At 45.3% G+C, this 72089-nt stretch overlaps 2 protein-coding genes across 2 annotated transcripts; one reads left to right on the top strand and one right to left on the bottom strand.

Annotated features, from left to right (window-relative positions):
* Positions 1-22882: 22882 nt before the first annotated feature.
* Positions 22883-39727, bottom strand: MAMYB (Duplicated homeodomain-like superfamily protein). The gene is made up of 2 exons (XM_048684418.2): positions 38601-39727; positions 22883-23158 (listed from the first exon to the last, which is right to left on the bottom strand). The coding sequence occupies exon 1, from the start codon at positions 39573-39575 to the stop codon at positions 38640-38642; it is 936 nt and encodes a 311-aa protein (XP_048540375.1). The 5' UTR covers positions 39576-39727; the 3' UTR covers positions 22883-23158; positions 38601-38639.
* Positions 39728-41954: 2227 nt separating this feature from the next.
* On the top strand, positions 41955-52917 carry LOC147959834 (uncharacterized). The gene is made up of 11 exons (XM_087535433.1): positions 41955-42222; positions 43502-43598; positions 43714-44206; positions 47520-47680; positions 47956-48054; positions 48198-48681; positions 48813-49001; positions 49411-50606; positions 50999-51719; positions 52073-52338; positions 52455-52917. Exons 6-8 carry the CDS (start codon positions 48452-48454, stop codon positions 50012-50014), a joined length of 1023 nt encoding a protein of 340 aa, XP_087391559.1. The 5' UTR covers positions 41955-42222; positions 43502-43598; positions 43714-44206; positions 47520-47680; positions 47956-48054; positions 48198-48451; the 3' UTR covers positions 50015-50606; positions 50999-51719; positions 52073-52338; positions 52455-52917.
* The last annotated feature ends 19172 nt before the right edge of the window (positions 52918-72089 follow it).

Below are 72089 nucleotides of genomic sequence, written 5' to 3'. Positions count from 1 at the left end.
TCCCTTCCTCTTTGGGGAAATACCGACGTAGTCTAGCAGACATCAAAAGGAATTTCTGGCGACGTTGCCAGGGAGGATCTTCAACATATATCAGATTCCTAATCACAAATGTCATCTCCTCACAATTTAAATTATTTACCATTTGCCTCTCGTTTTCCTCTCCCCCACTTCACAAAAATTTGTCGTTTTATTCGCCCCTCTTTTCCGTTCACCGTTTTCTTGCCGGATCTATTTTTGAGTGCAATATTGTTGACTAGTCATCATGACTCAAGAGAACACCAAGTTGTGTGATTTCTCAAATACCAACAACAATGATTTTATGGGCACTCCGATTGCTCCTCCCGCCACTAATGTGAAGTCTTGTGATATTAATACTGCTTTGCTGAATCTTGTTATGAAAGATCAATTTTCTGGTACTCCTATTCAGGATGTCGCATCCTGATGTCGCTTGAAGCTACGTCGGTATTTCCCCAAAGAGGAAGGGATGATGCAGCACAGCAGCGGTAGGTATTTCCCTCAGATATGAAACCAAGGTTATCGAACCAGTAGAAGAACCAAGCAACACAATGTAAACAGCCCTTGCACACAAATAGCAACCACTCGCAACCCGACGTGTTAAAGGGGTTGTCAATCCCTTTCGAGTAACGGCGCCAGAAATTGGCGCGTGGGCGGGAGAAAGTTGTAATAGATTGAATAAATAGATCGGAAATAAAATAAAGTGCAGCAAAGTATTTTTGTATTTTTGGTTTAATAGATCTGAAAATAAATGCAAAGGAAAAGTAGATCGCAAAGGCAAATATATGAGAAAGAGACCCGGGGGCCGTAGGTTTCACTAGTGGCTTCTCTCGAGAAAAATAGCAAACGGTGGGTGAACAAATTACTGTTGGGAAATTGATAGAACTACAAATAATCATGACGATGTCCAGGCAATGATCATTATATAGGGATCACGTCCAAGATTAATAGACCGACTCCTGCCTGCATCTACTACTATTACTCCACACATCGACCGCTACCCAACATGCATCTACTGTATTAAGTTCATGGAGAAACTGAGTAATGCAATAAGAATGATGACATGATGTAGACAAGATCTATCTATGTAGAGATAGACCCCATCGTTTTATCCTTAGTAGCAACGATACATACGTGTCGGTTCCCCTTCTGTCACTGGGACCAAGCACTGTAAGATCGAACCACTACAAAGCACCTCTTCCCATTGCAAGATAAATAGATCAAGTTGGCCAAACAAAACCCAAATATCAGAGAAGAAATACGAGGCTATAAGAAATCATGCATGAAAGAGATCAAAGAAACTCAAATACTTTCATGGATATAAAAAGATAGATCTGATCATAAACTCAAAGTTCATCGATCCCAACAAACACACGGCAAAAGAGTTACATCATTTGGATCTCCAAGAGACCATTGTATTGAGAATCAAGAGAGAGAGAGAGGAAGCCATCTAGCTACTAACTACGGAACTGAATGTCTATCAAAGAACTACTCACGCATCATTAGAGAGGCACCAATGGAGGTGGTGAACCCCATCCGAGATGGTGTCTAGATTGGATCTGGTGGTTCTGGACTCTGCGGCGGCTGGATCAATATCTCGTCGACTCCCCTAGGGTTTTGGGAATATTGGGGTATTTATAGAGCAAATAGGCGGCCCGGGGGGGCACCCGAGGTGGGCACAACCCACCAGGGTGCGCCTGGGCCTCCTGGCGTGCCCTGGTGGATTGTGCTCTCCTCGGAGAACCCCCCCAGGCGCAGCCTGGGCCCATTATGTTCCTTTTGGTCCCAAAAAAATCTCCGTAAAGTTTCATTGCATTTGGACTCCGTTTGATATTGATTTCCTGCGATGTAGAAAACATGCAGAAAACAACAACTGGCACTTGGCACCATGTCAATAGGTTAGTACCAAAAATGATATAAAATGACTATAAAATGATTATAAAACATCCAAGATTGATAATATAACAGCATGAAACAATCAAAAATTATAGATACGTTGGAGACGTATCACGTCCCATCTTAATCCCTTCGTGGAATTATGCGATATGCAAAAGAAAAAAGATGTGGACAATGATGTTGTGAAGACGAAATTATTTCCGTTTTCTTTGCGTGATTCTGCAAAAAAAATTGTTCTCTTCTTTGCTTCGCAATAGTATCGATTCTTGGAATAAGTGCAAAGATGCTTTTATCACTAAGTATTTTCCGCCAGCAAAAGTTATTTCCCTTCGAACCCAGATCATGAATTTCAAGCAACTTGAACATGAGCATGTTGCACAATCTTGGGAAAGGATGAAAATGATGCTAAGGAATTTCCCAACTCATGGGTTAAATCTTTGGATGATCATACAAAAATTTTATGCGGGATTGAGTTTTGTTTCTCGTAATCTTTTAGATTCCGCCATAGGTGGTACTTTTATGGAAATTACTTTGGATGAAGCCACTAATTGCTTGATAATATTATGGCTCATTATTCACAATGGCATACCGAAAGAGCTCCTACTAGTAAAAAAGTTAATTCGGTTGAAGAAATTTCTTCTTTGAGTGAAAAAGTTGATGCTCTTATGAAAATGGTTGCTAGTAATAGTGCTCCTATTGATTTCAATGATATGCCTTTGTCTACTTTGATTTAGCAAAATAGTGATGTCGTAGATGTGAATTTTATCTCGTGCAACAATTTCAATAACAATGCTTATAGAGGTCATTTTAATCCTAGGCCTTTTCCTAGTAATTCCTCTAATAACTATGGTAATTCCCACAGAAATCCTTCTTATAATAATAATAATAATAATAATAATAATAGGAACACCTATGATCTTTAGAATAATATTAAAGAATTTATCAAAACGCAAAAAGTTTTCAACACTACCATAGAAGAAAAGTTGAATAAGATTGATGTTTTGTCTAGAAGTGTTGATAGAATTTCTCATAATGTAGAAAATCTCAAGATAAAATTTTTTGTGCCTAAAGTTGAGGAATCAATTAAAGTTCTTTATGTTTCTATGGATGAAAGTAAGAAAAGAACCGCTATGCTTAGAGGTAAAAGATAATTTTTAGAAAAAACATTTTCTAATGATTACTTTCATAAAAGTGATGAAGATCTTAAAATGATTGGTGTTTCTTCTATTGATTCCTTGTTTAGTAAGGGACTGGAGAAGAGTCAACTTTAGCTAAAAGGCGTCCCGATAATTCGAAGGGTGACAATCTTGTTGGGAAAATTGATAAAAGTGGGTTTGAAGAGGTCAAAACTTTAACTAGTGATGTGCCCACTCTTTTGGATTACAAAGACTTTAATTATGATAGTTGCTATTTTATTGATTGTATTTCTTTATTGCAATCCATGATAAATTCACCCCATGCTTATGAACAAAATAAAGCTTTTACTAAACATATTGTTGATGCTATGATGAAAGCTTTAGAAGAAAAGTTGTAATTAGAAGTTTCAATTCCTAGAAAATTGCATGATGAATGGGAACCTACTATCAAAGTCAATATTAAAAATTATGAGTGTTTTGCTTTGTGTGACTTGGGTGCTAGTGTTTCTACAATTCCGAAATCTTGATGTGATGTGCTTGGTCTTACCGATATTGAAGAATGCTCTTTAAATTTGCACTTGGTGGATTCCACTATTAAAAAGCCTATGGGAATAATTAATGATGTTCTTATTCTTGCAAATAGGAATTATGTGCCCATAGATTTTTTTTGTTCTTGATATTGATTGCAATCCATCTTGTCCAATTATTCTTGGTAGACCGTTTTTATGCACTATTGGTGCCGTGATTGATATGAAAGAAGGCAATATTAAGTTCCAAGTTCCTTTGAGGAAGGGTATGGAACACTTTCCTAGAACAAGAATTAGGCAACCATATGAATCAATCATGAGGGCATCTTATGGATCTCGAAACAAAGATGACAAAACTTAGATCCTTGCTTTATGCCTAGCTAAGGGCGTAAAACTATAGCGCTTGTTGGGAGGCAACCCAATGAATTAAATTTATTTTTGCTTTTTGCTTTCTGTTCTTGAGTGTTTGCACAATTATGCTACTGTTATGATTGTGTTTTTGTGTTTTAATTAGTATTTGTGCCAAGTAAAGCCTTTAGGATCTTCTTGGGTGATAGTTGTTTGATCTTGCTGAAAAAACAAAAACTTTTGCGCTCGCGGAAATAATTTTCATTTTTAACCAGAGAGCGATAAAATACTAATTCCTTCTGTAGTAGATTAATATACAAATTGCCCAGTCCTTACTAATTTTTTAGAGTTTTTGGAGTTACAGAAGTATTCGAATTATCCAGATTGCTACAAACTATTCTGATTTTGACAGATTCTGTTTTCTTTGCGTTGTGTGCTTGTTTTGATGGCTCTATGGTTTTCTTTGATGAGTTTTTTCCGTAGAAAAGTTGGAATACAGTAGATATAATGCAAGAACAAAATATTAATTGGTTTACTACAGCACTTATAGTAGTGATTTGTTTTCTTATACTAACGGATCCCACGATGGCTTTTGTTGAGTTTTGTGTGATTGAAGTTTTCAAGTTTTGGGTTTTCTTACGATGGATGAAGGAATAAGGAGTAAGAAGAGCCTAAGATTGGGGATGCCCCGGCATACCAAGCTATTATCCAAAAGAGAGCAAGCAACTAAGCTTGGGGATGCCCCCGAGTGGCATCCCCTTTTTCTTCTAACGACCATCGGTATTTTATTCAAAGCTATAATTTTATTCGTCAAATACTATGTGTTTTGCTTGGAGCGTCTTGTATGATATGAGTCTTTGCTTGTTTTATTTTGTGTTTTAAGTCTTCATTTCTTGCTGGACACACCTATTTGAGAGAGCCAAAATTATGTCATGACTTGTTAAAATTGCTCTCTATGCTTCACTTAATTTTTTATGAGCTATGGACTTGCTCTATTGCTTCACTTATATCTTTTTGAGCACGGTGTGCTTTTGTATTGTTGAAGAAATGCTCTCTTGCTTCACTTAGATTTATTTGAGAGTTATTAAAATTTTCAATAGATTCTCTCTTGCTTCACTTAAATTAATTTGAGAGAAAGAAATGTTATGCTCATGATCTTCACTTATATTTGTTTGAGCTTGTCAAAAGAAACATATGAAAATTAGTCCCAAAGTGATAGATATCCAAGAAGGATATAATAAAAACTTTCATGAAGATCATTGGACAAAATAAACTTGATTCTTAGTAATAGTTTTGAGATATGATGATGTGATATGTGAGTCATGTTGATGAGTAATTATGCTTTAGTAAGAATATTGCTGTTAAGGTTTGTGATTCCCTATGCAAGCACGAAAGTCAATAATTATGCAATGAAATTATATCCTACTTATGGTGCATTATTCGGTGTTAACTATGCTTAATGCTCGCTTATGAGATTATTCGTTTCTTGGTTGGTCACTCCTCAATCTTTTTGCTAGCCTTCATTTTGCACTAAGTATGATCACTACTTGTGCATCCAAAAACCTTTAAACCAGTTTTGCCACATGTGTCCACTATATCTACCTATACATGGTATTCTTTTGCCATTCTAAGCAAATTTGTATGTGCCATCTCTAATTTTCAAAATAAACTTCTCTTTTGTGTGTTCGTACCGCTCGCGAAGCGGTGAGGGGTGGCTAATATTTTCCATGCTAGATGTGTTATTCTCACGATGAGTGTTTATTCACTTGTCATTGCACGAGAGTAAGGCAAAGGTATTAGGGATGCCCAGTCCCAAAATGAAAAATGAATTTACTTTATGTTGTGAAATAATAAATTCCTTGGAAAGTGTTGGTATGGAAGGCACCAGTGGATACGGTTAGCCATGGAAAGTGAAAGTATGGTGGAAAAAGGAATAAACTTTAATTTGTGTTTGGGAACCGCCTATGATATATCTAGCATGGAAAGTGTTGGGAACTCTAAGTCATTTTCGTTGGTGGGAAGGACACACCTCCCAAAATGTTTTTTATCTCTAAGTTTTTCGCTTTGAGCTCTGGCACCTCTACAAATCCCTACTTGCCTATGCGAAGGGCCTCTCTTTTACTTTATGCATTTTTATTTTGAATTTGAGTATCCATCTTCTCTTATAAAAGCACCAACTAGGAGGCACTATGATCGTACTTGAGCATTGGGTGTAGTTAATATGCGAGTGTGTTTCATGAATGGATCAATGATTGAGCATGATGGGCTAGGGATAGCTTATTTTAGCGTTGATATTTTGAAAGACATCATTGCTTGTTGATATGCTTGAGTATTTAAGTTATCATGTCAAAACTAGACTATTGCTTTGAACAATATAAAAGTACAAATGTCCATGCTATAAAGAAAAGAATATGATATGACATGTTAGGCAACATTCCACATCAAAAATTCTGTTTTTATCACTTACCTACTTGAGGACGAGCAAGAGTTAAGCTTGGGGATGCTGATACGACTCCAATGTATCTATAATTTTTTATTGTTCCATGTTGTTATATTATCAATCTTGGATGTTTTATAATCATTTTATAGTCATTTTATATCATTTTTTGGTACTAACCTATTGACATAGTGCCAAGTGCCAGTTGTTGTTTTCTGCATGTTTTTTACATCGCGGGAAATCAATACCAAATGGAGTCCAAATGCAAACAAACTTTGCTAAGATTTTTTATGGACTAGAAGACACCCAATGGGCCAAGGCAGCGCCTGGGGGTGCTCCGATTGGAGCACAACCCACCAGGGCATGCCAGGAGGCCCAGGCGCGCCCTGGTGGGTTGTGCCCACCTCGGGTGCCCCTCGGACTGCCTCTTTGCTTTATAAATACCCCCAATATTCCAGAAACCCTAGTGGAGTCGACGAAAATCAATTCCAGCCGCCGCAGAGTCCAGAACCACCAGGTCCAATCTAGACACCATCACGGAGGGGTTCACCACTTCCATTGGTGCCTCTCCGATGATGCATGACTAGTTCTTTGTAGACCTTCGGGTCCGTAGTTAGTAGCTAGATGGCTTCCTCTCTCTCGTATGATTCTCAATACAATGGTCTCTTGGAGATCCATATGATGTAACTCTTTTTGCGGTGTGTTTGTTTGGATCGGATGAACTTTGAGTTTATGATCAGATCTATCTTTTTATATCCATGAAATTTATTTGAGTGATCTCTTATATGCATGATTGCTTTTAGCCTTGTATTTCTTCTCCGATATTTGGGTTTTGTTTGGCCAACTTGATCTATTTATCTTGCAATGGGAAGAGGTGCTTTGTAGTGGGTTCGATCTTACGGTGCTTGATCCCAGTGACAGAAGGGGAACCGACACATATGTATCATTGCTAGTAAGGATAAAACGATGGGGTCTATCTCTACATAGATAGATCTTGTCTACATCATGTCATCATTCTTATTGCATTACTCCGTTTCTCCATGAACTTAATACACTAGATGCATGTTGAATAGCGGTCGATGTGTGGAGTAATAGTAGTAGATGCGGGCAGGAGTCGGTCTACTAATCTTGGACGTGATGCCTATATAATGATCATTGCTTGGATATCGTCATGATTATTTGAAGTTCTATCAATTGGCCAACAGTAAAAAAAATACCCATCGTTTGCTATTTTTCTCGAGAGAAGCCACTAGTGAAATCTACGGCCCCCGGGTCTCTTCTTTAATATATTTGCCTTCGCGATCTATTTTCCTTTTATTTTCATATCTATTAAACCAAAAATACAAAAATACCTTGCTGCACTTTATTTTATTTGGCGTTCGATCTATCAAATTATTACAACTTTCTCCCGTCCTCATGCCAATTTCTAGCACCGTTTCCCGAAAGGGATTGACAACCCCTTTAACACGTCGGGTTGCGAGTATTTGTTATTTGTGTGCATGTGTTGTTTACGTAGTGTTGCTTGGTTCTCCTACTGGTTCGATAACCTTTGTCTCATCACTGAGGGAAATACCTACCGTCGCTGTGCTGCACCATCCCTTCCTCTTTGGGGAAATACCGACGTAGTCTAGCAGATGTCACGCCGCCGTCTCTAGGTGGAACTTGGGCAGGAGCACTTTTGCCCTCCGGCGGAGCGATTCCACCGAGGGAACTTCCCTCCCGGAGGGGTATATCACCGCCATCGTCATCACCAACAACCCTCTCATCTTTGGGAGGCCAATCTTCATCAACATCTTCAATAGTACCATCTCCTCTCAAACCCTAGTTCATCTCTTGTGTTCAATCTTTATATGGAACCTCAGATTGGTACCTGCGGGTGACTAGTAGTGTTGATTTCTGTTGGAGATAAGCCCTAGAGGCAATCATGTATGATGATATTTCCTATGTGTTTATGAATAAAGATAGTCCTTGGACATTATCAATGATGTGTATCAACAAGTACGTGACTTGTTTGTGGGACTATGCATTGTATGATGAACGTCCTAAAAGGTCCCTAGTCGAAAGGGCTGTGTGGACGCACAGCCGACTAGACTAGCATATGACACGGTCGATGGCTTGGTCTCACTAGCCATGGAGCATTGGATGCTAACCGGATAATATGGACTCGGAAGGATCTGGTCGGATTCGACGTAGTCGGATCCGAGTTGAGATAAGGTCCGAGTCGGACAAACCTATGAGACGCAATGATATGTTATCTATGAATCTCTAGTACAACATACATTCTATGTCCTAAGACCTGAGCTGGCGCATGTACTCTGGATGGTGACAGACTTGCTTTGGGCCAACCAAACGCTACTCCGTGACTGGGTAGTTACAAAGGTAGGTTTCGGGCTTGTCCAGACCCATGCTGCGAGACATGGTCGAGCAAGATGGGATTTGCCCCTCCGATCAGGAGAGATATACTCTGGGCCCTTCGTGTGATCCGACCAGGATAAGCATGGCCATGCGACAAGGATTATGAGATAATCTGGTTTGTGGTCGGCATCACTGGAACGAGAAAGAGGTCAGGCTAGCACAAGGATGACAGACTCGCCTTGAGCCCGACAACATATATCGTGTGGCAAAAGGAATGGAAGTATGACATACAGGTTCGGCTAACCTGCTTCATAGTCTGCTTGGTGTTCGGCATGCCTTGCTAGGGGCCGCTACCAACCGTGTAGTTCGGAGGTGATCCGAACTGCGACCAAGCCAACTTGAACCTAAGGGGTCGCGCGCTTAAGGGAAGGAACGTACGAGGTCGGATCCGAGGACACTGGTCGGATGTGATCCAAGCTGTGTTCAGATTCTGGATGAGTAGACTTATGGGCTTTAGGGTCCGTGCGAGGCCCAAGTGTTGAGCCTGCGACAGACGCCTATATAAAGTGGGGGTGCGGCACACTCATGGGATCGATCGCTAAGGCACTGTCACTAGGGTTTGCATGTGTTGCGAATAGCCACCTCCACTCGTCGCCGACTGTGTGATCGAACCTAGCAGTCCATCGCATGGTGTTCCTCTTGCATGCACGGATACCATTAGACAAGGTGCACTTGCACCGCTCCGGCGAACCTGTATGTGGGAATCGACAACCGGTTGTTCGAGGGAGATCGGACAAGGAGGAGACGATCCACGCGGACGCGCTGCCCCAACTCTTCTTTCGCTGCACGGCACTGCGCGTCTAGTGGTAACGAACTATGATCCATCTCCTGTAGAATGTTCTTGGTTGTTCTGCGTGTAGGAAATTTTAATTTGCAGTCGACGCACCCTACCGTAGAACCCAACAATTTCATCTTGTAGTTGATTACTATATGGTTTATTTGGTGGAAGATTATATGTTCAGATCCATTATGCTATTTAATACCCCTCTGATCTTGAGCATCATTATCATTTGTGAGCAGTTACTTTTGTTCTTGAGGTCATGGGAGAAATCTTGTTGCAAGTAATCATGTGAACTCGATATGTGTTTGATATTTTGATGATATGTATGTTGTGATTCCCTTAGTGGTATCATGTGAACGTCGACTACATGGCACTTCACCATATTTGGGCCTAAGGGAATGCATTGTGTAATAGTTATTAGATGATGGGTTGCTAGAGTGACAGAAGCTTAAACCCTAGTTTATACGCTACTTCGTAAGGGATCGATTTGGATCCAAAATTTTATGCTATGATTAGATTTTATCTTAATACTTTTCTCGTAGTTCCGGATGCTTGCGAGGGGGTTAATCATAAGTAGGAGGTTTTTTCAAGTAAGAACAACACCTAAGCACCGGTCCACCCACATATCAAATTATCAAAGTAGCGAACACGAATCAAACCAACATGACGAAAGTGACTAGATGAAATTCCTGTGTACCCTCAAGAACGCTTTGCTTATTATAAGAGATCGTTTTTGCGTGTCAGTTGCCATAAAAGGATTGGGCTATCTTGCTGCACTTTATTTACCGTTAACGTTACCAAAGTTGCCCACCTTGGAAGTGGCTTGACGAAAGTAGCCCACCTCAGATAAATCTCATCTGCAAAGTAATACCAAAGTTGTATGTGCAACCATTTGCTTGAAAATTCATGTTGGAAGTTCCTCATTGGCTAACTTTGTAAAAAGAGGTGATAGGTGCAACACATTGATATGATTGCAAGGTCCAACCATCCCAAAATTGGCATGTCAAATCCATGTCTTATGATCGTCCACGGCCTCAAGAATGATGGTGTCATCCTTATTGTGTCCTTTAAACTGTCCATACCATGTTGCAGGGTAGTTCTTTCGTTTCCAATGCATGCAATCAATGGAGCCAAGCACGTCGTGTCATAGGCATTAGGTGCTCGCAAATACTCTCAAACAATTCCACCACCACTTCCGCATATTGTTTGATGAAGAAAATTGAGGTGCTCCCTCCCATTGTCAGTAATCATCAATGAAATCTGTCGGAACACCATAGGCCATCATGCGCAATCCGGTGGTGACTTTCTGCTCGGTGCTATGTCCAACCAATCTGGTGCAATTCCTCCTTTGCTATACAGACCAATCATATTTCTTCACAACATTGCAAATGTGAAGAAACAAGTCCATAGACATCCTAAACCGGCGTCGAAAATACATCTCTAGATAATGAGGTTCTCTACGGGCTGGCTTCCACCAACAACACGCCACTCGTGAGGGGGAGTAACAACAGCGACGGTGAAAGGATCGATAAGAGGTGTCTAGAGGGGGGTGATTAGACACTAAGTGCCAAAAGTTGCAGTTTTAAATATTCTTAAGTTTAAGTGGAGTTTAAGCACAAGTTTAACAAACACAATACATATCAAGCAAGCATGCAATGAGTATATGAGCAGCGGAAAGTAAAGCATGCAACTTACAAGAATGTAAAGAGAAGGGTTTGGAGTATTCAAACGCAATTGGAGACACGGATGTTTTTGTCGTGGTTCCGATAGGTGGTGCTATCGTACATCCACGTTGATGGAGACTTCAACCCACGGAAGGTAACGGTTGCGCGAGTCCACGGAGGGCTCCACCCACGAAGGGTCCACGAAGAAGCAACCTTGTCTATTCCATCACGATCGTCGCCCACGAAGGACTTGCCTCACTAGCGGTAGATCTTCACGAAGTAGGCAATCTACTTGCCCTTACAAACTCCTTGGTTCAACTCCACAATCTTGTTGGAGGCTCCCAAGTGACACCTAGCCAATCTAGGAGACACCACTCTCCAAGAAGTAACAAATGGTGTGTTGATGATGAACCCCTTGCTCTTGTGCTTCAAATGATAGTCTCCCCAATACTCAACTCTCTCTCACAGGATTTGGATTTGGTGGAAAGAAGATTTGAGTGGAAAGCAACTTGGGAAAGGCTAGAGATCAAGATTCATATGGTTGGAATGGAATATCTTGACCTCAACACAAGTGTAGGTGGTTCTCTCTCAGAAAATGTGTATTGTAAGGGTAGGTATATTCTGATGGCTCTCTCCACGAATGAAGAGTGGGTGGAGGGGTATATATAGCCTCCACACAAAATCTAACCGTTACACACAATTTGCCAAACTCGGTGGGACCGAATGGTTAAACTCGGTCGGACCGATTCAACAAACCTAGTGACCGTTAGGATTTTCGGTGGGACTGAGATGCAACTTGGTAGGACCGATATGGTTAGGGTTAGGGCATAACGTAATCTCGGTGTGACCGACCACACAAACTCGGTGGGACTGATTTTGGTAATAAGCTAACCAGAGAGTTGGTCAGGCAAACTCGGTGAGACCGATTACACAAACTCGGTGGGACCGATTTTGGTAATAAGCTAACCAGAGGGTTTGCATTGTAATCTCGGTAGTACCGATTGCTCAAACTCGGTGAGACCGATTTTTGTAATGGACATACACAGAGAGATTACAATCCCATCTCGGTGAGATCGAGATCCCTATCAGTGAAACCGATTTGCTAGGGTTTGTGGCAGTGGCTATGACATCTGAAACTCGATGGGGCCGAGTTTGACTTTTGGTTTAGGTCATATGTGGATGTGGGAAGGTAGTTGAGGGTTTTGGAGCATATCACTAAGCACTTTGAGCAAGCAAGACATTAAGCAACACCTCATCCCCTCTTGATAGTATTGGCTTTTCCTATAGACTCAATGTGATCTTGGATCACTAAAATAAAAAATGTAGAGTCTTGATCTTGAAGCTTGAGCCAATCCTTTGTCCTTAGTATCTTGAAGGGGTTCCACATCCTCTAGTCCATGCCACTCCATTGTTGAACTTATCTGAAACATACTAGGTAAAAGTGTTAGTCCAACAAGAGATATGTTGACATTAATTACCAAAACCACCCAGGGAGCACTTGTGCTTTCAATCTCCCCCTTTTTGGTAATTGATGACAACATATATCAAAGCTTTAGATAAAGATATAGAGAATAGCAAGTAAAGCTTTGGAAAGACATGTAACATGCATAGGCTCCCCCTACATGTATGCAATCATGTGAATATTGAATATAGGAGCATGTGAATGCGTAAACATGACAGAGTAAGCAATGTGTTACATGTATCTTGGCTATATGCATCATAGCAAATGATGTGAATGTGAGAAATGTACCTTCATGCTCATGAGTCCTTCTTGCAAACAGTATGCACATCAGCAAGAACTTCTCATTCACATGACTGTGATGCATATACTTACCTTGTGGTCTTGAGTTGGCTTAGGATGGGATGAACCTGCGCAAACAAGGTTAAATAACATAGATACACCTACTGACCAGAGCAAGCAAGAGAAACCACAAGAGAACCAAGACTGGGATGACATGTAGAGTGAGTACTAAGTACCACATTGGATATAGACATGTCCCCAAAGGTAAAGATATGCAATAAAATCAGAGATTTCCTTCCCTTAGATGTCTTGCTCCCCCTGAATCTGCATGGGATATTGGGAGAAGATAGGGAACAGAAAATCAGAGCAACAAAAAAGAAACAACAGAGCTTGAGCTAAAGCAAGCAACCAAACATGTCTTTCCCCTCTTAAAGACATGTGACATATCTCCTCTTGAACACTAAGCATCTGGGGTCTTTGATGGTATTACTTTCTCCTAGTTGAGAAACTCTCTCCCACTGAGTATTCTCTCTTTCTCCCCCTATAGGAAGGATTAAGCTTTGATGTGATCTCTCTCTCCCCCTTTGACATCAATTTCCAAGAAGGGCTCTTCTGGACATGTGATACAAATGGGTTGGTCCTTGAGTCACAGAGCAAAGCAGCGTGTCTAATATGATGCTGGTAGAGGACAAGAATCATTGAGTGGAGCTAGAGCAAACAGAAATCAGGAATAAGTGACAAGTTGGTTTTCCTCTGGTGGAATCGGTGACTCCGAGTTGTGTGCTTCGGTTGCACCGAAAGATTTCGGTTGGGCCGAAGAGAACAAACCGGTGTGACCGAGTTCATTAGAGTGAAACCACTTGTCACCTCAGCTCACTAGACAAGTAAGATCTCACAAGGATATGCAAGGAATTTACTGAAAGATTTGCAATGAATTGGATGCAGAAAATGCAAAACAAAAAGGAAAGAAAAGAAACTAAAAGTTCTAGATGAAGTTTTTTTTGAAAGGGGAAACAAATATGCAAGAGAAAAAAGCATGGAGAGACACACGAGAACTTCATCTAGAGATGGTCGGCGACAAAGTCACCTATGTTAGAGTATATTGACTTAGGAGTCAAGTGAGAGCACTTGATCATAGGTCATACTCATCGTTTAAGCTCAAAATGGGGTTACCATTTTTCGTTTAAGCCTTTTGATGTATTCACATCTTGTCGAGTTGCTTTGACTCATGACTTGGAGTAAAACTTCTCTAAGATGGAATAACATACCTTGGGTGGTGGTGTTGATCTTGCTCATGTAGTTGAACTTGTGTGGGTTGCTCAAGGTTGATGTAGTTCATCAAGGGTTGGGAGCACCACTTGGAGTTTGAGTTCATCTACCTACATGGGTTAGCTTTGCAAGGAAGAGCACTTGTGTATCCAAAATGACAATCATGAGACTCAACATAGAATTTGCCAAAGGATATGTTTGAATGGTTTCGTGCTTCCTTGTCTTCAACCACCATTGTGTAGAGACTTGGTGATGTAGAGATTGCTCAAGATGTGAGTGAGTTGCAATCTCATAGATTTAGATTCAACCAAGTACCTACACGGGTTAGATAACATGCAAGGTACAAATATATCCAAGACATATGAATAGCATCATAAGAGAAATATCGAGGATTAGTCATAGGCTCATGCCCCGCATGTATCAAATGGAGTTCCTACTCCAAGTTTGAAGCATCAATGATGTTCAATTCACCTCTCAACCTGCAAAACACTTTCTCATCAAGTGGTTTAGTGAATATATCCGCCAATTGCTTATCGGTGCGAACATGCTTAAGGTTAATGTCCCCTTTTGCAACATGATCTCGAATGAAATGATGACGAACTTCAATATGCTTAGTTCGAGAATGTTGCACGGGATTGTGAGCAATCTTAATAGCACTTTCATTGTCACATAGCAATGGAACATGTTTCACATATATCCCATAATCTTTAAGAGTTTGGGTCATCCAAAGTAATTGAGCACAACATGAACCAGCGGCAATGTATTCCGCTTCGGCGGTGGATAAGGATACCGAGTTTTGTTTCTTGGAAGACCAAGACACAAGAGATCTACCAAGGAATTGACAAGTACCCAAAGTGGATTTTCTATCAACCTTGTCTCCTGCATAGTCCGAATCGGAGTAGCCAACAAGATCAAAAGAGGACCTCTTAGGATACCAAATGCCAAAATTTGGTGTATGGATTAGGTATCTCACTATCCTTTTCACAGCCTTAAGATCACACTCTTTAGGAGCAGCTTGATATCATGCACACATGCACACACTTAGCATAATATCGGGACGAGAGGCACATAGATATAACAATGAACCAATCATAGAGCGATAAACCTTTTGATCAACCGGTTCACCATCTTTGGTCAAATCAAGATGTCCACTAGTAGGATTGGGTGTAGTCATACCTTTGCATTCTTGCATATTGAACTTCTTGAATAAGTCCTTGGTGTACTTTGTTTGAGAGACAAAGGTACCTTCCTTAGTTTGCTTGATTTGCAAACCGAGAAATAATTTGAGTTCACTCATCATAGACATCTCAAACTTCTCCGACATTAGCTTTCCAAACTTCTCACTAAAATGAGGGTTAGTTGAACCAAATATGATATCATCAACATAAATTTGGCACACAAATAGTTCTCCATTAACCCTTTTAGTAAAAAGAGTAGAATCAATTTTACCAATTTCAAAGCCTTTTTCAATAAGGAACTTGGTCAAGCATTTATACCATGCTCTAGGAGCTTGTTTAAGACCATAAAGGGCTTTGTGAAGTTTGTAAACATGATTAGGTTTCTTAGGATTGACGAAGCCGGGAGGTTGCTTAACATAAACTTCCTCCTCAATTTTTCCATTTAGAAAAGCACTTTTAATGTCCATTTGGTGCAAGGTGATATCATGGTGATTAGCATAAGCAAGTAAGATGCGAATGGACTCAATTCTAGCAACGGGAGCATATGTCTCACCATAGTCCACACCTTCAACTTGTGTGTAGCCTTGGGCGACGAGACGTGCTTTGTTGCGAACCACTTGTCCATCTTCATCTTGCTTGTTGCGAAACACCCATTTGGTACCAATGATGTTGTGGTTGTTGTCGGGCTTCTCGACCAATGTCCACACTTGATTTCTCTCAAAATTGTGTAGCTCTTCATGCATAGCGTTTATCCAGTCCGGATCCTCCAATGCTTCTTCAACCTTCATAGGTTCAATGCTAGAGATGAATGAGTAATGTTCACAAAAGTTAGCTAAACGAGTTTTAGAGCGAGTGATTCTCCCGGTTTGGATATCATTGTAGATTTGCTCGACGGGATGATCCTTAGCAATTCTTGCTCGAACTCGTGAAAGCTTTTGCTTGGGTCGGGGTGGAACATCCTCTTCATCTTGTGCTTCTTCTTGTCCTTCTTCATTGTTGACGTTGTCGTTCTCTTGTCGTGGTGGAGAAGGAGGTTGTTGATGTTCATCTTGGTGCGCTTCCTCGTTTTCTTCATCTTGGCGTGTCCCACTTGTGGATGCTTCCGTATCAACTCTTGGTTCACCTTGTCGTGAGGTAGAAGCTTCCACTTGGACGAACGAGGTACTCTCCTTCACTTTCGTTGGACGAATCTTGCCAATGGACAAGTCTTGAATTGCTTCCGAAGGGTCTTTATCTCCTACATCAATTGGCAATTGCTCTACTTGCGAGCCGTTAGATTCATCAAACTTCACATCTACCGTCTCTTCAACCTTTCGGGTGAAATTGTTGTAGACACAGTAAGTGTGAGAGTTTGAGCCATAACCAAGTAGGAAACCTTCATGAGATTTAGGAGCAAATTTAGAACGACGGTGCTTATCAAGAATGTAGCACTTTGAGCCAAATACTCAAAAGTATCCAACTTGGGGTTTGTTACCGGTGAGGAGCTCGTATGCCGTCTTGCCGAGTAGCTTGTGAAGATACAAGCGATTTGTTGCATGACAAGCTGTCTCAACCGCTTCCGCCCAAAAGTGCTTTGGCGTTTTGTACTCATCAAGCATCATTCTTTCCATCTTGATAAGAGTCCGGTTCTTCCTTTCAACAACTCCATTTTGTTGAGGTGTGTACGTAGCCGAGAACTCGTGTGAAATCCCTTCTTCGTCAAGAAAGGTGTCCACATTTGCGTTCTTGAACTCCGTTCCGTTGTCGCTCCGAACCTTCTTGATCTTCACGTCAAACTGATTTTGGGCCTTCCTAGCGAAGTTTTTGAAGATCTTTTGGACTTGCGATTTGTCATCAAGAAAGAACACCCACGTAAATCTTGAAAAATCATCAACTATGACTAGACCAAATGAGTTACCACCGAGACTCTTGTAGGCATTTGGACCAAAGAGATCCACGTGAAGTAGCTCGAGTGGTCTTCTTGTGGTCATGATGTTCTTCGCGCGGTGACTTCCTCCAACTTGTTTCTCTGCTTGACAAGCACTACAAAGTCTATCCTTGTCAAATATGACATCTTTTATTCCAAGGATATGATCACCTTTAATAAGCTTATCAAGATTTCGCATACCAACATGACCTAGTCTTCTATGCCACAACCAGCCTTTAGAAGATTTGGTAATTAAGCAAGTTCTAGGTTGAGCCTTTTTAGTGAAATCAACAATGTAAAGATCTCCTCTACGTATACCGGTAAAGACCATTTTATGATTGTCTCTACGAAACACTTGGCAATCTACTTTAGTGAATAAGACATTGAAACCGAAATCCACAAGTCTAGAAACTGAAAGTAAATTGTATCCAAGGGATTCAACGAGCATAACATTTTGTATGGAGCTATCATGTGAGATGGCCACCTTACCAAGGCCAACCACCTTACCCTTTGAGTTATCACCAAAAGTGACATATTTTCGAGGGCCGTCGTTTTCAGCAAGCTCACGGAACATATCTTTATCTCCGGTCATATGATCAGTACATCCACTATCAAGGACCCATTCCTTTCCTCCAGCCATGTAGCCGCGAAGATTTGCCATAAGACCAAAATGCCTCATTGCATCATCAAGATCATAGTCACTATCATCATCTTCATCATAGTATCCATGTTCAACATCATCTTGTGATTGATCAATTCCTAGAGAGGGTAATTCATTAGATAAATGATCATCACAATGGTTACCTTTATGAATTCTAATAGCTTCGGATATGATATCGCTAATGATTCCAACATTTCCTTTAGCACGCATGAGATTGGTAAGCTCAAATAGACAATCACCAAAGCTAGGATCACTAGAGTTCATCTTACTCAAGGCAATAGACTTATGGAGAATTTCGTCTAAATTTTTTAAGGAATAATCTGGAAATCATTCCTCAAGAAATCTCCATATGGTGTAGGCACACTTGAGAGTAGGCAAACATCTAATCAATTTTCTAGGCAAGCCTCTAATGATGAGCTCAACAGTTCTAAGATTGCGAATCATGTCAATATCTTCATCTAGGGTAGGGTGCAAAGGATCAACATGAGGTGCACAAGGGCTAGTAATGTACTTGTTCAAATGATATTCATTGAAAATCTCAAGCATTTAATTTTTCACTCATGAAAATACTCTCCATCAAGAATAGGCACTCTATGTCTAAGACTCCCCAAAGTAGACACATCCATCTTCCTCCAATGGTGTTTAAACCAAGGCAATGGAGACCAAAGCTCTGATATCAATTGAAAGGATCGAGAAGAGGTGTCTAGAGGGGGGTGATTAGACACTAAGTGCCAAAAGTTGCAGTTTTTAATATTCTTAAGTTTAAGTGGAGTTTAAGCACAAGTTTAACAAACACAATACATATCAAGCAAGCATGCAATGAGTATATGAGCAGCGGAAAGTGAAGCATGCAACTTGCAAGAATGTAAAGAGAAGGGTTTGGAGTATTCAAACGCAATTGAAGACACGGATGTTTTTGTCATGGTTTCGATAGGTGGTGCTATCGTACATCCACGTTGATGGAGACTTCAACCCACGGAGAGTAACGCTTGCGCGAGTCCACGGAGGGCTCCACCCACGAAGGGTCCACAAAGAAGCAACCTTGGCTATTCCATCACGGCCGTCGCCTACGAAGGACTTGCCTCACTAGCGGTAGATCTTCACGAAGTAGGCGATCTCCTTGCCATTACAAACTCCTTGGTTCAACTCCACAATCTTGTTGGAGGCTCCCAAGTGACACATAGCCAATCTAGGAGACACCACTCTCCAAGAAGTAACAAATGGTGTGTTGATGATGAACCCCTTGCTCTTGTGCTTCAAATGATAGTCTCCCCAACACTCAACTCTCTCTCACAGGATTTGGATTTGGTGGAAAGAAGATTTGAGTGGAAAGCAACTTGGGAAAGGCTAGAGATCAAGATTCATATGGTTGGAATGGAATATCTTGACCTCAACACAAGTGTAGGTGGTTCTCTCTCAGAAAATGTGTATTGGAAGTGTAGGTATGTTCTGATGGCTCTCTCCACGAATGAAGAGTGGGTGGAGGGGTATATATAGCCTCTACACAAAATCTAACCGTTACACACAATTTGCCAAACTCGGTGGGACCGAATGGTTAAACTCGGTCGGACCGATTCAGCAAACCTAGTGACCGTTAGGATTTTCGGTGGGACTGAGATGCAACTCGGTAGGACCGATATGGTTAGGGTTAGGGCATAACATAATCTCGGTGTGACCGATTACACAAACTCGGTGGGACTGATTTTGGTAATAAGCTAACCAGAGAGTTGGTCAGGCAAACTCGGTGAGACCGATTACACAAACTCGGTGGGACCGTTTTTGGTAATAAGCTAACCAGAGGGTTTGCATTGTAATCTCGGTAGTACCGATTGCTCAAACTCGGTGAGACCAATTTTGGTAATGGACATACACAAAGAGATTACAATGCCATCTCGGTGAGACCGAGATCCCTATCGGTGAAACCGATTTGCTAGGGTTTGTGGCAGTGGCTATGACATCTGAAACTCGGTGGCGCCGGATAGATAGAATCGGTGGGGCCGAGTTTGACTTTTGGTTTAGGTCATATGTGGATGTGGGAAGGTAGTTGAGGGTTTTGGAGCATATCACTAAGCACTTTGAGCAAGCAAGCCATTAAGCAACACCTCATCCCCTCTTGATAGTATTGGCTTTTCCTATAGACTCAATGTGATCTTGGATCACTAAAATAGAAATGTAGAGTCTTGATCTTGAAACTTGAGCCAATCCTTTGTCCTTAGTATCTTGAAGGGGTTCCACATCCTCTAGTCCATGCCACTCCATTGTTGAATTTATCTGAAACATACTAGGTAAAAGTGTTGGTCCAACAAGAGATATGTTGATATTAATTACCAAAACCACCCGGGGAGCACTTGTGCTTTCAGACGGCCGCCGCCCGTGGTGGGGCACCCCCGGCCGGCACGCTACACGCCGTCCTCAAGTACCTCGAGGGCGGCAACGATCTGCTGTTGACGTACCCGGACGCCCCGGTCCCTCACCGGAGTTGCGGTCCATGGATGTCGAGGAGGATGCTGGGCGGGTCCTCCACCTCATCCTCCTCCCACTCCTCCGGGTCGCCAGCGCTCTTAAGCATCAAGGCCGAGCCCGTGGAAACGCTGCTCGGCTGGCGCAACCGCAGCGTCGTCATCAACAAGGGCGGCGGCGGTTCCTTGTGCCCAGCCTCCCGCCTCGTCAGGCCGAAGACGGAGCCGAGGCTCGGCCCCGTGAAGCGCGAGCCCAACGACGAGGCCGCCATGAAGTGGGCCCGGAAGGACTGGGCGCGGACGAAGCTGGAGAGCCAGCGTCGCGTCCTGGAGGAGATCGCCGCTTAGCGCCGTGGCCGCGACGAGGGAGGCGTCATCGTTCTCGACGACAGCGACGACGAGGTGCCGCCGTCGGCCAAACCAGTCCACCAGAGGGACCCCGGGCAGGGGTCCAACAAGGACGGCCGCGTGAAGGAGGAGAAAGAGGACGACGACGACAACTTCGGCGTGTCCAGCGAGTTCTTCGGCCTGTAGGCGCGGCCGTTTTTCTTCTTTTTAGTAGACTTATTATTATCTTTCTATATGTAAAAGAACTGTGAACCATCTAAATATCACCGAATGTATGCTGTGATTGCCGAAATTTGCATAATTATGTTTTTAAAAAGATTTTAAAAGGAGCGTCTGGGCCGACCTGGGGGCGGCGGGGGCGGCGGCTGCGAAGCCGATCGCCCCCATGCCGAAAATATCGCAGACTGGCAGCGCACATTCCAGATTTGCTGAAAACTACACTCCATCTCCTAGTAGTTTGTAGCCTGACAACCATTGTAAGTGGTGGCAGTTGAAAATGCTGAAATAATATTAGCCTATTTTGAAATTGCATGACTGAACACATTAAGAACTTGACCGTGTGACTGTACTCAAAATGGAACTCGAGCATCCTACACTGCACTCATGTCAAGTTTAATTAAATTTAGAGCTCATTTACTAATCTAGTTGAAGCGGAAAAACAAGGTAATTGACGTGGAAATTTCAACACTAAGTCTGGTCGACATCTCCTTTCCTCGCTTTCTGCTCTTTATGCCTCTATGTGCCAGGTAAGTGCTTCAGTTAGATTTCACCGCACCAGGCGAGTCCGACCTAGAGTCGATCTAACACTCATTACCCCGATAAATCAAACAACCAAAGGCTCATCAGCCGCCACATGAAGATGCACCCCACTACCCACGATAAATCGAACAAAGAAGGCTTAATTCCAGCAAGCCAACTACACAGGGTGCTCGCTCAAAATGAAGCATCCCTAGAACAGCCACAAGAGATGACCCTATAATCCCTCGGCGTGGTCTTGATCCTCTAACGATGGATAAGGTGAAAAAGATGTTGGCCATAAGCCCATAACCTTAACTCTGCACCATCTAGGGTAACTGGAGAAGCTGACGATCAAGGAAACTTTTGCAGGGCTTGCAGCAGGTCGCGGGGAGTGGCAGATCCTCATCAGTATCAAAATCCAAAACCCAACCATAAGGCAACAGGCAACAGCGGCCCGCCCAAGCGTAAACCTTTGCCAAACCGAACAGAAAACACACCACATGAACCACATCCCCAAACCACCGTTCCACCCGACAAACCCCATCCCACACGGAAGGCAGCCAAAGCGGGAAAATTCGAATCTGAACCCGAGCTCATCTGCACCTGCGCTCACGAAAAAAACAAAATAAATACTAGAAAAATTCAAAAAATTCCAAAACAAATTTGGATGGTGGACAATTTGATGCGTGAGGTACGCTTCAATTTTCAAAACATTTGGACTTCTGTGCAGCTCTCAGCAAAAAAGACAAATCGGAGATCTGTAAAAATGTGTAATGTTCATATACTGTTCTGGTCTGATTTGTCTTTTTTGCTGAGAGCTGCACAGAAGTCCAAATGTTTTAAAAATTGAAGAGTACCTCACACATCAAATTGTTTACCATCCAAAAAAAAATTGGAATTTTTGATTTTTTCTGAATTTTTTCTAAATTTTTTTTAACCGGGTGCAGATGCACCCGGGCACCGAAACGCCGTTCTCGCCAAAGCGGTGGCGCAAGCACTCGGCAAGCCGCCGCCGCCGACACACAGAAGGGACAGGCGGCACAAACCCTCCCCACACGCTGCAGAAAGAATACCATCCCTCTCCCAGCAACAGAAAACCACAACTGTGAACGTGACACAGGAATAACTATAGGCAAGCCACGTTGACATGGTAGTGGACCCAAAACGCCGCACACCTGCCATCCTCTTCCATACAAGTGTGCCCAACAACGCTTGGCAAAGCCCTCGACGCACCAGGGACAAGCATTCCCTGGGAGCTTAGAGTTTAAAGAAGGATACACGGGCCACTGGTAGCCGAGGGAACAACGTGAGCATAACGATTGGGCATGGAAGTAATTAAGACAATGACACATCGACAACTGACTAGCATAAAATTTGGAGCTTGACATTAACACCCAAACCATCAGGGACTGCTGTTCCTTTTCCGTATGGACCGTTATTTCTACAGGTTAGTGTTGTTCTGTTTGGCGAATCTTGATTCTGGTATATAAAACAATAAAACTACACCATATGTTGTTTAACGGTATTGTTTCCTTCATCCAACATCATCATGATTCCCGATTCAGCGAGACCAATGGTGATTCACTTCTTCTTCAGGAAGGGAAATGATCACAATGATTTGCTGCATCAAGTCCGGTACCTGAAATATATTTGGAAAGACCTTACAGTGAGTTTATCATATATTTGAAAATATATTTGGAAAGATCTTACAGTGAGTTTATCATATACTCCCTCCGTCCCATAATATAAGACGTTTATGAGGGAGTAGTAGTATACAATAAACCTGATCGTTGGGCTAAGATAAACAAATATCAGACTATATATTCTCCACTGAGGATCTGCTGCTTGGTAAAGAAATAACAACAGCATCAACAATGCCTTTTAGTGCCAAACGAGTTGGGAGTAGACTAATAGAGTTGAAACGCATATGATCTTGAAACCAACTCATAGTTTTGGCCCGTAGATAGCTAACTTCCACACGCCTTTGTCATGACTAGTTCTTTGATAATAACCTAGTCCTTCATATCTCTCTTAACAGACTCCTCTCATATTAGGTTTGGTCTACACGACCTTTCTTAACATTATCAGCACACTTTAACGGTCTGATATGCACTGGCGAGAGGCCTGCGTTGTATATGCCCAAGCCATTTTAGGGGACAAGCTTCTATTCAATGGGTGCTATCCCAACTCTATCACGTATATCCTCATTCCAGACCCGATCCTTGTGTGGCTACATATCCATCTCAACATGTGCATCTCTGTTACACCTAACTCTTGGACATGTCGCTTTTAGTTGGCCAACATTCAGTGACATACAACATCACAGGTTGAATCGCAGTCCTATAGAACCTCCCTTTACACTCTTGTCACGAAGGATGCAAGAAGCTTGGCGCCACTTCGTCCATCCAGATTTGATTCGATGGCTCACATCTTCATCAATATCACCATCCTTCTGCAGCATTGATCAAAAATATCAAAAGGTGTCCTTCTGATATACCACCTGCCCACCAAGGCTAACCTCCTCCTCATGTCTAGTAGTACCGAAACCACACCTTACGTACTTAGTTTTAGTTCTACTAAGACTAAAACCTTTCGATTCCAAAGTCTATCTCCATAGCTCTAACTTTCTATTAATCCCCATCCAACTATCATCGACTAGCGCCACCTCATCCACAGAGCATACACCATGAGATATCTTCTTGTGACGTCATCAATGGCCAAAGAAAAAGATAAGGGCTCAAAGTTAACCCTTGGTTAAGTCCTATTCTACTAGAAACGTCATCACTGTCTCTATCACTTGTTCAAACACTTTCACAACATTATTGTACATGTCTTCGATGGCAGTAATGTACTTTATTCGGGACTTTGTGTTTTTCCAAAGCCCACGTGACATTCCATAGTATCTTATCATAGGCCTTCTCCAAGTCAATGAACATCATATGCAGTCTCCTTTTGCTCCTTGATCTCTCCATAAGTTGTCGTACCAAGAAAATGGCTTCCATGGTCGATCTCTCAGGCATGAAACCAAACTGAATTTTGGTATCACTTGTCATTCTTCTTAAGAGGTGCTTAGGGACTCTCCCGTAGCTTCATTGTAGCGCTCATCAGCTTAACTCCACGGTAATTAGTACAACTTTCAACATCCCCTTGTTCTTGAAGAGTGGTATGGTAGGAACTGGATCCCTACCAGGGCGTGGTCTCAGGTTGTAGGGGTGGAAGGAGGGATGGCGTGGCGGAAGGCGTGGTCGCCGGCGCTGGGGCGCCGTCGTTTCGTGCGCGAGAGGGAGAGAGAGCGCAGGGGCGGCGGCTAGGGTTAGGTCTCCCAACTCCCTAAGGAAGCCGAGCAAATATGATTGCTTCTTGCTTAATCCCAAAACGGGTCCTTACACGAGTTTATATAATCCTCCTAATAAGATAATTGGGCTAAGCCCCAAATAACGATAAGATAAACTGGGCCACAACTAACTGGGCTAAGCCCCTAATATGCCGGTCATAACATCTCTCCCGGCCTGCACAAACAGCTCATCCTCAAGCTGGAAGGCGGGGAAGATCAACAATCGCCAAACACCTCCGCGTCAACTCGAGAGGGCTGGTCGCCGAGCCCGGCGGCAGCGGGGTCCTCCTCAATGTAGTATGCAGCCTCCAGGTAGAAGAGTCGTGGGCAGACGTGGCCCGGTATGTAGGGCTCGTCGCAGTTGAAGCACAACCCTTGGCGGCGACACTCGAGTTGCTCAGCCGGGGTGAGCCGGCGGAACGGGCGTGCCGCAACCGCCTCGAGGGGCGCCGCAGAAGCCTGGGCAGGCTAACCCTGAGCGAGAACTTTCGGCCAGGGTAGCGGCCCGAGGCGGTGGCGCCTGCTGGATGGCCACCGCGTGACGCTCGAACGCGCGGGCGTAGTACATGACCGTCTGAAGGTCCTGTGGCCCGCGCATCTCCACGTCCACGCAGATGTGGTCCGATAGACCGCCGACGAAGAGCTCAGCCCGCTGACGAGCCGAAACGCCGAGGGCGTGGCACGCCAGTGCCTGGAAGCAGTCAACGAAGTCTTGCACCGAGGTGAGGAACAGAAGACGCCCAAGCTCCGCCAGACGGCTCCCGCGTATAGGCGGCACAAATCGCGGAAGCGCTCCCATGGTGACAATGCCGCCCTCGTCCTGTTCGAGGGCGTAGTACCACATCTGCGCGGCTCCTCGGAGATGATACAAGGCGATCCAGGTGCAGTCGGACGCGAGCGTGCGCTGTCTCCTGAAAAATTGGTCACATTGGTTGAGCCAATTCAGGGGGTCGACGGTGCCGTCGTAGGTCGCGAACTCCAGCTTGGAGAATCTCGTCAGCGTCTAAACGTGGACGACGGGCGGGTGCGCCTCGTCAGCACGAAGCAACGAGGATGACGAGGCCAAGTAGGCGGGCATTAGGGTGTCGTCCTGGAACAGGGGCCCGTCGACGCTGGCGAAGGGTACGGCGGAGCCCGAGGACCCGCCAAACTGCATGGCAGGGTGCGTCGCCAGTGGGGGCAGCACGTGCGGCCCGACCGAGGTCGTCGTGTAGACCGGCTCAAGGGACCCAGCGAGACAGGCCGGTAACGAAGATGGCGACGAGGGAAACCGGACCTGGTGGATGGGCACCCCCGGGCCCGTCGTCGGGATGCCCAGGGCCGCAGTCACCGGTGGCGGCGGCTGCAGCTGTTGCCCCTACTGCATGGTGGAGGCGTCGGGGTTCGTCGCTGGTGGCGGCTGCCACAACAGCTGCTGCATGGCGGCGGCGACGGGGGTTGCCGAGGATGGCGGCTGCGGCGGCGGCAGGGTGGTGGCGAAGGGCACAGGCGGCTGCGGCCCATAGGATCTTGCGAGGAACGTGTAGATGCCCGTGACCGCCTGGGTGAGATCCTGGATGGCAGCCGTCATCTCCTCCGGGGTGAAGATGACGAGGACGGGCACGGCGAAGGTGACCGGCACTGGCAAGAGCGAGGCGCTGGCTGTGGTGGCCATCAGGGCGGTCGGCAGCGGAAGGGTCGGGGTGGGTGGCGGCGAGGACATGATCGCACCGAAGCTATCTGATACCAAATTGGTAGGAACCGGATCCCTACCAAGGCGTGGTCTCAGGTTGTAGGGGTGGAAGGAGGGATGGCGTGGAGGAAGGCATGGTCGCCGGTGCTGGGGCGCCGTCGTTGCGTGCTCGCGAGGGAGAGAGAGCGCAGGGGCGGCGGCTAGGGTTAGGTCTCCCGGCTCCCTAAGGAAGCCAAGCAAATATGATTGCTTCTTGCTTAATCCCAAAATGGGTCCTTACACAAGTTTATATAATCCTCCTAATAAGATAATTGGGCTAAGCCCCTAATAACGATAAGATAAACTGGGCCACAACTAACTAGGCTAAGCCCCTAATATGCCGGTGATAACAAGTATTAATATACTCCGCCTCTGTACTCTGGGCATCTTGTTGCCTAAAATATGGGGTTGGAAAGTTTAATTAGTCACATTATCACCATGTCTCGAAGGCCTTTCAATACTCAACGGGGATACAATCAAGACCCATAGCCTTACCTCCTTTCAGCCTTTCTTTAAGTCAACCTGACCCCAGACTCCGGAATTCATCGCACAAAACGCCTATTGCTATCATCAAAGGAGTCGTCCAGCTCAAAAGTAGAGCTCTCACTCTCTCCATTGACTTCGTTCTTGCTGCATTTGACTTGGTTGATATCCCTCTTGCTTCACTCACTATATTGTCCGCAGTTCTATCCAGATGTAACCGTCTGAAATAGTCTTTCATCTCCTTAATAGCCTTCTGGATATCATCGTTCCACCACCAAGTATCACTTCCCCTGGTTAACCCAAACTCCTAAAAGCCACCTTACAAACACAAATCGCCATCCTCATCCACATGTTTGCATCACCTCGTTCCTCCCAAGGGCCCTCCTTAATAACCCTCTCCTTGAAAGTCTGACCTACCTCCCCCTCGATTGTGCATGATATACAGAAACATGGCATTTTGGTGATCATAGCGAAAAAATATAGTTTGGCATAAACAACACTCTTCCACCTTGCGCAAAGACATTACAATACCAGTTTGCATACATCCCCAACAGCTTGGCATAAAGTGAATAAGAAAGCACAATACTCTTTCACCTTGTGCAAAGACATCCCAATACCAGTTTGCATACATCCCCAATAATTCTACCCTTTTTCTCGTTTCATATTGGTACGTGACTTTTAACGATATTTCGTGAACAAGAATAGGAGGAGCATGTATTATGTAATTACTTCACATATTGTAACACCCCAGATGTAATTTGCCATATTTGTACTCCGACTCTTGCCATTTTCGGCTCTAAATTATGAGATTCGTGGTTGGGTTCTTGTCTTTGTTTTGCATTTGGCTCATGTCATGCATTTCATATCATGTCTTCATGTGCATCGCATTTGCATACGTGTTCGTCTCATGCATCCGAACATTTTCCCCGTTGTTCGTTTTGCGATCCAGCACTCCTACGTCCTCTGGCGCCCCCTTTTGACTCTTTTCGTGTGCGGGTGTTAAATTTTCTCGGAATGGACCGAGATTTGCCAAGCGGCCTTGGTACACCACCGGTAGACCGCCTGTCAAGTTTCGTGCCATTTGGAGTTCGTTTGATACTCCAACGGTTAACCGGGGAACCGTAAAGGCCTCGTGTATGTTGCAGCCCAACACCCCTCCTAGTCAGCCCACAAACCCATCCAAACCCCCTTCATCCTCTCGGACGTTCGATCACGATCGCGTGGCCGAAAACCGCACCTCATTTGGACTCTCCTAACTCCCTCTACCTATATATATGTGCCCCTCCCGAAATTTTCGCGCAGTCCAACCCTAAAATTTCCCTCTGCGCCGCCGGACGAAATCACGCCGCCGTCCGCAGCCAGTCAGCGCCTGCCACGTGGCGCGCCGCCGCCCGCCGCCGCGCCGGCCAGCTCGGCCCACGGCGGGCCCCCGCGAGGCCCGCGTCTTCCCCGCGCGCCCGAGCTCCTTCCGCGCCGCCCGAGCGCGGCTCCGCTCGCCGCCGACCGGCCGCCGTCCCCCGCCTCCAGTCGCCGCCCGACCTCCACCACCTTGCCCGCATCGCCGCCCTGCGTCGCTGTCAGCACTTCTTCGGCAAGAAGCTCAGCGGGATCCGGTCTTTCACCTCCTCTCCGGCCACCGCGACAATCTCCGGCAAGACTCCGGCGAGCCCACGCCCTCCTCGGCTTCCGCGCGCGCCAGATCCAGATCCAGATCCAGTCAAACCCTAGGTTGACCCCGTTTTTCCCTAAGTCCCTAGCATTTTCAGCCCATGTTCATTGCATCATAACTCTGTGCCCGTAGCTCCATTTTGTGCGTGTCATACATCAAAATGTTCATCATGATGTGTTTTTCATTTTGTTCCATTGTGCCATGCTTGTTTGGGTCCATCTTGATGCCCAAATAGTTGATGGAAGAGTGCTATAAAATGTTAGGTTCTGATTCTTATCAGATTATAAGCATTTGTCATTTTTACTACATTTATTGTGTGCTGCATATGGGCATGAGCTCTACACGTGTTTTGCGCTATGCCATGCCATCTTTACAGGGGTGTATGTCATGTATTTTTGTCATCAATGTGGTGACTAGCACAAGCATGCAAAGTAGCTCTCGAGGCATTGCTGATTTCATGGACTTAGGATTTCACCAAGTCATTGCTCTGCTGTTATTTTTATGCCATGTATTCATGTTGCTATAGTGAGATCCATAATTCTTTTGAGTATGTTCAGTAAGGATGATTTGGACATATGGTTGTGCTCTATCCATCAATGCCTCTGTTTGTAAGTATGGAGTGCTCTAGCATGTCTCAATCTTACTCTACTTTTGCTATAAAATGTTCCTGGCAGATTGTTTACGTGTTAATCAATTTTGCCAAGGTTGTTGTAGTTGATCCATGCATGTTATGAGCTTGTTCTTGCTTTGATTAGCTTCATGAACATGTCTTCTTGCCGAGGCTATGTTTATCTTGTCATGCAATGCCTTGTGATGAGTAAATCGAGTTCGCAAAGATGCCTTCATAATTCTGTTAATGCCATGCTCTGTTTTCTGCTAAGTCTGAACTGTTAACAAAACTTGGTATGTTTACATGGGTACCATCATATCTTCTGATCCTTTTTGGCTTATGGTCAGTAAGGGACTTTTGTTCTATGCTTTGAGTAGATTCATGTCATGCATTTGTTTGCTATGATCTATTCCTGTAGCATATTGTTATCTTGCTGTAAACATTGCTACCTGATGTTAATTCCTGACATGTTGTTATTTTCACTAAGTCTGTGAAACTGATATCTTTTGCCATACTTGTTTGAACCTGCACTTGTGTGATTTAGCCATAGCTCAGTGTTCATCTTTTGTCAAGCATCTTGAGTAGATCACTGCCATATGCTTTGTTGCTATGTTGGAGTGCAGTAGCTTAGTTAATGCAGTGGTCAAGCATAATCTCAAGTTTGTAAAGGTCAACATGATGAACGCAGCTCAGGCAGAGGACTCTTCAGAAGTGATCATGGGCAACCTTCCTGTTAATGATATTCTGGCAAAAGTTCTTTTTGACACTGGTGCATCGCATTCTTTCATGTCATTCTCATTTGCATCGGAGCACAATGTTGACACAAAGGTTTTGTCCAAAGTCATGCAAGTTGTTTCTCTGGGAAAGCTTATGACTTCTAGTTTGGTTGCTCCCGATGTCTCCGTCCAGTTTGGAGACTATAAATTTCTGTCCTCTCCGATTGTTCTTGATAACTCGGATATTGATCTAATTCTCGGCATGGACTGACTTTCTAAGCACAAGGCTCAGCTTGATTGTGCTGCCAGGCAGATTCAATTGACACCCTTCTAAAGATGTGATCATCTTTGCCGCTCGGGATGATACCATTCGACTGTTTTCTCTCAATGAGAAGGGTGAGTTGGATGCCATCTCTCAGATTCCAGTCGTTTGTGAATATCAAGACGTCTTTCCAAAAGAGCTTTCAGGAATGCCTCCTCACCGGCCAGTTGAATTCATCATCGATCTTGAGTCTGGCACGGAACCTGTTTGTAAACGTCCTTACAAGCTTGGACCAGAAGAGTTGAAGGAGCTGAAGAAACAACTCAATATACAAGAGCGTATGGGTCTGATCCGACAGAGCTCTTCTCCATGGGGTTGTGGTGTTCTTTTTGTCAAGAAGAAGGATGGCACGGGCCGACTTTGTGTCGATTATCGTCCATTGAACAAGAAGACCATAAAGAACAAGTACCCATTTCCCAACATCAATGATCTTTTCGAGCAACTCAAAGGTGCCCAAGTATTCTCCTAACTTGACCTCTATATGGATTATCATCAGATTCGCATTCGTGAACAAGATATCCGCAAGACAGCATTCAGAACAAGCTATGGTTCTTATGAATATACTGTCATGTCTTTCAGCCTTGTCAATGCTCATCCAACGTTCTCTCGCATGATGAACTTCATTTTCAACCCTTACATAAATGATTTCGTCTTGGTGTATCTTGATGATATTTTGGTTTTTTCCAAAAACAAGAAGGATCGTGCCAAGCATTTGAGATTGGTGTTGGACAAACTCAGAGAACATCAGTTCTATGCGAAGTTTTCAAAGTGTGAGTTTTGGCTCGATGAGGTTCTCTACCTTGGCCATATCATCTCCGCCAAGGGCATTGCTGTTAATCCTGATAAGGTGTCTGCAATTGTCAATTGGGAACCGCCTCAGAATGTCAAGCAGCTCCACAGTTTCCTTGGGCTTGCAAGCTATTGTCGGAAGATTCGTTGAGAATTTCTCTAAGATCGCGAAGCCTCTATCCAACCTCCTCCAGAAGCATGTGAAGTATGTCTGAACGCCTGAATGTGACATCGCTTTCAACACCCTGAAAGAGAAGTTAGTCACAGCTCTAGTTCTGACTCCTCCTGATGAATCCAAACCATTCGAAGTTTTCTGTGATGCCTCCCTGCAAGGCCTCGGTGCTGCGTTAATGCAAGATAAGAAAGTTGTGGCTTATACCTCTCGCCAGTTGAAGCCCAACGAAAAGAACTACCCCACTCATGACCTCGAGTTGGCGGCAGTTGTCCATGCTCTTTTAACATGGAGACATCTCTTGTTGGGAAGGAAAGTGAACATCTTCACTGATTATAAGAGCCTCAAGTACATCTTCACTCAACTCAACCTCAACCTCAGACAGACTCGTTGGATCGAAATGATTCAAGAGTATAATCCAATGTCATTGCAGACGCTTTGAGCAGGAAGGCTTACTACAACAGTTTGATTCTCAAGCCCTTCTAACCGGATCTTTGTGAAGCTTTCCGCAAACTAAATCTTCAAGTTGTTCCTCAAGAATTTTTTGCCAACCTCCAAGTTTTTCCTATTTTGAAAGATCAGATTCGTGAGGCACAACTTCTTGATGCAATGGTGAAGAAGGTGAAGAATGAGATTGCCAAGTGTCAACCCAAATACAAGTGCTATCGCCTTGATGACAAAGATACTCTATTCTTTGAGGATCGAATTGTGGTTCTTAAGGGTGATCTACGTAAAGTCATTATGAACAAGGCTCACAATTCACTCCTATCTATTCATCCTGGAAGTACAAAGATGTACCATGACTTCAAGCAGTCGTATTGGTGGACTCGAATGAAGCAAGAAATTGCTCAATTCGTGAATGAATGTGATGTCTGCAGAAGAGTGAAGGCATAACACCAACGGCCAGCTGGTCTCCTCCAACCTCTTACCATTTCAGAATGGAAGTTTGATCATATTGAGATGGACTTCATGACTGAATTTCCCAAGTCCAAACGTGAAAATGATGCTATCTTTGTCGTCATCGACAAGCATACTAAAGTGGCTCATTTTCTTCCTATCAAAGAATCTATCACAGCAGCTCAGTCGGCAGAGCTATATACCTTCAGGATTGTCTCCTTGCACGGCATTCCGCAGTTGATATCTTCAGATCGTGGAAGCATCTTTACTTCTAAGTTCTGGGATTCCTTTCAGAAGGCCATGGGCACCAACATTCGCTTCAACACAGCCTTCCATCCTCAAACTAGTGGCCAAGTCGAGCGAGTCAATCAAATTCTTGAAGATATGCTCAGGACTTGTGTCATCTCCTTCGGTATGAAGTGGGAAGATTGTCTTCCATATGCCGAGTTCTCCTACAACAACTTCCAAGCGAGTTCAGGCAAGGCCCCATTCGAGATTCTATATGGCAGAAAGTGTCGTACTCCTCTTAATTGGTCAGAGACTGGTGAACGCCAACTTCTTGGCAATGACTTAATCACAGAAGCTGAAGAAATGTGCAAAGTCATGCGTGAAAATCTCAAAGCCGCGCAATCACGCCAGAAGAGTTATTATGATAGCAACCATCGTGATTTGGCTTTCGAGATAGGAGACCATGTCTACCTTCACGTCTCTCAAATGAAAGGTACTCGTCGCTTCGGTATCAAAGGGAAGCTTGCCCCTAGATACATGAGTCCCTTCAAGATCATTGGCAAAAATGGTGACCTCGCCTATCAACTTGAATTTCCATCCAACTTTGCAAATGTGCACGACGTATTTCACGTGTCTCAGCTTCGCAAGTGCTTCAAGACTCCTGACTGCACCATCAACTTCGAAGAGATTGATCTCCAAGAAGACATGTCTTATCATGAGCATCCCGTTGCTATTCTTCAAGAAACCGAGCGCAAGACTCGCAACAAGTCTATCAAATTCTTGAAAATGAAGTAGTCACATCATTCCGACCGAGAAGCCACCTGGGAACGCGAGGACCACATTCGTTCCGAATATCCGGAGTTCTTTTAGTCCTAGATCTCGGGACAAGATCCTTTCGTAGTGGTGGAGTGTTGTAACACCCCGGATGTAATTTGCCATATTTGTACTTCGACTCTTGCCATTTTCGGCTCTAAGTTATGAGATTCGTGGTTGGGTTCTTGTCTTTGTTTTGCATTTGGCTCATGTCATGCATTTCATATCATGTCTTCATGTGCATCGCATTTGCATACGTGTTCATCTCATGCATCCGAGCATTTTCCCCGTTGTCCGTTTTGAGATCCGGCACTCCTACGTCCTCCGGCGCCCCCTTTTGCCTCTTTTCGTGTGCGGGTGTTAAACTTTCTCGGAATGGACCAAGATTTGCCAAGCGGCCTTGGTACACCACCGGTAGAGCGCCTGTCAAGTTTCGTGCCATTTGGAGTTCGTTTAATACTCCAATGGTTAACCGGGGAATCGTAAAGTCCTCATATGTGTTGCAGCCCAACACCCCTCCTAGTCAGCCCACAAACCCATCCAAACCCCCTCCATCCTCTCGGCCGTTCGATCACGATCGCGTGGCCGAAAACCGCACCTCATTTGGACTCTCCTAACTCCCTCTACCTACATATATATGTGCCCCTCCCGAAATTTTCGCGCAGTCCAACCCTAAAATTTCCCTCTGCACCGCCGGACACGTCTGGGCGACACCAAACGAAATCGCGCCGCCGTCCGCAGCCAGTCAGCGCCTGCCACGTGGCGCGCCGGCCCGCTCGGCCCACGGCGGGCCCCTACGCGCCCGAGCTCCTTCCGCGTGGCTCCGCTCGCCGCCGACCGGCCGCCGTCCCCATCGTCCACCGCCTCCAGTCGCCGCCCGACCTCCACCACCTCCCCTGCGTCGCCGTCAGCACTTCTCCGGCGAGAAGCTCGGCGAGATCCGGTCTTTCACCTCCTCTCGAACGACTCTCCGACCACCGCGACAATCTCCGACAAGACTCCGGCGAGCCCGCGCCCTCCTCAGCTTCCGCGCGCGCCAGATCCAGATCCAATCAAACCCTAGGTTGACCCCGTTTTTCCCTAAGTCCCTAGCATTTTCAGCCCATGTTCATTGCATCATAACTCTGTGCCCGTAGCTTCGTTTTGTGCGTGTCATACATCAAAATGTTCATCATGATGTGCTCTTCATTTTGTTCCATTGTGCCATGCTTGTTTGAGTCCATCTTGATACCCAAATAGTTGATGGAAGAGTGCTATAAAATGTTAGGTTCTGATTCTTATCAGATTATGAGCATTTGTCATTTTTACTACATTTATTGTGTGCTGCATATGGGCATGAGCTCTACATGTGTTTTGGGCTATGCCATGCCATCTTTACAAGGGCGTATGTCATGTATTTTTGTGATCAATGTGGTGACTAGCACAAGCATGCAAAGTAGCTCTCGGGATATTGCTGATTTCACGGACTTAGGATTTCACTAAGTCATTGCTCTGCTGTTATTTTTATGCCATGTATTCATGTTGCTATAGTGAGATCCATGATTCTTTTGAGTATATTCAGTAAGGATGATTTGGACATATGGTTGTGCTCTATCCATCCATGCCCCTGTTTGTAAGTATGGAGTGCTCTAGCATGTCTCAATCTTACTCTACTTTTGCTATAAAATATTCCTGGCAAATTGTTTACGTGTTAATCAATTTTAGCAAGGTTGTTGTAGTTGATCCATGCATGTTATGAGCTTGTTCTTGCTTTGATTAGCTTCATGAACATGTCTTCTTGCCGAGGCGATGTTTATCTTGTCATGCAATGCCTTGTGATGAGTGAATCGAGCTCGCAAAGATGCCTTCATAATTCTGTTAATGCCATGCTCTGTTTTCTGCTAAGTCTGAATCTGTTAACGAAACTTGCTATATTTACATGGATACCATTATATCTTCTGATCCTTTTTGGCTTATGGTCAGTAAGAGACTTTTGTTCTATGCTTTGAGTAGATTCATGCCATGCCTTTGTTTGCTATGATCTGTTCCTATAGTATATTGTTATCTTGTTGTAAACATTGCTTCCTGATGTTAATTCCTGACATGTTGTTATTTTCACTAAGTCTGTGAAGCTGATATCTTTTGCCATGCTTGTTTGAACCTGCTCTTGTGTGATTTAGCCATAGCTCAGTGTTCATCTTTTGTCAAGCATCTTGAGTAGATCACTGCCATGTGCTTTGTTGCTATGTTAGAGTGTAGTAGCTTAGTTTCTTGTTGCATTTTAGATGACATTGTGTTGTTAATCGCAGATTTGTGCCATTATTGTTTTGCTTGTCATTTGCAAACCGTGCATCCGATTCCGGTGATCTTTATATCGATTTCGACCGAAATCAACTCATCTTTCCAGCGGCACACTTGGTTTACCAAGTTGATGCCTTGATCAATCTTTTTCTTCCGGAGCACGCATATGCATTGCATATCACATCCCGCATGTCATGCCATGTTTTGTATCTTGTTGCTTGCACATTGCACCGTGGTTGATTATTGTTTCCTTAGCTTGTGTTCTTGCTTTGGGTAGAGCCGGGAGACGATTACGTGATCGAGGAACCCGTTGAGTACGCTTACGAGGATCAAGTTTTTGTCAACTCGAGGAACTTTGCAGGCAAGATGACCATACCCTCGAAATCACTTCTATCTTTGCTTGCTAGTTGCTCGCTCTATTGCTATGCCGCGATACCTACCACTTGCTATATCATGCCTCCCATATTGTCATGTCAAGCTTCTAACCCACCTTTCATAGCAAACCGTTGTTTGGCTATGTTACCGCTTTGCTCAGCCCCCTCTTATAGCGTTGCTAGTTGCAGGTGAAGATGGAGTTTGTTCCTTGTTGGAACATGTTTATTGTTGGGATATCATTATTATATCTTGTTTACTTTAATGCATCTATATACTTGATAAAGGGTGGAAGGCTCGGCCTTATGCCTGGTGTTTTGTTCCACTCTTGCCGCCCTAGTTTTCGTCATACCGGTGTTATGTTCCTTGATTTTGCGTTCCTTACGCGGTTGGGTTATAATGGGAACCCCTTGACAGTTCGCCTTGAATAAAACTCCTCCAGCAAGGCCCAACCTTGGTTTTACCATTTGCCACCTAAGCTTTTTTCCCTTGGATTCCGCGGACTCAAGGGTCATCTTTATTTTAAACCCCCCCTCCCCGGGCCAGTGCTCCTCTGAGTGTTGGTCCGAACCGAGTAGACTGCGAGACCACCTCGGGGCAAATTGAGGTTTGGTTTTACTCGTAGGATGTCTCATCCGGTGTGCCCTGAGAACGAGATATGCGCGACTCCTATCGGGATTTGTCGACACATCGGGCGGCTTTGCTGGTCTTGTTTTACCATTGTCGAGATGTCTTGTAACCGGGATTCCGAGTCTGATCGGGTCGTCCGGGGAGAAGGAATATCCTTCGTTGACCGTGAGAGCTTGTGATGGGCTAAGTTGGGACACCCCTGCAGGGTTCTGAACTTTCAAAAATCGTGCCCACGGTTATGGGTAGATGAGAATTTGTTAATGTCCAGTGGTAGAAAACTTGAAACTTAACTTAACTAAAATGAATCAACCGCGTGTGTAGCCGTGATGGTCTCTTTTCGGTGGAGTCCGGGAAGAGAACACGGTCTCGTGTTATGCTTGAACGTAAGTAGTTTCAGGATCACTTCTTGATCTTATAGCTTCTCGACCGTGCTTTGCTTCTCTTCTCGCTCTCATTTGCGTAAGTTAGTCACCATCTATACTAGTACTTGCTGCAGATCCACCTCACTACCTTTTCCTACCCATAAGCTTAAATAGTCTTGATCGCGAGCGTGTGAGATTGCTGAATCCCCGTGACTCACAGATTACTTCCAAAACCAGATACAGGTGCCGATGATGCCAGTGCAGGGGACGTGACCGAACTCAAGTGGGAGTTCGACGAGGATTCAGGATGTTACTATGTTTCCTTTCCGGACGATCAGTAGAGGAGCCCAGTTGGGGTGATCGGGGATTTATGCAATTGGTATTGTCTTTATTTATTTGGTTCCGTAGTCGGATCTTGATTGTATTCTGGATGATGTAATGCTAAATTTACGTATTGTGTGAAGTGACGATTATAAGCCAACTCTTTATCCCTTTCTTATTCAGTATATGGGATGTGTAAAAATTACCCCTCTTGCGACATGCCTACTATACGGTTATGCCTCTAAGTCGTGCTCCAACACGTGGGAGCCACATCATGGGTGTTACACATACAGAGCAGAATATAATATAATTATCTATGTTTCTCCAATCCATCTGCTTCTTGATCCAGAATACACTGATCTACATTAGTTCTCCGACAGTAAGTTCAAACAATGCAGGAGTATCTGCACTGTAAGATATGGACAAGTCTGATATATGTGTCCAGAAGACGGGTTAAGAAAAGGGAAACATACATCATCTATTTTGTCAGCACATAAATTATGAGGTATTTCGGCCAACTGCCATATTGGCACCAGAAATCAGCTAATTTAACAGGCTATCTCTTATGGCATTTCCTCCTCGAGCATAATCCTGGTAAATCCAGGGCAAAGAAGAAGAAAATGCATTTGTTCTGTAGTTATAACATCAAACACTGCAATTATATTAAAGATGACTGTCACGTCATCTAGTGAGACAAGTGATATGCTTAACAGCACTACTAGCAAAGACGAGTGTCACGTCATCGCTAGGATCAACTCTAGAATTAAACCAATATTATCCCATTGTTTAGTTAGGGAAAATCTAGGCTTCTCGCTCCTTTGCACAACACTGAAGTTCCAAAAATCAAAATGAGGAAGAATATTATAGTGATCAGGAATGGGGTGTTTGTGGTAATTGTCACATAATCGTTTTTTCTTATGGTCCTTGTAGAGACAAGTAACATGTCATCTTTATGACGAAGGCGACATAAACCAAATTGGAAGTGTATCATGAGGTGTCTAGTCTCATCTAGCACACGAATACAAGACATGTAGAACACTTCAGTAAATATTGATAACTATAATCAGTTCTCAGAAAATCACACCAATATCATTGCATTCTTGGGCAACATCTAGGCTTCACTCAAATTTGCATGATGCCAACATTTCAAAAATGAAATGAAGATTTGACAGCCAACACATTATAGTTTTCATGTTTCCAACTTCTGAATGATAAAAAGATGCCGTTTAGCTTCACCAAAATGTAACATTGATTTCAAGATGATTAGCTCAAAACAACAACAAAACATAAATCTATTGTCAAGTAGCAACATATAAAGATAGCCAGCATATAATACTATCACTGCCGTTAAAATGACAAGCAGAGACTTTACCAGGCAAGGAAGACAACGTTCAAGCTATGGCGCTGCCTCCTATGGCTCCTTGCTGCTCCGAAAGTCACGCTTGAGCTCAGTGACCCTCTTCATGCACCCAGCCTTTGTCTTCCCAGGCACTGCTGCGGCCACCTTCTCCCACCTCATTGCCGTGTCCTTAGGGAACTCCTTGAGCGCGTTCAGCAGAGAACGGTCCTCGCCAGCACTCCAACCACCGTCCCCTCCTCCAGCATTGCCACCTGTGTCTGCGTCAGCGGCCCCGGCCCTTGGATCCAGCGGCTTTCGCTTGCGCAGGAACTGCTCGAACGAGCCACCAGCCGCCGTGCCGCCGCCCGACTTTGCTGCGCGGATGACGCTCTCCGGCGTGCGGCGGCCGCCGAACACTGCGGCGATCTTCTCCCAGCGCTGGGGCTCTCCTGCCGGGTGCTTCAGCATCTGCCGCCGGAGAAGCTCCATTTCTTGGTCGGTCCACTCGCCAACCTCCTCCTCCCTCTCCCCGCCGTCCAGAACAGCGGTCCCCGCACCCATCGCCTCCTGCCGCAGTGGAGGCGGCTGGACGGGAGGAGCGACCGGATCTGACGACTTTGGGGGCGGCGGGGCGGCGTTCTGGCGGCGACCCCGGCGGGAGGGGGCGATGGGATCCGGGGTGGGCTCCTGGGACGGTTCCTGGTCGGGGAGGAGGCTGCCGCGGCCGACGGAGATGTCGCCACCAGTGGCGGAGGATGGCGCGAAGGGGGCGAGGAGCAGCGAGGATGCGATCCAAACGAGAATGGAGGCGAAGACCTGGTACGCCGAGTCGAGGGAGTAGGCTGCGGCGAGGAGGAGCACGGCTGCAGCGGCGCAGGCGGCGACGTGGGGGAGAGAGCGGGACGCGGGATTCGCAGTGGGGGATGAGAAATTGGCGGCGGCATCGGCGCGGGAGTGGACAACGCGCGCGCGCGGCTGGGAGTCCCAGTCGTCGTCGATGAACTCCATAGCCGGCGGCGGCGAGGTCGAGGCCCGCCGAAGGCGAGGCGGAGCGAAGATGCGAGATTCGGAGTAGCAGTTTCAGAGCATGTACAACTGAACCCTCAATTTCCTCACTCGGTTCACGGGATTTGCTGTCCTTTCCTTCAGGGCATGTACAATGGTTGATAAGATAGTCTTATCTTAGGTCTTGCATGTAATTAAGAGATGACAAAAAAAGATGTTTATAATGGATCATTTCTTAGTCTTATCTTCATAACTAGTTATTCCTAAAAACGTGGTGACATATATTGTGCTAAGATATCATCTCTTGTCTTATCTTAAATAAGAGAAGACAAGCCTTTTCTTATGAGTTCTCTCTCCTCCACCTCATCATTTATCCTATATGGCACTCCTAAGATAGCACCATTGTACATGCCCTCATAGGATAAAAATGTCGTAGGAATAGAAAAATCATAGGAAGTGAGATGACATGCATCTCAATTTCTATAGAAAAAAAGATGTCATTTGATGCATAGGATAGAAATTTTTCCATTGAGTAGCTAATGTTTTTCCTCTAAAATGTGAAGAATTGATTTCTACCCATTCCTACCAACCAAAGGGCCTCAAAGAAAATTTTTCTATACAAATCCTATCATGTAGAAATCCTATGACATTCCTACAAACCAAAGGAGGCCTTAGAGTATCTACACCAGACTCACTAGTTGAATGCCCATGCGTTACCACGGGAATATGAAAGGGGGCTACTCTGCGCCGGTGTTTGGTCGGTCAAACAGCACACGTACGATACGGTCTATATCAGCCGCATGATTCCTTCTTCCCCCAAATTGCTTCACTAGTAAAAAAAACATGACGCATGTGCATCCGGAGCAGTCCCGTGATCCCCAATACGTCAGCCTGCTCGCCGGCCGTCCAGATCGCCGCCAACCACTGCCCTCGTCACCGTCGGCTGACTCCTGTCGATTCCACGGGACGCCGCCCTCGTCGCTGGTGGTCGACATCACGCCCTTGGCCTCGCCGGTTTCTGCAGGATGTCGCCTCCACTCGTAGCAAAACGCCTGACGTCTCTGTCGTTGCAGCACCTAGCCGTCGCCGTCGTATCACGCCCGTCGCCGCACCACTGTGCCTCCGGCCGCATCACTCAGTGTCGCCGCTCACACCCAATTGAAGCTTTTTCTCATGTTGGTTGAAGCTTTTTCTCAGGCCGGTTGTAGCTTTTTTCTACCCGTCGGCGCTCGCACGGGGTTGAAGAACGATGGCTGCCAATGAACTCCATTTAAATGGATGTAGCAAAAATGCTCGCAAGTTGTAGCAAAAAAACGAGCGCCGCCACAGTACCACTCCCTTAGATGTAGCAAAAACAATCGCAGGTTCCAGCAATTCGAGATGCCGGTTGTAGCAAATCTCGAAGCCGGTTCCAGCAATATCACGACTGCTCGGTGTCTAGCGGTTGTAGCATCATCGTTGTCTGCTATCGTGTGGATGCAGCATATGTTCCCGCCGGTTGCAACCTTCGACCTCCCATAGTTGTAGCATCGCTCGCCGTCGTGCAAAGAAGGTCGCCATGAACGGTCCCAGCAAATAGCGTAGACGGTTGCAACAAACAAAAACTAGTGCATCGGCGGACTCTAGCTTCTTAGGACCAAGGTTGCAGCTCTTCTAGGCACGGTTCCAGCTCTGCTGTGCGCTGGTTGAAGCTCCGGAAGCCGGTGGTTGTAGCAAAGACGTTTGGCCGTTCGGTGGGCTCCCAATTTCTTCGGCTCAGGGTTGCAACTCTACGGGCGTGCCGTTCCAGCTCCGCTGTGTACTGGTTGCAGCATCTCGCCATGCGGTGGAGATTGGTGTGGGATAGCAGTGGTCGACCTCGTGCTTGTCTACAGGAAAGAGAAGGAAGGAGCGAGAGGAAGAAGATAACGAGAGAAAAAACGAAAGGGGATATGGCGGGCCCAAGCATCTGTGGGCTGACGAGGTTGCGTAGGTGACTAGTCAAACTTGCGGAGGGCCCTTAGATTTGCATGCGATCGAACAAGCACGACGCGACCGGCCGAAGATTCGACCGGTGCGCCGTTTACAAACGTTTCCCATACGAAATATGATGTAAAAAGATAACTCGATGTGAATTAACAATATCCATATCTATCAGCGACACATTCTGCAAAGTGAAATACATATATAACTATATGAATTAAATACGGAAACACTAACGCCCACACGTGTGGGCGTTCTTCAACTCGCCCACACGCCTGGATCGTCGTTCACTGTTTTTTGCATGAATCTTGACACGAAAAGGTGGATTTGGTGTGCCACGTAGGACAAGTCTTGTGCGTGGCGTGTAGGTAGTTCGTCCGCATGCTGGTTTTTTCTCCGAGGTCAGCGGTTGCGAGTCGGGGCATGCGGTGGAACTGTCGTCGCGCCCGCACGCCACGCCCAACAGCGGTTGCCGTCTCCCACGACTTGCCACTCGCGCTCCCCTCGCGGTTCATCACTCCCCTCCCATTCATTACTCTCCAACCCACCATCCACACCAGTTGCAATCGATTGAGGAGAAACCGAGATGAGAAGGCGGCAGCGGCGGCGAAAGAGTTAACCGCATTCGCGGCCGTTGGTGGGGTTCGTCGGACCGGAGCATCGTCGCCGGAGCAGTCGCAGATTGAAGGTAAGGCTACCTTCGTGCTCACATTCATGCCTGCAATTTCTGCCCCCCTCCCTTTGTGGTCAATTTCCCCTCGACTTTCGTCGAGATTCCGGCCGATTTGCGGTGCTCCGGTGTCCGAGTCGACGGTGGAGTCGTGTGCTTGCCATTTAGGATGACATTGCGCAGTTTCGTCGCCGCCGCGGTGGCAGTCATGCCGTGTGGCTCGCCTGGTCCGCCGCCGCATCTGTATTTTTGCCTGTGTTTGTGCGGGGATTTTCTAAATGTTAGTTCTGATTTTGCCTCGAAATGCTATGGCCATCAGTGTAGGACATTTTTTGTTGTTGAATTCAGGGTATGATAGTTGTGATTGAACCCTAGAGCTACTTAGGTGCATTTCAAGTGTAGGATAATGGCAGTCATGGAATTTTCAACAACTATCATCACTGATGGCAACTAATTTTCTGAATCAACCGTGTCAGTTGCCATGTCAGTTGTAGGATAATGTCAGTTTGTGAGATCCAAGTCAGGGAGTAATTTTTGTGTATGATATATATATAGGTAGTTGCATACTTAAGTGTGTGATAATGGCAGTCACGGCAATTTTCATTGCATTTGTTTACCCATGACTATGCTTCTAAGTGGCAACTAACTTTGTGAATCAACTGTGCCTATTGCCATGTCATATGCAGGATAATGGCAATTTGACTGTACAATAGACTCAACTGTGTTTGCCATGCTGACTTTGTGATAGCTAAACATATTTGAATGTATTACATGTCAGTTCATTTTTGTATGAGGCCAGGGTGTGAGTTGCCACATTATATGTTCTACGGTGGAAGTTATCTGCCCTTTTTTGAAGTGCATTGTGTTAACATGGCAACTTGAACCTAGTAGATGTGATTTGTACTTTTTTATGAAGCCAATGTGTTAGGTGCCACATTTCATGTTGGACAATCCCAGGGGTGGGTGTTCCTCTGCTCTGCCTCATTTGCCACTTTCATTTGAGCCAACATGGCAAGTAGATTATGCTAGATGGCAACTGCTTCCTTCAGAAGCACAACACGTCCAGTTGCCATGTTTCTGCAATTGCCTTTCCATTTGATTTTTTTTACCTTTTTGTGCATGTTCAGCACATGGCAACTACTGTCCTCTTCGGATGCTTAAACTTTGGGGTAACCATGGGAGTTTTCTTTTTTTGTTCATCGATGATAACCAGTGAATCTTTACTTCATGCATTTGTTTCCGTATCCGTCGGCTATGTTTTCATTTCACCCTAATGTGGGTTTTGTTCTTACCATAGCACAATGGCTCGCGATGACCGTCAAAATAATGATGATGACTTCATGGAGTTACCGCAACAAAATCACGCGACCGGTCGGACAAAAGATGGCGATGAGGTCACTTTCCACCCCCATATGTTTTTAATTTCACACTGAGTTTTCAATCTTCTGTTAGAAGTAAATTTTCACTACATTGACCATGGCAACAAATGTTCCTTTTTCTGTTATGCAGAAGAAGAAACGTCAGCGCAATAGGGCTTCACAAGAACGCCTGACTATATTGAACGAAGGATTTACTGATGAACAGAAGGGAGCTGCCGGTGAGATGGGGATGCAGGCTCTGATGAATGTTCAGTGCACAAACCTAGTAAACCCTGTATGCGACTAGCTCGGTGAGATATATGATCTTGCCTCTAGGGAATTCGCCATTCAGGGATGTGGAAGACTGCCTTTGGATGAGGAATCTGTGTTCTGCACCTTGGGGTGTGCCCCGTGGAGATATCAAAGTCCCGTATGAGGTGGATAATAAGATTGAGGAAGCTTTGTTCGCCCGTTTGTTTCCTGGAATGGCTTCCATGCCTAATACGACTGTGCTGGCAAATTCGCTGGAGGGCATGAAAACTCATGGCGAGGTATTTAAGATGAAGCTACTCATGTACTTGATCGCAGCTATCTTTGCGCCTACCACATCTCTTCGCCCAAGCAACAAGTGCTTCCCTATCCTGGTGAATGCTCTGTCTCTACTTCTTTTTCCCTTTCAATCTTTTGATTTTGATGTCACCTGGAAGCCAGTCACTGCCAGTTTTTTGATGTGTTTTTATTTTTAATGCTTATGCGACAACTTTTCGTCCTGAAATTGTGTTGTGCCGGCAAAGCTGAAAGACGTTAAGAACACTAGATGATTCCCCCGCGCGTTGCAGCGGGAATTAGTAGCTCAAAGTTTCTTGAAATACGATTAAGAACATATGGGACAATTAAGCAAATGAATCATTTGCTATGAATAATAATGAATCATTGTTTTTATTTCATAGGAAGGAAAAGGCATATTGATGTGAAAGTGAGCATGTGGTTTTATAATAGAATCCTCATCATAAAAATGATTAAAACTATTGGTGGTATATATTTTGTCAAATTCTTTTGAGAATAACACTTCTAGAATATCTTGTAGCATAGAACTTGCGGAACATTAACCAAAATAATCATCAGGAAGAAAAAAGTATTGGGCAGATAATCGCTATCATTCCCTTACAGACACCTTCATTCAATCTACAATGTTATAGTAGGCTAGAAGCCTATAACCAATCTTCAATGTTGTGTGTTGTTCAAAAAGGAAGCTAGCCTAGTATTTCAGAAAGCAGCATACCACAAAGAAATTAAAATATCATAATCACACATTCACACTACAGAGTTAGAACTTGCAGAACATTAACCAAAAGAACCATCAGCAAGTAAAGAGTATTGAGCAGATAATCAAAGCTATTGATTCCCTTACAGACACCTTTGTTCAGTCTACAATTTTAAAACAAACTACACCCGACATCCCTAGAGAAAGAATTACAATCTTCAGCGGTGTGATATATATGAGCCATTCTTGGGAAGAGAAGCTAGCCTGCCATTAAGGAAAGCAGTATGTTCAACACTTAAACCAGCATGAGATGAAGCAAGGTATTATGAGGCAAAATATAGTAATTTTTTTTCAATTGAATTGCAATTTATTCAGTTATGGAATACCAAAATACAAATAATCAAAACCCTACAAAGTACATACCACCCAGGCAGCAATAACCAGTGTGGAACAGTGTAACGGCCAGCGATGGTTAACTGAAGGTAGCATACCTTTAGATGACAGACCCATCCAAACGACCACTCAAGGTAACAAACCCTCGAACACCCTGTTGTTACATTCTTTCTAAATGAAGCATAAGACCAAGATAATATCGATGATTAACTTCTCTTGTCTGAATCTCATAATAAAAACATTCTGAATTTTTGATCAATCAATGTCCTCGCCACTCACATGTGTATTCTCTTATCTCTGGTTCACATAATTGACAATTTGATCCATGCCTCACCCCAAATATTTGTATATCATCCTACTACTTGAATCTCTACACATAAACAAACACACATTCACGCACTGAAAAAAGAGAGAGGTCAAATAAAGAAGGTGAGGAAGAGCCTGGACTAAAGGTGTCCCTCTTGATCCCCAACAGTGCGCCTCCTAAGGCATGGTCAATGGAGCTGGACAGCACCCTTCCCCCATGGCGTTCCCGAGCGGCAGACGACATCTGGCATGGGTGGAGACCCGTTCCTCTCCGCCCAAGGACTGCAGTTCGGTAACCGGCGCTGCCGACCTGTCCTGTCAAGAAGCCACACTGCGTTTAAGAAAGGAAGAGCACATCGGCAAAGATATCAGTCCGATGGCCACTGATTCCCCCCGATGGAGGCGTGTGTTCGCGGCGACGACCGATTTGGCATGGGCTGGAGAGCGCGGAGGCGGCGTCTCGCATTGGTGGCAGATTTGGATTTTTAAAGAAGTGAAAGTGAAAGGGGAACAAGCTATCCATGCATACCGGGCGGCATGGGCGTAGACGTCGAGGAGGAAGGGGTCGGTGTAGTTGATGCGCCGTTGGACGGAGATACAGTGGCCGCGGCCATCGAGGTCCCGTCGACGGCATCAGTGGGATCTCCTCCGCCATGGGTCCCATCGTAGTACCTTCAAGCGAGCATGACGATTGATCAACTATTCCTATCTCAGGTGGTCTGTATGCATGCGACGAATAGATGTAGATGATGCAGGTGTTGGCATGGTGGTGAAAGGTTTGAAGTAGATCGAAGAAGCCGCCGCGCCGTAGCAGAAATCCTGGATCGGTACAGTGAGGCGGGGATGTGAAGGGAAACTGTTAGTTTTGATGATGTGAAGGCAAGTTCAGTGGAGATGAAGTGAAGCATTCAGGCAACCTATCCACTATATGTTCAATCATAGAATAAAATGAAGGGACGGGACGGAACAAAACTATCAATGGCTATTGATTTGCTATATCTGAGTGGAATTAGAGGAGACGAATAGAAGGGGAATGGTGTGGAGACGGCGACGCTTTGGGGGGGAAATACAAAACAAACTATTCAATATCCTTCCATGGGCTGCCAACATCTTACAACCCATTAGAACTTCCTTGAGAAGTGGCTTCGTACAACCCAGCCAGAAGAAATCAGTTGATAGCGAGAGCTAAAGTGTCGGATGTGGCTGGAATTGATGACGTGGCTGACTGCTGAGGTGTAGTGAGGTAGATGGTTACATGTTGATTAGTGATCTGGATAGGCTGCATGTCAAGAGAAATAGGTTAGTGGGGATGAACTATTTATGTATTATAGATGAATTGGTGTAAATTCATCACAGACTTCCTGCATGATGCACTCACAAACAAGATGTACCAGAAGGGTTGTCGCTTGCACCTAATGGTATTTTTCCCTTCTCTTTTGCAAATACTCTTATCACGGTTCATTACTTTCCTAAATCAACATTGCAGCTGTTCTTAAGTGCGAATCAAATTGGTTTGCATTTTTGGTATCTCTGTTTGGCCATAGTCTGCCAACCCAAAGTTTATGACTGATCTTTTAACTGGATTTTGTTTTTTCCTTTTTTGATGGCAACCATATAAGATCGTGCATGGCAACCCTTTGTTTCATTTTTTATGTGAATCTTTTACATGTGAAAGTGACTATTGTTTGATCCATGGCATTTGTAGTTGCTGCCTACAAGGCAATAGCATTTTTCAACAACACATAAAAAGTGTTCATTTCATACATTCATTCTCTTTTATACAATCTGCATGGCAACCATGATGTTGAGCTGGTGGCAGCTACCAGCATAACAAGATGGCAACTGCCAACATACCATGATGGCAACTAACATAGATAGATGGCAAATCTTTCTTTCTTCTCTTCAACTTGATGACTCAAGGAAACTAAAAAGCTTTTTTTTGAACATAGCATGATGGCAACTAACATAGCTTTCTTTTTTATTGTGTATACCAGCTCATGTACGTCGATTGTCTTGATCTATCCACTATTGACTTTAGTGGGATAGGAGGCCGCCGCCTCCACATAAGTTTGTTGTCTCTGCATGGACGTACGATGTTGTCAAGGCTGTGCTTGTCGCAGACAGGATATCTGATACAAAATATGGGAAACTGCAGGTTAGTTCTGCCTTCTTTCTTGCACGACATTCTTCAATTTCGATGTTGCATAACATATGGAAAAATCCCCATACGACAACCATTTATGGCTAACAAGCGATAAATACCTTGGCAGACATGGCTTTTTGCACATGGCACCCATGTTTGACCCCATATGGCAACTCCGCCATTCCGTGTCGATACTCCTTCTTTTTTCCTTTTTTTGCAATCCATGAATTGTACTTAGTGCTCCTTATCTCTTTTTGACATCTTAGTTGTTTTTGCTGTTTTTTCAGCTGATAGCCAAGCATGCTGTAGACTACAGTGTGTTTGGTGGGCCATAAAACTTTGGCAAGTGGATGGATGTGCATTCAGCTCCATCTTGTCCTACCGAGGTGATCAAGGATGTTTATTTTGTTTTCTGAAATTATATTTTTCTTGCATTTTGATATATCTCTATGGTTGTTTTGGTTTATTTGTTCTTACCCACGTGACTCTAATATGTTTGGTTATTTGCTACTTTTTGTTTTGTGCTTAGGCGAGGGCACCTGTTGAGCATCTAGTTGGGCAGTTTGCTTCCGGCATGACCAGCTTGCTCAGGAAGTTGGTTGAGGGTTGGATGACACTTAATGGCTCTGACAGCGACGCGGTTGCGAGGCAGTTCACATCATTCGTTGGAGAATGGACACATCGACCAACTGGTTGCCATGGCCGGTACGACTACAACAGCTCTCAGGAGCTCCCTAACACGCAAGATGAGATGTTGGTCTCGACAAGGATGATGACGATGACATGGAGAATGTGCAACATGAAACCGATGATGATGAACATGTTGAAGTTCGTGCAGGTGGTAAGAATGATAAGGTTATACCAAATGTTCCTCTGCCGGAGGAAGTCATTGAACAAACAATTGCGAGAGACACAGGGGTGTCGCTCTCAAAGAGGGGCAGGGCTCCAGAGGATGTTGGGCAGGGCTCTGTTGGCAAGAGGTCTAGGACCGATCCCATAGCTGCTAGGAGGAGGTTCGACATCTATTTAGTGTTTTGTTTGTCCTTTCTTTTTAACAGACCGACTTTTTTCATTCTTTGCTAAGTGCGGCATGATTTTTGTGTCTCACACTTGGTATCTTTTTTGCCATTTTTTCTATGTGCAGTGAGGCGACAGCTGGTGGACGAGCAGTTAAGAAGAAACAAGCACCAACGCAAACCCGTGTTTCTGCCCAATTGAACAAGGGTGCTCCCACTGCTGGTGACACCACTTCCACTAGGTCGTCTCCTTGTATGTCAACGTTCAACACCGGGGATCCTGTCGTGTTGGAAGGCTTGAGGAAGAAAATCAAGAAGTAGGTTCTCCCTGTTTTTCATTGTCATAGTGCTTTTTTTGATTGATGCATTCTAGATCATGGCAGCTACCGTCTGCTTCTCATGGCAGTTGTCTAGCTTGCCACATGGGCTACTGCCATCTGTCCCACATGGCAACTGGTGTTTTCATGATCTATTTTTTGCTGCATGGCAACTCCTACTTGTTCTGCATGGCAAATGCTAACTAAATCACATGGCAATTCTTTTTTCACTGATATGGCAACTGGCAGCTTTCCACTGACTTCCACCACCTACATTGTCATGTGTGCTCATCCACACCTTGTTCTCAAATGGCAGCTCTGGCACATCACACATTTTTCATTTTTATGATGACTATCATCGCAATTATTTTGCTCACTTTTTAATACTCTTCTCGTACTTTCTTTGCAGGGTAAAGAAGACTACTACACGCATGACCAAACACAATCCTAGAGACCCACTTGAACGCATTCATTCCAAGCTATCGACAAGTGGCAAGTCAGATGTTCATGAGCCGCCAGTCGACCAAACTGTTGCTGCACCGTCCGCCATTCCCACTAGCTCTGATGCAAGTGGCCGACCATCTCCGCCGGTTGCAGATGTGCAGACTACAACAACACGCATCCGTGCATCTGGGAGTGATGAGTCAGTATCTGTCAGGACTGCTGAGATATTGCCCATATTGGTGGAAATGAGGGATGATGTTGTGACCCATGCCACCCGATCAACAAGTGTTGAAGTGGGCGCTCCTGAGATCAACCTAAACAAGGAAGATTCTCGCTCATCTGATACGGATTCCAAGCGTGTGGCTGGTGGCACTTCTGCGTCCACAAAAGAAGGGGCTGCGGCCACATTTCAGAGTGAGATGCCATCCACAGGTGAGACTCATGGCACAACAGCTCTAGCTTCTGGTGGTCCAGAGGCTGCTACGGCGACCGTTGCGCGAGCTGGTCTTCCACCTAGGTGGCATAGCCCCGCAAGTATCCTGCACACATATCCAATGCACCAGGTGTAGCTAGGAGCAGCAGAGATGACTCTGGTTATGTGCCTGCTTCCATGTTGTTCCCACCTCCTGCCAAAAGCAATGTTATGGAGAAAACGGAAGTCCGAAGTACAACTGACGTAGGTGGCAAGCCGTGCACGACTGAAGGAGGTGAACTTCCAGAGCAGACTGCGTCTTTCACCACCATGGAGAACCCCAGCTTAAATTTGCGCACTTTTAAGCTCCCAGTCAACATTGGTGTCCCCCTACATCCCAAACAAGAAGATTGGCAAGAAATTTGCGACTGAGACCGCTGACAGCACGCCCCGCCCTACTAATAAGCCTGATGATTCTGCAGCAGATGAGGCAGAAATGTTTGTTGATCTGTCACCCCTGGATTCTGCCAAGCAACTTGTTCGCGATCCGGCTGGTAGGCAGGAGAGGCACCCAATGGCTTTCACCCCACCAAGTTGTAGCCTTGGCATCGATCGCAGTCAAGATGAACCAGTGGTGCAAGATCCTATGCATGTTGCCTTTGCTTTCCCGGCAGGCATGACCCCAATGATGGCGCAGCCAATGGCTGATGGCAGGAAGGTTGTGAAGTTTGTAGAGCCGATAGTGCAAGGTACATTTTTGTGTATTTATCATTTGTTTCTACATTTTTTAGTCTGATGTTTGTCACAGGCTTTTTTGGGTTTCTTACTGGTGATGGCAAATCTCATGAGATGCACATGGCAACTGGAGTTGCTGTCACATGGCTCCTACAGTTGTTGCCATGTGGCAATTTCATTCGCAAAGCACATGGCAACTGGAGTTGCTACAACATGGTAACTCCAGTTCAATGTACTTGGCAACTGCAGTTGTTGCCACATGGCAACTACAGTGTAATGCACATGGCAACTCGAGTTGTTTCCACATGGACACATTCTAATTTTCACCTACAGTTCACATTCTGCACTCTTTTTCACAATAACTTGGTGTTTCCAAGTTTCCTAACCCACTATTTGATCCTTGTAGCCACCCCTGAGGAGATTTCGCCGTCACTTGATGAAGCTTATCGCAGGATTGAGGAGGAAGTATTGAAGAGGAGGTCCTCACGGGGTCAGGGGCAATCAAGTTCTAACGTGCCTGCTGAGTTGGTATTCGAGGATACCGTTAGAAGTGCCACCCTGGATCTGTGAGGCAGAATAGGGTAGTTCACGCACCACCCGTGGATGACTATGAGCCCGAAGTTAAGGCCACAAAGGAGCAGAATCATCTGTACGATATTGTCAAGCATTTTGGAAATGCAGGTCGAATAGCAAGCACATGAAGGAGCTGAAAGCGTAATGTCCACACCACATAACCCCTCACTTGCTTTTCTCTGATATTTTTCCTTTGCTATTCCAGCCATGCGTTGTTTATGTTTTATTTCTATTTTATTTAGTAGACATGATTCTTTCATGTTATATCGTTTTCATACAGCTCATGTTTAGACAGAACCAAAATCATACAATGTGATGCAACGTACGTCGACCTGGGTGATCTTGCCAAGACTGTGAGACCACTTGGTAAAATGTCGAAGAATGTAGTTGCGTGTAGGATTGACTTCATCAACATGCATATGGATATTTGTCCCAACAAGACGATCATGCAGTATAGTGTGACCTGCAAAATATGGGGTGGTAACTTCCACCATAAAATCCTGAGGAAGCATTTTGCCGCGCATGGTGAATTCAAGCTCACACTGAAGAAATATGTGAGTGTTCCTTCTTGTTGTACATATTTCTTCCATGTTATGTTTTGTCGGTAGCCATGCTTCATATGTGGCAACAACTGCCATGTAAAATATGTTTGACCGTTTAATGCAACTTATGTGCCAAGTTCACTTCAAATATTGGGCAACTTTGTTTATACATGGATGGCAACTTCTTTTAATTACACATGGCAAAATAAACATTCCCCGTGGGTGCATTTTTGGACCCTTGCTGCTTTGTCGTTCATGTGCCTCTTACTGCATCTGACAATATCTTTACATATCATTTTTCCAATTTACATCATTTTTGTTTTTGATGTGAACTCTGCTTTTTCTTTCCTTTATTTTACTTGCAGGTCATGTTCCCCATGTTCTAGGAGCTTGCACCGGACAACCCAGATGACAAGTGTGGTCACCACTACGCGATTTGCCTTGACCTGAAGAACCAACGATTTGAGGTGCTTGATTCAATGCGTTCAGAAGCTGATGAAGACCTTACTACACATGCTAAATTCTTTATCAACAACATGAAAGAGACATGGATGCGTCACTACGAAAACTCAAAGGTCCAGATCAGTCATTTTCCAATCGAGTATGTCGCGACTACGAAGCAAGGAAACCGGTAATTACTATCTTTTTCATGTGTCCTCCACATCAATCCTAAACCTTTGTCACCTCTACATTGAAGTTTATGATTTTTTCTATTCTCTTGAGTTCACCTAATTCTTTTCTTTATAGGCATGACTGTGGCTTTCACACATTGGAATACCTTGCAAAGTAGGAAGGTCGACGGGTCCCTGTCATCATAGCTGCAATGGTCATCAAGCTCCGTAAAATATACACATGGAACTGGTTGATGAATGAAGATTTGAACACGCGGGCAAACGCACGAGAGTTCATAGAGGAAGATGTGAAAAAGGCCAACAAGAAGTACAAGTGATTATGTGATGCTCCATACCGCATGCCTACCTTACATTCTGTGGCTGAGGAATGTAAGGTATCAACTTGTTCTTTTAAAACTATATCAGTGTGCTATGTTATGACTGCATCCCCCGTAGTCTAGTATATAGTGGTGGCGTGTGAGTGTCATTGAATATTTGCAATATACGTGTGGATCTGAACCTACTTAGGTGTGACAATAGCTACGTTTATGTTCAGTACTATTATGTGTTTGTGGTTGGTAGTACCAGTTGAGTGTTTGAATGCGTCTATGATGCCTGAAACACGGAAAATATAGTTGATCAGGGACGGTTAGTGAAAGTAATCGTTCTGTTTTTTTGTTTTTTTGGGGTTTTTTGCATTGCTAACTATATCGGTTAGCATGGTAGACAGTTCATAAGCAAACCGTTCTCTCGTGTTTTTGCACGTGATCGTTTCAACTAGTTTGTTCATAGTATGTGTACAATACAATATGTGTGGAAAAAATGCGTGGTCTGAAAACGGAAATCTATGCGATGGCAGATTCAGTAGAAATTACATGGCAGATTCGATGGAAGCTGTATGGTAGATTTAGTAGCACATACGTGGCAATTATAGTCATTCGTGGCATTTTCTTCAAATTCTGATGTCCACCAACAGTCATTCTCCCATTTTTAAAATCTTGACCATCTACCTTACAAAAATGTCACCAACACCCAAGTTACAATCCTCCACAGTTGCTTACAGGTTGCCTGTCCCTTCCTTTGTTTTCTTGTGCTTTGCTTGAATTTCCAACCCCGATTCGTATCTCACCTCTTTTGGACGCCCTTTCGTGATGGAACGGGGCGGGTTCCTGACCTGGGTTTGTGTGCTTGCTATTCCAGACCCTACCTCTGAGTTTTTAGATGATGGACCCGTGGACGAAGGCACACTTGAGGTGCGGGGGAACCTGTGTAAGGCTTCTTCAGCCTTCCTCTTTTTGATCTCATCAAGCTCACTTTTCAGGGCCCCTATGTTTTTCTGCCACACTCGCTGTCTCATCACTCTTGTATGCTTCATCTAATAGTTCAACATAGTTCTTGGTCAACACAACGTGCCTCACGGCGTCCATGGTTGCCTCTGGTCTCTCATCATGCACAGCCAAAACTGCATTTGATGTTTGTGGCCCCAATGCATCGTCAGCGTCCCAAGTCCATCGCCGTCGTATGAAATGGCGGGGCAATCGCATTACCACGTGCATGTCCATTACTTTCAGTATGTGACAGCACACAATCCCTTCCCGTTTGAATTTGCAGCATTGGTAGTAGTATTCGCCTTCGTTTATCGAGGCCTTCACAAAGTAGTTCCTTCCCTTGTCCGGGTCTTCAGGTTCTGAATTAGACATGCCCAAGAGAGAACACACCTTGAATGTATGTTCGTCCATCTGGTAAGTTGTGTACATGCTGGCACGCTTTATTTCTTCCTGGAATCTACATGTTTTGGGCTTTTGTTAAACTCTTATATGATGTTTGTAGCACCTTATGTTGAGGTAGGTCGTAACATAGCAAACGTATCTAAAATTAATGATGGCATGGAAATCCTTATTTTTTCCCACATTTGTTCTTGGGTTGTTGATAACCCACAAGTATAGGGGATCGCAACAGTTTTCGAGGTTAGAGTATTCAACCCAAATTTATTGATTCGACACAAGGGGAGCCAAAGAATATTCTCAAGTATTAGCAGCTGAGTTGTCAATTCAACCACACCTGGAAACTTAATATCTGCAACAAAGTGTTTAGTAGCAAAGTAATATGATAGTAGTGGTAACGGTGGTAAAAGGTAACAGTAGCAAAAGTAATATTTTTGGTGTTTTGTAGATGATAACAATAGCAACGGAAAAGTAAATAAGCGAAGAACAATATATGGAAAGCTCGTAGGCAATGGATCGGTGATAGAGAATTATGCCGGATGCGAATCATCATGTAACAGTCATAACCTAGGGTGATACAGAACTAGCTCCAATTCATCAATGTAATGTAGGCATGTATTCCGAATATGGTCATACATGCTTATGGAAAAGAACTTGCATGACATCTTTTGTCCTATCCTCCTGTGGCAGCGGGGTCCTATTGGAAACTAAGGGATATTAAGGCCTCCTTTTAATAGAGTACCGGACCAAAGCATTAGCACTTAGTGAATACATGAACTCCTCAAACTACGGTCATCATCGGGAAGTGTCCCGACCATTGTCACTCCGAGGTTGTCAGATCATAACACGTAGTACGTGACTATAGCTTGCACCATCGGATCAAGAACACAAATATATTCATGAAAAAAATAATAGGTTCAGATATGAAATCATGGCACTCGGGCCCTAGTGACAAGCATTAAGCATAGCAAAGTCATAGCAACATCAATCTCAGAACATAGTGGATACTAGGGATCAAACTCTAACAAAACTAACTAAATTACATGATAAATCTCATCCAACCCATCACCGTCCAGCAAGCCTACGATGGAATTACTCACGCACGGCGGTGAGCATCATGAAATTGGTGATGGAGGATGGTTGATGATGATGATGGCGACGGATTCCCCTCTCCAGAGCCCCGAACGAACTCCAGATCAGCACCCCCCGAGAGAGTTTAGGGCTTGGCAGCAACTCCGTATCGTAAAATGCGATGAATCCTTCTCCCTGATTTTTCTCTCCTCGGAAGTGAATATATGGAGTCAAGGTTGAGGTCGGTGGAGCATCAGGGGGCCCACGAGGCAGGGGGCGCGCCCAGGGGGGTAGGGCGCGCCCCCACCCTCGTGGACAGGTGGAGCCCCCCTGACGTGGGTCTTCCTTCCAGTATTTTTTATATATTCCAAAATAATTCTCCGTTGATTTTCATGTCATTCCGAGAACTTTTATTTCTGCACAAAAATAACACTATGGCAATTCTGCTGAAAACAGCGTCAGTCAGGGTTGGTTCCATTCAAATCATGCAAGTTAGAGTTCAAAACAAGGGAAAAAGTGTTTGGAAAAGTAGATACGACGGAGACAACTACATGATATTTCACATGGCAACTGCATAACATTTAACATGGCAAATGCAGTTCATTTAACATGGCAAATGCAGTTTTGTCTCACATGTCAACTACATATCATTTCACATGGCAACTATAGTTCATTACACATGGCAACTACAGTTCAACACACATGGCAACTATAGTTGATTTCACATGGAAACTACAGATCATGCTTATAATGTACTCATTGGCTATTTTCAATAGGTCAGCAAGTCAAAAAGTTGGCAATTGCATTGCATTCTACATGGCACCTACTATCTTCATGCTTGTGCAAATAAGACAGTAAGATAATCCACTTACTTGTTAAAAATCTTGTTGGTATATATCTTGCTCATCTGCCTCTCCGTCGATAAATATGTTAGCAATTTAGGCTGCTTGAGCGCGGTGTTTGCTTCTTGTTGTAGCTCAGATCCTAGTATTTTCTATTGCAAAGTTGTGTACTGCTTGGCAAACTACAACAATGAGTTGTCAGGGCTCAGGTACCGCTTCAAAACAGCATTGAACCCCTAACTGCACTGAGTAGTCTGCAGAAATGGGAAGAAGCACTGCATGAAGTAGGCCGGCACCCAGTACATTCGCTTCTCCCACAGGCTAGTAAGTGTATCATTGTCTTGGACTTCGTATGTTTCAATCATAACCGTCCAGCTCCATTCAAACTCCTCCACCGTCAAGCTGTGGTCCACGCACAAGTTGAATGCCTTGTTTAGCTCTGGACGATCAGCAAAGAATGGTCCTAGTGTCTCCTCAGCCTTCTTAATAATATGCCACCTCCAGTGCATGTGCACTACCAACGGAAAGACCTCCCCTATGCCTGCATGCATCCTAGCAAGTCCACCCATGCACTCCAAGAAGGTTTTGAATAACCAAGTGTAACCATCCATATCTTCGTTCCAAACGAGTCCACAACCGAACTACAATGACTGATTGTGGTTATTTATTCCTATGAATGGAGCGCAGGGCATCTTGTACATATTAGTGAGATATGTCGCGTCGAATGAAATGCAACCACAGAAATGTTTGTAGGATCTTCTTGCAGCACCATCCACCCAATACATGTTTCTGACACGGTCCTCATCGTCCAATCTTATCCTATAGAAGAAATCAACATCTGCTTTTGCTTTCTCTTTGAAGTAGGCTATTGTGTCTTCTATGTCAGCCAGCCTGCTCTCTCTATGGTACTTTGCCTTTAGGTTTGTGACGTCTGCTGGTATGTAGGGCATGCTACTCAGTCTACCATCTCTGCTGTGGATCTGGGATAGTATTTGGACCATTCTTCACTACAAAAAAAGACACATCCGTGACATTTTGGGTTGAACGGAAAAATTTTCTGTCATACATATGACACTTCTATGACGATAATTGTGACAAAACCCGGTATCATCATAGATGTGGTGGGATCCTACTTCTATGACAAAAAATCATGACAGAAAATGGGCTTTTCGTCCTGGGCAGGCCGGAGACGCAGCTGCATGACATTCTTTGGGTTGTCCATGACGGAAAAAACCATGGTAGAAGCGAGGGCGAGGAAAATTTCGGGGAGTTCCCGGTTACGGTGGGAGGTCGGGGGCCGAGCGATGCGCATTTCTCTCGTACACGTACGCGCGTGTGTGCGAGGTGTTGGCTCTAACTGAACCCGAGCGAGGCGTTGGGCTCTAACTGAACCCGAGCGATTGCACTGCAGGCTACGCATTACTGAACTCGAGCAATCGATCGATGGCTGTTAACTGAACCCGATCGAGCGATTCCTTCACTACTGCTACTAACTGAAGCCGATCGATGCTGTCTCTGGGATGAACAGTGAGCGTTGCGGGGGGGGGGGGGGTTGGATGAACAGTGAGCGGTGGCATTGCCTCTGGATGAACATGACCCCATGGTGTGGTGGAGGGCTGGATGAACAGTAGACGGTGGAGGGGTGCCCGTGGAGGGGTTGTTGAACAGGACCCCGTGGTGTGGAGGGCAGGATGAACAGTAGATGGTGGAGGGGTGGTTGAACAGTAGCCGATGGAGTAGCGCGCGGTGGAGGCTGGATGAACAGGAGCCCATGGAGGCTGAGGAGGTCGACGGTAGCCCGTGGAGGCTGGAGGAGGTCGACGGTGGAGATGAACAGTATCCCGTGGAGTCCCGTTTTGCGGTACGCCACACCCCTCCCGATGAACAGGACCCCTGTTTGGACCGTAGGAGGTCCGTTTCGTCCGTTTTGCGGTATGTCACACCCCTCCCGATCAACAGGACCCCCATTTCGACCGTAGGAGGTCCGTTTCGTCCATTTTGCGGTACGCCACACCCCTCCCGATCAACAAGACCCCCGTTTCGACCGTAGGAGGTCCGTTTCGTCCGTTTTGTGGTACGCCACACCCCTCCCTATCAACAGGACCCCCGTTTCGACCGTAGGAGGTCCGTTTCCTCCGTTTTGCGGTACGCCAGGCCTCGTTTCCATCGCCTGTTCCGTCCAAGCCCTCCCTATGAACACGACCATGCATTCCGTTTCGACCCAGCCGGTTGGCTCCCACGCGTTCCGTTGCCTCCCGATGAACACGACGCATTCCGTTGCCTCCTCATGAACACGACGCATTCTGTTGCCTCCCCATGAACACGACGACGACGCTGTTTCTCCGTTCCGACCCAGCCATGTACATGAGCCCTGGCCGTACGTATGCGCGAGTAGGTGTTCGAGACCCCTCCCGTATGTACACATACGTGGCCGTATTTTCTTTCTTGCACCCTGGCCGCTGTACGTACGTGTACATGCTACGTGCGCGCCTCTACTACGACACGTACGCGCCTCTACTACGACACGTGCGCGCCTCTACATCCACCAGTATATATGTACGTACACGTTCGCGACCAGAATGACAACGCTACATACGCTTCGACCAGGTGGGTCCCGACTGTCAGGCACTTCCTTGCCTACGAAGATGTAGCTGGTGGGTCGTTGTTTTTTTGCCCGGATGCACTTCCTTGCGTGCGAAGATGTAGCTGGTGGGTCCCAACAGTCAGGGGAAACATTTTTTCGCGAAATACAGTGGCCCGTCCAGTGGGTCCCAGCTGTCAGGTGGAGGAATAATTATTTTGCGCGTAATAAGGAGGCACTTCCTTGTTGCGGCCATGGACCCAGCTATCAGCCTCTCCACGTACAGTCCACGTCCGATGGAAGCCATTCCTTGACCACGTTGACCACACCGCGCCGAGAGCACCAGGGCGGTGGACGGCGGTGAGGCCTAGGAAGGGGACGACACGGAGTCGGGGAAGACGTGACAGTGGATGCCCATGCATAGAGGAGTATGAGGGTTCACTCGTTCGGCTGCGGTGTGAGGCTGTCGTCGCCGCAGAATAACAGGGGGTGTGGGTGCGTAGAGGGATGGCCTGGCCAGCGATGGGAGTAGTAGGGGGCGGTGAGGCCTGCGCGACATCACAGCCGGCCACGGGCGGCAGGAGCAGGCGGCATGACCGGAACTGCTTTGGGCGGCTGGAGCAAGAAGACCAGAGGTTGAAAAAGCACTATGGCTGTTGGATGGACATCGTACGGTCACTGGAGCTAGAATCGTTCATATATTGACTAAAGTTGACAAAGGCCTCCATCCCAGTCAACTTAGTAGGACCACAAGTTAGCCTCCCACCAAGGTGGGTCCCAGCTAGCAGGGGGTATTCATTTTTTTGTGCATAATAAGGAGGCACTTCCGGTGGGTCCAAGCCGATAGCGAGGGGAGCGTTTTTTTCATGAAATACGGTGGCCCGTCCTGTGGGTCCCAGCAGTCAGGGGGAAACGTTTTTTTCATGAATTACTGGTGGCCCGTCCGGTGGGTCCCTGCTGTTAGGTGGAGGAATAATTATTTTCCGCGTAATAAGGAGGCACTTCCTTGCGGCTGCCATGGACCCAGCTGTCAGCCTCTCCACGTACAATACTCTTCCGATGGAAATCGGTCGTTGACCACATTGACCACGCCGCGTCGAGAGCACCACGGCGGTGGACGACGACGAGGCCTAGGAAGGGGACGACACGGAGCCGGGGAAGACGCGGCAGTGGAAGCCCGCGCGGAGAGGAGTACGAGGGTTCACCGGTTCGGCTACGGTGTGAGGCTGTCGTCGCCGCAGAATAACAGGGGGTGTGGGTGAGTAGAGGGATGCCCTAGCCAGCGGTGAGAGTAGTAGGGGGCGCCGAGGCCTGCGCGGCAGCACAGCCGGCCACGGGAGGCGTGAGTAGGCGGTCCCGCCGGCGCTGCTTTGGCGGCTGGAGCAAGAAGATCAGAGATTGAAGAAACACGACGGCCGTTGGATTGACATCCAACTGTTACGTCTGCTAGAATCATTTGTTGACGTATATAATAACTAAAAAAATCTTGCATACGCGTCAACTAAACAGGCCCACAAGTCAGACCACTCCCTCTTTTTTTAATAATTTATATATAGCTCATGGCAACTTCTTATGCAATTTATTGCAGTCGTTTTTTTGGTTGGCCAGGGCCAATTTCGCATATTTCTATGGGTTCCAAACTATTTTTAATACCGAAATGTCGAGCCAAATTTAAAGTACTTTGAAGATATATTTAAATTAGGTTAACGCCCAGTGAAATAGGAATATGAAAATGTGAAAAAATTCAGAAATTATAAAGTAATTGCCGATTTTTCATCTGTTTTTATATTTACAACCCATTTCATATTCGGAACTGCTCCATGAACGATACTTATGCCCGACGTATGCACGACATTTAAATCCGGCGGCCAGTGCTGTTTCGATGATACGCATGTGCGGCCTGATTTTAATCATCGTCTGTGAGTCGTCCATTTCTATCGTCTGTATAGCACTACTCTTTCATATTACTTTCAAGATTTGCACGCGTCTTGAAAGAGTTGCAGCCCATCAGGGCGTAGAAAAATAAGTAGGCCTGGATTGGGTATTCTTCAGAAAAAATAAACTAGGATCATTTTCACAAAGAAAAAATAGCTGGGCTTGTCACATGGTGAACATAAAATATAAGTATGGGCTAGACGGGCCATAGCCCAGTTCAAACCCTGCTCCGTCTCAACAATACCAAACAAAAAAAATACTGCTTGAGTAGTTACGTCCCAGGTGTCAGCCGATCTTGTGCCGTTCTCTTGTCTATTGACTATATATGCTCACAATGTCGTGGTCCCAGATGTCAGGAAAACACTAGGAGGAAGCATTTTATTTTTCCATACGCTGATGTGGTGGGCCCCTACTGTCATCCTCTCCACGTACTTCTGCCGATTCCTGTTGTTTGTTGACCATGTTGACAACACGAGAGGGCGGCGTCGCGGCGAGCGCACCAAAGCGCGCGGAGGATGTCGGCGTTAATGATTTAGGAGACGGTGGGGCGGCGATGTGAGCGCTGAGGCGCAGCCAGCCGTGGGAGGCGGAAGCAGGCGGCCCCGCCGGCGCCGGTTTGGTTTTGGAGGCTGGAGGAAGACAGGACTGAAGAAACACGACAGACTGTAAAAGCAGCATGAGTACTTAACAACCTTAACTGAAACCAGCAGGGGCACTTAACAACCAAAGCTGAAAGCAGTATGAGTACTTATACAGGTTCAACCGTACAAAGCACGCCTCAAACAGTCCTACTTTGCCTACAGTTAACCAAGGGTGAGGCCGCCAAGCCCCAAGACAAGGCCCAGGCGCCACCCCGCGCATCCACAACCTTCTGAAAGCGGCTTCATCTCGCAACGTGGTCAATAAACAGGATATTCGCTTTAGAGCCATGGAAAAGCATGAACATAATCTTCTGTCCTATTCTCCAAGATGGACGGGCCTTCATTATTTGAGACCACCCATGAATAAGTATCTTTTCACCTCTAAGGGGAATTGAGTAGGTCGACATAAACATCATGTTGTGACCAAGCACAAGTGTGACCCGACCATGGTCAGGCATCTGTATAGGAACAATAGAACTCGACAGTTCCTGTTTCAAGAAGATCACAGCTGTAAAACTGTGTATAAGCAATAGTTTATGAACAACATATATAACAGAAAATAGCTCGTACCATAAGTTTCTCGACATAGTTGGACCTATTCAACGAGTGCAGCAGTGGCACACATATCCCACGCGGCCTTCCACCATTGAAACGCCCCACAAGGACCTCAAGACGATCAATAAAGTGTAGGAACTTGTGGATGTCGATCCAGTCAACTTCAGTGCCATTAGTAATAGCCGAGTTATTACAGAGTAACAAACGAGCAGATTGCTTAACTCTGAAAAAACCTACACGTGCCACCAATTATAAGAAAATATTAGTTAGAAGTAGCATCTTCGTGAGAGATTCGTTGCTACTTCTAAAGTTAAATTGTGATTTGTTAGATAGAATAGGTGGATTAAGAAGTAATCGAGGCAACAAGCAAGAACTAGATACAAAACTAACATGGATGAACAATTGGAATGACGTCGGGGTGGAAGATCGCAGTGAAGATGAGACCAGGTTCTGCTATTTCCATCAACATTCGTGCGCCAACTTTCAGTCTGTAACACTTGAGAAAGTTTATCCAAGTTTGGCCATAAAAAAGCAGCGATCTTCTTGGTTCATGAACCCAACTCGGAACTTATATCCATGGCTTGTCTTCACTGTGACCATTAAACTAGTGTATTCAGTTATAGCAAGGCCGGGCATCTTGAGTACATGTGTTCTGGCAGAGCAAATAATACACTGCAGGAAAAAAAAATGAGAACACAACATGTTCAAAAAAACCCACCCTCCCGGTTAGAAAAGAGGATTCTAGGAACATACTGTGCGCGTTTCAAAATGTTGTGTTAGGATGAGAAGGAACAAGTGTGGCGTCTCGCCGAGGGCGCAGAAACCTGTAGGGTACTCGCACTTTGGGCACTGCAAATGAAACACACTAGATTCAGTAGGAAGAAAAATGCATCAACGGCGGCGACTGCCATCCTAGCATTACCTGCGACCAGGGGACTTGGATTTATCGGGGATGGATGAAGAATTCGTACCTGGTTCTCCATGAGAAAACCCTATGCAATCGCCGAGAGGGGGTTTTCTCTGAACAAGCAGACGAGGGAGAAGGGGATTCAAGCCCAGTGAAATATTGCCACTTCGTCCGTCCATCTTACTTCTAAAGCTAGAAAGGGGGTGGGGGGTTGTGCTTTGACGTCTCATTGGGCATTACTGCGGTGCTACGACCGGGGTGTGTCTACCATGAAGTTGTGCACTCTAATTTGTGCATATGGCACGTGGACCCTGTTGCCGGTTGCCCCACATATCAGCGAAAGGAAGTAGAAAGATAGGAGTAACTAGTTACACATAAATATATATTTTGACAGAGAGATACTCCCTCTGTAAAGAAATATACAAATCTTTTATATCAGAGGCTCACCTTGCCGAGAAATATACTCCCTCTGCAACGCACATGCATTATGGGGGTTCAGCTTTTTTTATGGGGGTTCAGCTGAGAATATAATACTCAGATAGGCTCATGGTTCTGGACTTTGGGCCACAGGACGACCCTGCATGTTAGGGGGCCCATGTGTTGGAATAAAGCACGACAGCTGTTGGAATGAAATCGAACGACAGTTCCTAACCAGCAATCAGAGTTGCAATTCTATCAACGATATACCATGTGATAAATAATACTGTCGTACTACTTATACACACATGACACTTGTTTCACCCTGCCAAATTATTACATCAAAATCTCTCGGAGGATAGATCAGTTCGGCAGTTGCGTGCTGCTACTGAAGAATTTCAGAGTTGATTTGGACTAGCCCTCCTTGCCGAGAAAGTTCGATTTTGACATCATCCCCTACCGCAATATACGATTTAGATTTTAACCTTGACCATCCTTTAGCATCAATCATCATGCGACCATCCTTTGTACTTATGGTATATTGAGCAGGTTCATTCACACCAAGGCTGCGCATGGTAAGAGAAACTTGGCCGCGGTCGCCCGGATTGTTGAATGACTCCCTTGTTGCTCTAGGAATTCTCTGTCTGCAAACAAGAAGACATACCCAAACAGTTAGATCAACACAGTGAATCATGTGAAACAACATGGAAAGAAAAATGAACGAAGCACTTGGGCGGCCAATGCTTACCAAGAAGGTGGACATGTCGGTTTTTGTAAGGACCTTGGTATATGAATTGCGAACTGCAGCCCAGTCTGTTGCCGGTGCAACTGCACGGGCCGGAGCAGATGCAAGTGCAAGTGTTGGTGCAGGTGCCGAAGCCGCCGCTGTTGCCGGAGATGGTGCTCCTTGTAGAGCTGGTGCCGGTGTCGATGCCCGATCCTCCGGTAGATCAGACTAATCCGCTGACGCGGTTGGTGCCCAATCCTCAGCTGGATCAGACTGAGCTGCTTCCGCTGTCAGTGCTAGAGCAACTGCCGGTGCTCGATCTGTGCGAGACAGCGGTGATCGTGTCTGGTCTTCTATGATCAGCTTTCTAACTTGACTAGGATCCGTGACCGTGATCCAGTCTTTTTCTTCATTTCTTTTAAACGCGAGAAGGACTAATTGTGGCGTTTTTGTTAAACCAAACTGCAGTTCATCATAGGGATTCGGCTTGTACTCAGACAACAGAGTGATCCAATTTTTTCCAGTAATATAAGTGATGGACAGTGCCTTCATTATTGACGCGACATAAGAAGTGAAACCTGCAAAAATAGCCATCGTAGAGCAAACCAAACGGTTTATTCTGTGATGAATGTCACATGGCAAAACCTGCATTGTAAAATTGCAGGAAAAGAAAGAAAACATGACATTAAATCAATAAGATTTAGACAGTAAATCAATAAGATTTACTTGATGTGACACGAGTGAATCCTTACCAGGAAATCACTATGTTGAAGTACTAAACAAAAGATTGATCATCCAACTACGCGTGGCATGCAGGGGCCCCGCCTACTCCCACAAGCAGGACAATCCAAAGGTCGTGACAAATCATATGGACCAAACATCCATGGGACTGGAAATCCTGGTGGGTGCAATAAACCCTGCAATGCATACAGATATTGGAGTGTAACCAAAATTGATAAATCGTCCTCACAAAAATATGATTTGGATACTTCAAAATATACAGACTGAATTGAGTGGACAGACATTAACATAGACCGTTCTCAGGACTGACCACACACCAAAAGCGGCAGTACTAATAAACAATACAGGGTTCACAAACACAAATCAAGTACTGAACAATAGTACTTACTACAGACAAGCAAAGTTGCACTAACTAAACTCTGCAGACTATTTCTTGCCACCGACCTATGGGATGAACCCCGCATAACTGACTAGGCCATGGACTTTGTGTGAGATGTCTACATGCACCATCACCATCTTGTCAACCTTGGAGAAGCTAACAGAGTGGTCTTTCCATGCATAAACATGATGATGAAGACATGCCGCATCAAATTTGTTGGGAAGCTTTACAAGAACCACACCCTTCGTAATCGAAGGCATAGCCAGGAAATTGTTGTGGTCAAGTACAGCCTCGAGAACACACCTGACAACAATGCTACAGGAAAACACTAGTTCAGGACACGTGGCGACAAGGACACACCAGCTGGATAGTTCAGCAGTAGAACTCATCATTAGGTCTTCCAGTTCACACGGCATGACTTGGAGAACTTCATCTCCACCGCGGACCTGGTTCTAATTCAAACAGAAACCATATTTTATTACTACCTCCGTTCAGAAATATAAGATGATTTTCGATATTATACTCCATATATGACTACATATACGCACAGAAATGAGTGAACAAAGACACTAGAACATGTATTAAGTCACATTTTAGTATTAGATACATCCGTATCTAGACAAATCTAAGACAAGAAATTTGGGACAGAGGGAGTAGTTGAAAGTAATTTATAAGAAATCAGTGTCAACCTCTCACATGTTTTGGTCAAAAGAGGAATTTAGAATCGTCATTTGGCACACTAAAATCACATGCAAGATCATCCAGAAAGTTGTACTACCAGTACTAGTACTGCGTGTTAGATGAAAAAACACGATCAAGATCGAGAAAAAGATCATCAACAAGAGACATTACCTGGACTTGCTTAATGAGGGATCCCGGAGAGGGGGGCTTGGACAGGGCGATGGCTTTGAGCTTGTCTGCGGTAGTCTCGGCGGGGTGCTTGCGCTTCTTCGTACCATGAGCCTCGAAGGTTTTGGCCAGAGCCATAGACATCACGTCGGCCGGTGCTCCGGCGTCCATCCAAGAGAGGAAGCTGAGAGAGAAGAGTGAAAGGAGGAACGAGATGAGGGAGAAGTGAAGCGAGTGGGGTTTTTCTTCAAGAGAGGAAGCTGAGAGAGAAGAGTGAAATGATGGTTGCTTCGTCCGTCCAACTTACTGCTGGAAAGGAGGGGGTTTTGTGATTTCACGGCTCATTGGGCATTACTACGGCGGTTCGATCAGGGTAGTCTACCGTCACTCTACTACGGAGTAATTTAGTGCATGGCTGGTGGACCCAGGTGCTGGCTGTCCCACACGTCGGCGAAAGTGAGTAATTTAGTGCATGGCTAGAGGAGGATCCACACGGTAGAGTGTGTCCACTGTTTTTCTGAAGAAAAAAATGATTACAACAAGCGTTTCCACTCTTACGACGGAGGAGTGCGAAACACGGCAGCCACTTGAACATACACAGTGCTCCTACTACTAGGCATGTGTTGTGGTTCATACGTCAGTACTACACAATCTTGTTGCTAGTGTAGTAAGATATGACGATAACAAATGATGTTGTGCACATGTCAACTACTCCTATATGTAACATAGTACCGCTTTTTCGACTGTCGGGTCGAGAATGAACGGTGAGATCAATGTTAACAGAACTAGGTCCACAGCGCACGGAGAGTACGGTGCTATAGTACTCCATGAAACATGAACCATATGAAGCACGAATAGTGTTAGGTAGGGTATATGAAGGGTGCACGGGATGGGAGCAAAAGTTCCCTTCTCGGCCCACTTTTGGGTGTTTGGCAGAGTGCATGAAGGGTGCATGAGTCCACACTAGTAGGTTGACAAAAATACACGAAGAGGAAACAACTATATTGAGATGAGAATGCAACCAAACACACCCACACGCTTTGTGCTACAGTGACCGATCTGCACCGTCCGAGTTTGATCCAACGGTCATGTTGCGCTGAGACATGGACATGCCCATGCTGAGGGCGCCTAAACACCACCAAGGCGCACGACGTTGGTGATGCAGGGTGCAACCGCCTGCTCCCGGTTGACGGGAGCCAGTGTCAGGCGCCTCACCTCGGACTCCGTGATCTGCTGCGCCGCCATGGCACTAGGTAGAAGCAATGGGGAGAGGAAGCAAAGGGGGCGAAACGGCTGAAAGGCAATGAAATCTACGGGAAGGCGTAGGGAGCAGGGAATCTTTTGGTTTTCACCACGGTAAAACACCAGCTGACGACTTCTCACATCAGGGAGCAGTGGGTTTTTACAGGCGGAGTCATCGTGACTAATTGCTGTCGCGCCTGCTCCCATCAATCAAAAAATTAAAAATCCTGCCGCGCCTGCTCCCCTCAATAAAAAAATTAAAAATCCTGCCGTACCCAAACACCAGAGCAACGCCGCGGTGGATATTTAAATTTACCTGCCGACAAGTAGATAAAAAAGGGGTGAAAAAACAAATGTGGCGGTGGCCTAGCTAATCGGTCGAACTAGCCCAACTAGCTAGCCACCGTGCTTCACTGATGTACTCGGTGGGAAAGGTGGTCTTTCGTGATTTGACAACTCATTTACTTGCTTCGGTGCTACGACCGAGGAGGACCCAGAAAACGCGCGGTAGGGCGTCCCACATTAGGAAGAATATATGCATGCACCACCCGGGAGGACCCCGAAACCGTGCGGTAGGGTGTGCCACGTCTCAGCACGGAGGAAAAATGTGCGTGTAAAAATATACTGTATCAGACGTAGTACCTATGGTTCGACCTCGGGACCCAGCCAGTCGGTCGAAAACACCCCACTAGCCACACAGCTTCATCATGCAAACGCGGCACGGAGGATAGATGTGGTTAGCTCCGTCTCGACCAGCCGCAACGTCTCTTGTTCTAGGCGATTCTTCTATTTTCCAAGTTTTTTTTTGTTGTAATAACACCACAGCAAGCTAGCACCACTCTTCGTGTGTGCCCGTGCAAAGGTTAGACGATGAAGAGAAGAGAGATTGAGATCGCAGACCTAGGACCCACCAGTAAGTGAGACAACGGCCATGCACGTGTTGACGAGGCACTCCCTCTACTCTACTCAACGCAAGTACTGTATAAAATCAAGTTATGGGACAAAGCCAACAACCGTTCATTTTTTCAGGCTATCGACTTACGCTTTGTAGTCCAGGTTGCCAGTTCGAATCTCGTCTTTCAGATTTGGTAGTTTTAGGTCCAAATTTGATTAATGACAAGTGGGACCCCCATGTGTTGTTCCGATATTTCAGTGTAGGATGGTTTTTTTGAACAAACACTTTGCGCGGTTAGACAAGTAACGGCACGAGTTACACGTTTTTTGCAAGTTTACGAACAAAAATGACAGCGGCATAGAATATCACATCCACCCCGCAGCTTAGATACTATGGTGATACGAGTTTTTACACCGTTGGAAGTGAGATCCAATGGCTTGGGAGTAGTCTTTGTAATTAGGCACAATTTCCAAACTCTCCAAAGGTTTTTTTGCAAATAAAACATTCAGGCCTCGTGTGTGCCGCTGCATCTTTGATCCAACGGCTCCCTGGTGCTCATATTAGGTGCCCCCCGTAGCTTAATTACCCGCTATGGTGATATGAGCATCTAGGTCGTATGATCAGTGATCAGATGGCACATGCGTAGTACTTGTACTTTCTGCGCATTTCCCAAACTCTATCAGCCGCATATTGCAAAAACATTCAAACCTCCTACTGTGGGCCGTTAGATCTCAGTGAACTCGTATCACCATAGAATCTACGGTGCGGGAGCACCTCATACTCTCCCGTGCGATAAAACATAAGGTGCTATCACAGCTTGGATGCTACGGTGATACGAGCTTGAAGGTCATTTGATCTGAGATCCAATGGCATCTGAGCAGTCTTTGTGCTTGTAAGCACTGGCTGAACTCTTTTGGGGCTTTTCTGCAAAAAACCATTCGAACCACCGAGGAGGTGTTGGGTCACAAATCCAACGCTTCCGAAGAGCTTGTATCACCAAAGCATCTAAGGTGTGGTAGCACATGATATTCTTACATATAGGAGAATATGATGTCCTCCTTCATCTTAGATGCTACGGTGATACGAGCTTCGAGGTCGTTGGATATGGGATCAAAGGGCATCTAAGTAGTTTTTGTACAAATTGTGTGCAATTCTCAAACTCATCAAGGTTTCCTGCAAAAATATTAAGACACATCATGTGAGCTGCTATATCTCAAATCTACAAGCTCCAAGCAACTCGTATCGGCATATAGCATCTAAGGTATGGGGGCACATGATATTCTCCCGGGGAGGAGGGGTGGGGGTGCACAACCAATCGGTGGTTGGGAGGGTGGGGACAAATATAATCTAAACAACCCTAAATAGAGCTCCACAATTTTATCTAAGGTCGAGGGGTTGACCCCCGACAATCATACCTCCGCCTAAACACAACATTTGCATGTACTGTAGTACTAGACTTAATATTCATGTTTCAGTTTCATGTTCATTTTAAATATTGAACTGAGGACCATGGATGTCTTACATTTTACTCCCTTCATTCCTAAACATTAGTCTTTTTAGAGGCTTCAAATGGACTGGCACATACGGATGTATATATACATATTTTAGAGTCTAGATTCACTCATTTTGCTCCGTATGTAGTCACTTGTTGAACTCTCTAAAAGACTAATATTTAGGAATAGAAGGAGTATTTTTGAGTTCATGTCATACATGCATGGTTTGGAAAAATAGATGCACTATAATTATTGGATTGTTGTTGTGTTCGTGCTTGTGTGTCTCTGTGTGTGTGTGTGTGGTCATATGCTTGATACATACAAAGTTTTCTCACCTCCATATTGTTCATCTTTTAAATTTGAATTTGCATTGGAAAACTTACTAGGGATACCATGAAATGTGAAATCCATGTTGAGATCACTATATCACAAACTCACTCTAATTCAACAACTCGTCATAAATCAATTACCATGTTGAGATTAGTATTTGCAAGGAAAATACGGGTATTGTAATACACATAGATTCATTCGGCAATTTAAAAGGTTCCTTTCGTATTCTGAATGGTAGGACCCAACGGCGTACCATCCAGACCTTGGCTCGTGTTGATCCTAAAAAAACCGGGCTCGTGTCCTTCGGTGGCGTGCGTGGTACACACATTAGGCAACCCCAACCAGTCCAGCCTCAACGTTTCAAGTCGAAATATCTGGCGGCCAGAATTCTAGCCCTAGGAAATTCCCCTCATGTCCCCGGTCCATAATGACTACCGATGAACAACGGAGGGATGTTTTAGTAACTATACAACGTTACCTACCGTGCCGAGCATGGTTCAATTCCCTCGGTCGCCGCTCGTCAAGGTCACCCATCAACTGCATTGCCTAGTACTACTGCTACTACTACACCAGGATGAGCACATAATTGAGCCTGTTTGTTCGTGCCTAATACTTGAGTTAATATATCAGGCAATGCACTGGTACGGAGGGATTATCCTTTTACTATGCATATATAACTTGTCTGAAGTCTAACTAAGCAAAATGTTTGACCAAATCCTTTCTTAAGAAATACAACAGGACAGATGTACGGCTTGAAAATTTATTGCATGATGTAGGTTATGATATTGTTTCGAATCCTGGATCTTATATTTCAGAAAATCCAAAAGTGAGCATTAATTCTTGAAACTAAGCATGGTCACGTAATATGGCACAAATATTACTTTGTAAGTTTTTCTTCAATTTGAGACAAGCTGCTTATGACAAGTTGCACAAATGAAGAGCCAAGGTATTTTGGAACAAAGACCTGTCACGTTAAGGCGAACGCTTGCACTATTGAAACCATGGGCATTTATGTGCCGCCACGAGTCCCCGCTTCTCATTGGCAGGTGCCGTCCGAGCAAGGGTGTGAGTCGACAGGAGGCGTGCGAGCAGACCGCTGCACCGGCTGTCAGGGAGGTGTGCGAGCAGACCGCTGTGCAGGCTCACCGGGAGGTGAGCCCTTTGACCAGGCTCCGCCGCCCACCATCGTCCTAACTGCTCCCACTTTTAATGTCGCCGGTGCCGCAGTTTAAAATCAACCCCGCACTACCCGGTATCGCTACAATCCTCTCTCTTCCTCTCCGATTCTCCTGTCGTCTACCTCCAACTAGCCTGACCTAAACGTACGCCATGCCGCATCACGATGGTCTGCCCTTAGTGTTCCAGTTTCCTGAGGAAGACACCCAGCCGGAGTCTCAAGAACATAAGGCGCTTTGGGACGAGCTTGAACTGGCCTTTTGGGAAGATGCCGCGCCTGTCCCCGCTCCCGTTCCGCCTCCCGTCGCCCCGACTGTGCCAGCGCCCATCCCCATGGCATTGATGGGCTGGGAGCCGCACATTGTCACCGAGCTTGATCCCATGGGGTTCCACGAGGTCCCCGCCAACTTTCACGTGCCCGTGCACCGGCTAGTGCATGCGCCTACGCGTGCACTGATGCGCATGCCCGTGCCGGTGCCCGTGCACCTGCCAACGCATGCGCCTGCGCGTGTACTGACGTGCGCACTCGTGCCGGTGCCCATGCACATGAATGTCTCCGCCGCGCCGTTGACAGTGCCTGTCCCCGCGCGGGTGCCAGTGCCCCCCTCAGTGGCATGGATGGCCGCCGTCGACAGCTTCCTTGCACCAACGCCAGTCGCCTCCTCCCGCCAGTTGACTCGCTCTGAAGTCCAGAACATTTTGGCCTTCCTTGAAGCTAGGCCAACGTCGAGGAGTTCGCCAACAACGGCGCAAGACGCTGCCGTCGCGGTCGGTTAGTGGCCCGACGACACAAAGAGCACGACAGAGGAGCCGCCTCCCACCGCGAGACGCCCCTGCCGCCGCCGCGTAATCTAAATTTGCCATGAAAAACGTTCGGATTGCCATGCTTAAAATCCGAACGTTTATCATTTCCGTTTATTTTATATCGGTCGTCGTATAATTTAAAGTCGGAGTCAGACTGAATGAAATGTATGGTTTGATCGATTGAATGTTCTGCTAGAGCCGTACCAAATTAAATATAAAACGTCATCAAGCCACATGTATTCCTTGTCATCCAACGACCTAGACTGCTTCAATGTCGAGCGCTCAACACGTTTAGCGTGCAGTTAATTTCATGCCAAAAATAGTGCTAATCACATGACAACACGCAAATAATATCCTAGTAGTTAATATCCGCATGCACTTAATATACTTCCAAATTAACGTGAATTGCACGTACACACTGGTGCTGCTAGTACGTGAAACTGGTGCCGTAACTTGTGAACG

Source organism: Triticum urartu, chromosome 7A (assembly GCF_056163025.1).
Source record: "Triticum urartu cultivar PI428250 chromosome 7A, HENAU_Tu73, whole genome shotgun sequence".
In the NCBI taxonomy this organism is placed as follows: Eukaryota; Viridiplantae; Streptophyta; class Magnoliopsida; order Poales; family Poaceae; genus Triticum; species Triticum urartu.
Note: the sequence above shows the minus strand (reverse complement) of the source record. Positions and strands in the feature narration are given on the sequence as shown.

What these genes read in the sequence shown, in the direction of transcription:
- MAMYB (XM_048684418.2), bottom strand. Translation starts at nt 39,575, where the DNA reads ATGGAGTTCATCGACGACGACTGGGACTCCCAGCCGCGCGCGCGCGTT.
- LOC147959834 (XM_087535433.1), top strand. Translation starts at nt 48,452, where the DNA reads ATGGAGAATGTGCAACATGAAACCGATGATGATGAACATGTTGAAGTT. An exon ending in CCCATAGCTGCTAGGAGGAG is followed by an intron (nt 48,682 to 48,812) that starts GTTCGACATCTA and finishes TTCTATGTGCAG; the next exon opens with TGAGGCGACAGCTGGTGGAC. An exon ending in TTGAGGAAGAAAATCAAGAA is followed by an intron (nt 49,002 to 49,410) that starts GTAGGTTCTCCC and finishes CTTTCTTTGCAG; the next exon opens with GGTAAAGAAGACTACTACAC.